Source organism: Bos taurus, chromosome 29 (genome assembly GCF_002263795.3).
Source record: "Bos taurus isolate L1 Dominette 01449 registration number 42190680 breed Hereford chromosome 29, ARS-UCD2.0, whole genome shotgun sequence".
In the NCBI taxonomy this organism is placed as follows: domain Eukaryota; kingdom Metazoa; phylum Chordata; class Mammalia; order Artiodactyla; family Bovidae; genus Bos; species Bos taurus.
Window position 1 is genome coordinate 22,454,276 of NC_037356.1, and position 72,089 is coordinate 22,526,364.

Sequence of the window (72,089 nt, forward strand, 5' to 3'; positions counted from 1 at the left end):
CAGATCTGATAGGGTTTAAATGGGCACTGTGAGCTTGTTGTTTCCAGAGGAAGCATAAAAGACACCAGGAGAAGGTCAACCTCAGTTCATTTATAGACTTGTGAAAGTGAAGTCGTGACTGACTCTTTGCGACCCCATGAACTGTAGCCTACCAGGCTCTTCCATCCATGGGATTTTTCCAGGCAAGAGTACAGGAGTGGGTTGCCATTTCCTTCTTCAGGGGATCTTCAGTGAGCCAGAAATAAATGTCTATTGTTGTATCCCACTGAGAATATATAGTTATTCGTTAAGCAGAATTACTGTTGTGAAATTGGCATGGATTTGCTTTATTATTCTTGGCAGATAATTTTTTTTTTTTTTTTTACAAATTGAAGGTCCGTGGCAACCCTACATCAAGTAAGCATATCAGCACCATTTTCCCAACAGCACTTGCTCACTGTGTGCCTCTGTGCCTAGTTCTTGTAATGTTTCACACCCCCCATCAGCAGAAAGATAATAACTCACTGAAGGCTCAGGTGATGGCTAGCAATTTTTAGCAATGAAGTATTCTTAATAAAGATATGAACTTTGTTTTTTAGACAATGCTATTGCACACTTAATAGACTACAGAATATTGTAAATGCAACTTTCATATGCACGGGGAAACCAAAAAAACTGTGTTACTCTATTGTGATAGTCACTTTGTTGCTGTGGTGTGGAACCAAACTGACAGTATATCTGAGGTATACACATGTGCAAGGGGAGAGGGCGACTTCCCAGGTGGCTCAGTGGTAACAAATCTGCCTGCCAAGCAGGAGATGCAGGTTCCTTGGGCCGGGAAGATCTCCTGGAGAAGGCAATGGCATCCCATTCCATTATTCTTGCCTGGGAAATCCCATGAATGGAGAAGCCTGGTGGGCTACAGTCCAAGGGGTTGCAGAGTCGGACATGACTTAGTGATGAAACTATAGCAACATGTATGTATGCTGCTGCTAAGTCGCTTCAGTCGTGTCCGACTCTTTGCGACCCCATAGACAGAAGCCCACCAGGCTCCACCGTCCCCGGGATTCTCCAGGCAAGAACACTGGAGTGGGTTGCCATTTCCTTCTCCAATGCATGAAAGTGAAAAGTGAAATTGAAGTCGCTCAGTTGTGTCCGACTCTTCGAGACCCCATGGACTGCAGCCCACCAGGCTCCTCCGTCCATGGGATTTTCCAGGCAAGAGTACTGGAGTGGGGTGCCATTGCCTTCTCCGACATGTATGTATACATATATTTAAAGCAATAAATAGAATCATCTAGAAATTATTGCTTAAATAAATGCAGATATTAGTTTAACTTTCCACATTGTAAGGGATAAACTCAAAATTTTAAACCGATTATTCAACTATCAAGAAATACTTTCCATTTGTAATAAAGTCAAATAGTAAGCCAATCTGTGGTTAGTCCTGACATTTTAAGAGACTAAGCAATAGGTTATGGTGTATACATCATCTTGTTAATCAGAAGGACTGTTCAGAACAGTAAGCATGCTCACACGCTTAAATATTTTATCTCACTATATTGCCATGTGTAGAATATCTGCTTTATAAAACTTCTGTTTTTGTAAATTAAGTACTTTCCCCATAAATAATTAAAAATATATATAGTTGAATTTCATTATTTGCGCCACTGCACACCTAGAATTTTACAGAAAAACAGGGAAAGGAAAAGACAAGAAAATCTGTATTGTATTCAAGCTATGTGTGTCCCTCAGAAACATTGTGAGTTTGACAAGGTCTTCTCAACTCAGACTTAACCACCTTTCCATCACATGCCTAACATCCTGCTTTCTTCTCAAAATCTTCTCTCAGTTCTTTGCTTCTCATTCACATTTCATTAACTGATAAAACTTGAAATTCCACCTTGAACAATTTATTTCAATGCATGCTAAGTCATTTCAGTCGTGTCTGAATCTTTGTGACCCTATGGACTGTAACCCACCAGGCTCCTCTGTGCATGGGATTCTCCAAGCAGGAATACTGGAGTGGGTTGCCATGCCCTCCTCCAGGGGATCTTCCCAACCCAGGGATCGACGAGTCTCTCACATCTCCTGCATTGGCAGGCAGGTTCTTTACCACTAGTGCCACCTGGGAAGCCCCGATGATTTCAGTATTCTTCCCTATGTCTTTGAATCCTCTTAACAGTGGCCCATCAAAGACTCCCGAAGCCAAGAATCTTGACACTTATCACTAAATCTCACATCTTAGCACCATTTTATACCAATAACCTTCATTTATTGAGTACCTACTAAATGTCAGGATCTGCCCTAAATCTTTTCTGCATTCTCTCACATTTAATCTTCACAACTGCTATCATGTAGATACCATCATGTAGTATGTAGATACTATCTCTATGTCTCTGACTGTCTGCTTCATGGATAAGGTTTGAAAGTGTGTTAGTCTGTCATGTCCATCTCTTTGCAACCTCATGGACTGTGTAACCTGCCAGGCTCCTCTGTCCATGGGGTTCTCCAGGCAAGAATACTGGAGTGGGCAGCCATTCCCTTCTCCAGTGGATCTTCCTGACCCAGGGATCGAACCTAGGTCTCCTCTATTGCAGGTGGATTCTTTGCCATCTGAGCCACCAGGGAAGTCCAAGATAAGGTTTAAGAGGCACCAAACAGGTTTTCTTCTCAAGCTCACAACTTTTAAGCCACTGCCTCTAGAAAATATTAGTCACAATCCATACATAGTTATTTTATTTGGTGGAAATGCTAAGGACTATGATCCCGGGAGGCAGTATCTTAGTTGCTCTGAGAAAATTGTTCCAAGTAGGCAAGAGATGAGCTCAGGCTACACACAAGTTTGTATCAAAGGGGACAGATGGTCTGAACATCAAAGACTATTGTTAAGTAGTAAAGAAAAACCAGATATCAAGCTAAGGAATGTAGTGTTCTTCTGTGTATGGGAAGATGCAAGCCTCTGGGCTCACTGAATTTGTTCCTTTTATAAGCACCTCAGCTACCTGGGGCCAAATCCTGTTTCTTGATTGCTCACATCTTTAATTCCTTGTTCATCATAAGGGATGACAGGTATAGTGGATGACTGCTTCTTGCATCCCCCTTCCCAGATCCTCAGCAATCACCATTGGGGATAGGGTGGCATTTGCTGGAATGCAGGCATTGTGTTCCCTTTTGGGAGCCCTCACTCACATTTGGAGGCCAGAAATCACTGATAGCTGTGACATTTCTTGCCAACAAATATGGCAGGAAATATTTCATTTCACACCACTGAGCTAGTAAAGGAGATCTGTTTACTGTGAGAGATAAAGCACTTAAATTCTGTGTTGTTTTGTGGTCTTAAAAAGGTGTCCAACACATTTGTTTATAACATCTATTCTAATATCAATTCAGTTCATCTTAATGAGAAATCTGTGGAAACTTTTGGCTTGAAAAGAGTCTCTGTTCCATCAGGACCTGTATTTCTCTTCTTTATTCCAGTTGTTTTTGCAAAGAAGAGACAATGTACCTTGTAAGCCAAAGGACTAATTGTGAAACTTCTCTTGATCATGATTTTATAGGCAGTATCATTCTTATCAAGGGGGTTTGAAATACGGCTGTACTTTAAACTGTCTTAATCAAATCTTTCTTTTAAATATATTCTCTTCTCTAGTATTTAAAGAGCACATATTGCTGTGATTCTTAAGCTTATCAAAAGGTCACACCGAGATAAATTCAAGTAGAAGGGAGAAATGGCAAGGGGAAGGAGTGGGGATTTGCGACAGAAGGAAACAGCAGACCCAGTGGGAAGACATCTGACCCAATGCGGGAGAGTCAGGGTTGATGAATGCAAGGAAGAAAGGAATCTAATTCCCATCAATGTCCATATTTGAAGGATGGAAAAGGGCAGGTCCAAAGCACAGGCCCTCCAAAGAAGGTTTTCTTAGGGTCCAGGAAAAGATCCTGCCTGAAAAGGGTCTGAATCCTTCTTTGAGTACTGTCACCTACTAGATGAGATCTTGCCTTGTGGGAAAGTATGCTTCCAATAAATCACCCAAGAATCCCCATCGCAGTCTTTACTTAAAAAAAAAAAAAACAAAACCCTATTTAAGATTTCTCCTCAGAAGCTTTGGGCTTCCCTGGTGGCTCAGATGGAGGGGACCTGGGTTCAATCCCTGGATCGGGAAGATCCCCTGGAGAAGGAAATGGCTATCCACTCCAGTATTCTTGCCTGGAGAATCCTATGGACAGAAGAGCCTGGCAGACTAGAGTCCAGAGGTTCGCAAAGAGTTGGACATGACTGAGCGACTTTCACTCATACAACTCAGAGGTTTTCTTGACAGCTAGACACCTTCCCACCATTCTCCATCTCATTACCCTCCTTAATTTTTGCCCTAACACATGCCATTCTTAAAGTATCTGTTTTTATTCATTTACTTAGAAAAATCTGGTCACCTAGACATGTAACTCCATGATATACCTATCTATGTTTGGAAAAATATCTGCTGGTGTGTGGCCACATAGTCAATATTTGTTGGATAAATGGAATTCAGGCTTTTAGACTTAGATGAGGAGGGAAATGCTTTCTCTTTCTGGACTTTGATCTCTCAAACCTGGCTTCTGAGGTGGGTAGATACTTTTAAGAAGTTGAAGGGAAAAGGTGATCTTTGCATAGGGACATCAGCTAAGAGGAAGCCAGGGAGTTATTCTTAGCTATTGCCAGCAAATCAGGCTTATAATGAGTGTGGGGCACCCTAGAAGAGGCCTGAGGAATTTCTGAGCCATGTAGCCTCTAATAAAACTATGAGCCCAGAAATTTCCAACTGGGAGCCTGAGGGCCAATTTGATCTGGAGATATTTTGCTGAGCTAACAATGATTGTTAAGCTGCCATTATGATTGCCAACATTAGAAAAAATTATGAGATTTCTGAGAAATGGAACGTTTCCAGCCACAGCAGTAAACAAAGGATGGTCAGTCATCAGCAATTACAGCCACCATGGAAGGTGATCTGATGAGCCCTGAGGGAACTCAGGAAGGAAAAGAATACCTGTCCTCTAGCAGCAGCTGCTGCTGCTGCTGCTAAGTCGCTTCAGTCATGTCCAACTCTGTGCGACCCCAGAGACGGCAGCCCACCAGGCTCCCCCATCCCTGGGATTTTCCAGGCAAGAATACTGGAGTGGGTTGCCATTTCCTTCTCCAATGCATGAAAGTGAAAAGTCAAAGTGAAGTCGCTCAGTCGTGTTTGACTCCTAGCGACCCCATGGACTGCAGCCTACCAGGCTCCTCCGTCCACAGGATTTTCCAGGCAAGAGTACTGGAGTGGGGTGCCAGTGCCTCCTCCAAGCTATCAGACTGCAACTACTCCCCAAGGTCGAACCCTGAGGAAACTCAGAATGTGAAAACACAGGATACTGGTCCCAGAGAGCTGAGGCACATATAAAAGGAATGAATTCAGTGACCCCATACTCTTGCATCTTCTTATACAGAAAAAAAAAGCCCTAAATTCCTTTACTTGATATTTGGTTTTCTTTAATTTACAGTAATCTTTTAACATTAAGACCACCTGTTCTTTGTTGTAAAACTTCTGTATAAACTGGCTCCCTCCCTTGCCTCCTAGGACCAGTTCTCTCAGGTTTATTAGAGGTACCTGCCTTCTGGACTTAAGTCCTCCAAGTTTCTGCCAAATAAAATATAACTCTCAACTTTTAGGTTGCACTTCTTTTTTTTTCAATTGACACGTCACAAAAATATCTGGATTTTCAGCCTCTTGAAAAAAAATGGCATCATTCCCACGTGACCACTGTCTACTGCAACTAAGGATCTGCTACACATTTTCGGCTGGGCATGAGTTTTCGCTGTCGCCATATCCACACTAGGATATGGCCTTTCTTTTGCATTATATGCTTGGTCCCTATTTAGTTTCTAATCCCAGTAGTGGGCCATTGAAAATCTCTGTACTAAAATTTCATCTATAGTCTTGGATCCTTTCTTGGATGAAATTTTTGTATAACAAAACCTTTAGTTTGTCTTGTACTGTGCTGTGCATGACTGTATGGAGGATTAGAGTGGTAAACAGGAGCTTGTAGAACCATCTCATAACGTCATGCAAGGTGTAGTCTGCACAAAGGCAAGACTCCTGTGTGCCAAGCAATCTCTCCTGACATCAATCCACCTAAACTGGTAGGAACAATGTCCCTTTCAAATCTCATCAGCCCTTTTGTAATCCATTCCCCATGGGCAAGCCATAGATGGAAGCTATGTGTGAAGGAGAGCCATAGCCCTCAGGCCAGCATGGGGTAGCATGCTGAAACTTCTGCTGAAACTTCCAGAAGAACACTGCCAGTGACCCATGGGTGGATCAGCTCCCTGGTACCAAAAATAGTAGATGTCCTTTCAGTGACTCAGATACAAATGGGAGCCAAAGAGAAGCTCCCCTCAAAAAAGTTGGATGCTGAGTCAAAAGGGAACTTCAGGTTTAACTATTATGTGACCTCATTCGACCCCAGAAAGAGAACGACCTATAGGTATTTTGGTTTTATTTGATTTTCAGGTAGCTTTTCAGTTTCATGTATTCTAGATGTCTCACACTGAGATATACACAGATGTTGATTCTTAAATAAATACTTGCACCAAATAATTCCTCCACTCCTGCAGTGACTGCTGTTGCCATTGAGTAGCTTTACTGAATTTTCTGAGTGAGGTTAAGCATAGAGTAAGACACATACTGCCAAATGGAAGAAACCGGCGTCTCAAGTGATTTGAAATACAAGTCACACAGCCAAGTACACTTGTTTCATGCCCTTGTCTTCGGTGCTCATTTTATTTCTTGCCCTTTCATCTAGGACATCTGCCATCTGATCCTTGAGAGGATCGACAACATGTCTTGTCAGACGGATTCCTTGTCAGCAGAATAGCCATGCAGTGTCTCTGTGATGTTTTTCTCGATGTTCAGGATGTGTGTTCACTCTCCCATTTCTGGCCATTGTAGCGGTGGGATCAGATGGTCATAATCCTGCATATCTTGGAGAAAATGCTGGGAAATCAATGACCACAAGAAGCCAACGGTAACAACATTTTGCAAAAGACATGTTACCCATAGGAAAGAGAGTATTAAAAATAACTGCTTTGTGATCACTAATTGAACAAGCTCTGAAAAAAAAAGAGCCTGGTAGACTCTCTTAAGACCAGGGAGAGGTTGTTATAGATTGAATTCATAGGCAAAAGTCCTAACCTCTGGTACTTCAGAATGTGAGTTTATTGGGAAATAGGACCATTGCTGATGTAACTAGTTGAATAAAGATGAGATCATACTGGACTAGGGTGGGTCTCCAATCCAATGTGACTGGTATCTTTAGAAAAGAAATTCCCATGAAGAGACAAACACACAGGGAAAAGAATGCCATGTGAAGACTGGAGTTATGCTGCCAATAAGCACAGGAAATAGCCCAGACTAGGAGAGAAGCCTGGAACAGATCATCCCCTAGTGCCTTCAGGGAGCACATGGTCCTACTGACTTCAAAAACACCTTGATTTCAGATTTCTGACCTCCAGAACTGTGAGCCAATAAACTTCTGCTGTTCTGAGCCACCCAGCTTGTGGTACTTCATTACAAGAGCCCACAGAAACGAGTACAGAGGTGTTCTGAGCTCCATGCATCTCAATTCTGTATTTATTAGGTGGGAGGCATAGTTTTGCATAATGTGGGAATATATGAAAAGAAATAAAACATGATTCCTACCTTCAGTGAGTTCACTGAGGAACACTCATTTAGGCACAGACAATGAGACAATGATAAATAAGGGCGACATGGAAATAAAAGTAACTTGCCATCAGTGGGCAGAGGAAAGCGTGATGCACTAGCCCAATTCCCTTCCTTCTCCGGGCTCCTTTTCTCCTCATGCCACACGGGGATCCCATGCAGTCACGTGGCTGCTCCTGCCCACCCCCACTCAAGGGTCTCCCTACTGAATCTACCTTTCCTGGAGAGCAGCTCTTCCCAATTACCACCCCTCCTGGAACTTATTTCACTTGAATCTGTCCCGTCTAAGAATGAGTACTGTGGTGTATCTGAATTAGTACTAGCCCACGGTTCTAATCCCAGATGGATAAATCAAATACTCTCTGAGTCTTAATTTCTTTTTTTAAATTTGGAAAGAAAGTGGGGAAGGGGGATAACGATCCTTCTCCATTCTACCTTACATCACTGGAGTGAGGATCAATAAGAGAGACTATCTGGAAACACTTGGAACACCGGTTAATATACCATAAAATATTCATAGTTACTATGATGCAATAGATATATTTGCATCCAGTTAGTACTTCCCTTTTACTGGGAGCTTCTGGGTGTTACCATCATTCAAATGGAGAAACTTGAAATTCCTGCCTTTGCTTGAACCTTATAAAAATTTACAAAACATGCAAATCAAACCACCTTTCATTACGTTTATTAGAGTTCAGTGAAATATGCATTGTGATACCCATTTTGCAAATGAGGATACTGAGTTCAGAGAAATGAAGTGGTTTGCTTATAAGCGATTAGAGGTATGATGTGGAGACAAGTTCAATACCTGCCTTGTTGTACTTGGCAACCCCTAGTAAGGGGATATTTTGGATCACCCAGCCCTTCCTATGCTTTTTTTTTTTTTAAAGTAAACCCCAATACAGGCAACAATAATGTCCACCGTTACTGAAGAAGAAATGTGATTTTGACCTTGAAAGCTCTCTAGTGATACATCAAGTTTTCATTTATGTTTCTAGACACATCATAAATAACTGTGCTTTATCAAGAGAAAAAGGAAGAAGTATGACAGGGAAAAAAGCACAACAAAATTATGGGGATACAGCCAAAGCTTAAGGTGAATCTACCCTTAAAGTGAGTGAGTCTATCGTTCCCTTGGTTGAATGCATCAATTTCCTTGAGGAAAGAGACTAACTTGAGAAACTTCTGGAATAAATATGCCCCTTGAAATGAGAGAGAATGTGTATAAACCTTTAGTTTCATACAGAATTCTGAAAAAGAAGAACAAGAGAGTATTTTCTCAAAAATATTGTGCATGCTTCTTTCTATCTAAAGTTGTGGAAGCCAAAGACAAGTGGATCACCCTGGCCCGGAAACATCATTCAAGGTGCAGAAAGCATGAATTGCGTATTTGTTAATATATTTTCATTATCCACCTTCTTGCTCTGTGGTTTGAGTTGTGAGTGGATAGATATGGAGATGAATATACCAGGCTTTTGTCTTGATATCTGTAACTACGCCACAATCCCCCGGTCATGCCATCTCTCCACACCACCTCCCTCCCATATCTTCCTTGGCACTCTTGTATGGAACCTGCTTCCAGTCTCTCCCCTCTCCTCTGCAACATCTTGCCAGATGGAATAATCACTAATCACTCAGGCCCCACTTAAAATTCCCTCAACTATAAGATAGCATCTGAACACCATACCCCAGCATCTATAGCACTGCAGAGCCAGCTAGCTTAATGCCCTATCTATCTTCATATCTCCTATGTACACTTGGTGGTCCAATCATACTCATTCCTCCAGACACGTGCCATGGTAGATACACCCCCAGCATCTGCTACTGTTGCGGCCTCTGCCTCTACGCCTGTTCTCCATTTATATGGTTGTGTGTGTGCGTGTTCAGTCACTCAGTCGTGTCCAACTCTTTGTGACGCCACAAACTGTAGCCTGCTAGGCTCCTCTGTCCAAATTACTTACTTGGACTTTCCCAGGCAAGAATACTGGAGTGGGTAGCCATTTCCTACTCCAGGGCATTTTCCGGAATCAGGGATCAAACCCACATCTCTTGCATCTCCTGTGTTGGCAGGCAAATTCTTTACCACTGAATCACCCGGGAAGCCCCTTATAAGGTGGGCAAATAACTATTCCACTTGCAAAGTCCAGTTCTATGTCTTGTCTCCCCAACTTCCTTTCTGGAAAGGAGAATTAATTTAATGAGCCCAATAATCTGCCTACCTATATAATTTTCTGTGCATATCAAATATGGTCATTCATTTTTCCATTCATTATTAGTTGAGTTCTTTATTTTTGTTAAACTTGGATATAGTATAGAGAACAAAAGATATACTTTATAGCAGTAATGGCTTAGTAGACATACATACTAAAGTTATAAACAAACACATGTCTAAAGCAAATTGTGATAAATCATACATAAAAGTGTTCTGAAAATTTTAAATGGTATAAGGAATAATTGTGAATATCTTTTGATATGCAGGATTTGCTGCCCAAATGATATACATACACAAGTTCTCTTTCATTTGCTCTGAAGACATTCTACACTTATTTCTATGTGTATCATTCTTAACCTCTAAACCATGTTTAATTTATTCTTGTGTCCTCATAGTGTAATATAGGCCTGTACATAGCTTAATAGATGTTGGATGAGGTAATGAATTGGAGAAGGCAATGGCACCCCACTCCAGTACTCTTGCCTGGCAAATGCCATGGACGGAGGAGCTTGGTAGGCTGCAGTCCATGGGGTCGCTAGCAGTCGGACACAACTGAGTGACTTCACTTTCACTTTTCACTTTCATGTATTGGAGAAGGAAATGGCAACCCACTCCAGTGTTCTTGCCTGGAGAATCCCAGGGACAGGGGAGCCTGGTGGGCTGTTGTCCATGGAGTTGCACAGAGTTGGACATGACTGAAGTGACTTAGCAGCAGAGGTAATGAATAGGCAATGAACAGGCACTGTAGCTCTTGAAAAAACATGTTTTAGCATGCTAGATTTAACCTTTAGTTGATTAGCATTTCTACATATTAATTAAATTCCAGGTACACTCATTAACATTTGGGGAGTGCTAACACTAAATATTAAAATACTTACCAAGATCCTTCCTTCTTGGTGTCTTTGCACATACCATTTTTGAATCTCTCTCCCAATACTGCTCTGCCAGGCTAACTTCATCTCACCTCTGATGTCTCACCCTGAATGTCACATCGCTGAGGAAATTTTCCTCAACACATTGACTAGATGGATCAAGTCCCTCATTTGAAACCCTCAGAGCACTTATACTTCTATTGCATAACAGCTATCACAATTGTAATAGGTTTTTCTGTTCATCATTTTTACCATCTGTCACCCACTGTTTTAGGGTCTATGAAGGCAAGATTCATTTAGTCATTTCCCCCCACTCCCTATATTCCTAGGACCAGCCATGTAATACGGTATCAATAAATATTTATTGCTGGAAATACTAACTTAATGAAAGTGGTTTTTTTAATCTCAAGAGCCCAGTTATGAGTTCAAGATATGAGTCCAAGTTACCCTTCTACCACTAACTAGTTAGATAGACTTGAACCTTTCTTTTTACTTTTCTACTCCCAACTTTCCTAACTATAGAAAGAAGAGGTTTGAACATGCATTTCCATCTTTTCCAGTGCCAGGACTCTATAACATATCTCATTAAACCAGTAAAAGGTGAGTATGACCTGTTATGGGAACTTCAACTCAACTCATGTTTTTCAAACAAATATTTCAGCTCGCTGCAGGGCTTTTAGTTAATAAGTGGTTTCATGAAATTCTCAAATCTCAGGTCAGGATGAAAGAAGAAACACAGAATCAAGGGCACCAGGATAAAGCAAACTTTCAATAGTGTCCCTCCTTTTGGCTATTGAGATGGGTGGCTAATTTTTTTTTAAGTTACTAGAAAAGTAAGCAGAAAATAAACATTTGGTCTTCTATTTAGCAGAATTTTGAGAACAATTATAATATTTCACCAAGTTAATTTGAGGAACTCAGCTGTTTATCAGTGAGAATGAAGTCAGAAAATTTCAGAGCTGGGAGGATCTTCAAAAACCATTCAAGATAACCAATCCCTTTATCCTCCAGATGAGAAAGCCCAAGCTCATTGAACCAATATGACTTGCCTTGGGTTATATAAAGGGGGCAGTGGTAAAGAGTTTGAATCCAAACAACTGTGGGTTTTTTTGTTTGTTTGTTTGTTTTGGTTTTTTGCTGTGATCCCATTGCAACTGGAATTGAAAGGGTTAATGAACCTTTTGAATGGAGATATATTAATTTCCACCCTGAATTCATGAAGAGAGACATGCTCCTCCACCCACCACACTCCTTTTTTTAATCTTTGAGAAGCAGTCCAGTAGAATATGATGAGATCTGTCAGAATGATGGCTTTCATCTGTGACATTTATTCTCATGCACATTTTTGTTGGCTTTGTGCAGAAGAACTTCATTTGGATTCATAAATCTGTTCATAAATGTGTATAATTCTACCTTTACCTTGACTTTATAAAATAAAAACATTCTCCCAAAGCTATTGTATTAAATTCTGTCGCTTCAGAAAATTGTCAAATGCACTTGAAGATCATGACAATATCTTCATTGGCAGCTCAGATATGAGACAAAAAAAAACTGGAGAGAAATAAGACTAGTGTTCTCTGGGAATTATATCTTATCTGGTTTTCTTGCTTTAGTACTTCAAAATAAAGAAAATTACCATGAAAAATATAATAAAAAGCCACACATGAATTCTGAAAATAAACAGATATTGATATTTTCTCATATATGCTTCAGATCTTCTTTGAAATTAAAGGATGACAATTATAAATTTCTTTCATGCTTTTCCCAGATCCATTTTCTTTCTTGCTCTCCAGATACAAACTTAATGAATACTTCTGTATCTTTCCAATCTATGTATTTAATCTTTTACTATACACAGTGTATATTTTCCTAAATTTGTATAAGTATACATTATATTTTACATAAATAGCAATGGTGCTTAGTTTTCTGCACTTGTTTTGTGTCACATAATTGATAAATACAAATACAAAAAAAATAATTTAGGGAACAAGTCTGAGCAATTTAGTTATAGTCAAAAAAAATTTCTCTAGAGATAGTTTCCAAAACGGTCCATTTTGATGAAGCTGGAATTGAAGTTACACTTGAAGAGTTAATATTTAGTATTTACTTAGTATAATGAGGAAGGGGAAAGGATATTTGTTAAACTCTACATGTGCGGCTTGCTGTACTAATAAGCTCTGTTATTTGATTAGATTGGAAAACCAGCTACTAATAAGGTATTAAATTGTCATTTTACAAATGAAAAATTGAGCCTCAGAGGAGTCAAGTAACTTTCCAAAGTCATACAACTCTTCAGAGGCAATGGACAGTAGTGATGAAGAGCACAAATCTGGAGCCATATGGCTTGAGTTCACTTTCCAACTTCAAGTCCATTAGTTGTATGACCACAGATAAGTCACTTAACTTTTCTGTGCCAAAGTTCCCTCATTTATATATGGGGTTGATGGTAGTATCTACCACAAAAGGGTATTGTGAACATTATGTAATAATGTTCACAGGGTTTTAATACATAAACCCCTGAGATTAGTGCCTGGCATTTCATGAACTATAAATAATTCCTATTATAATTATTGGGCTTCCCAGGTGGCACAGGGATTAAGAATCCACCTGCCAACACAGGAGATGCAAGAGACAGGGTTCAATTCCTGAGTTGGGAAGATCCCCTGGAGTAGGAAATGGCAACCCGCTTCAGTATTCTTGCCTGAAAAACTTCATGGACAGAAGAGCCTGGCGAGCTACAGTCCATGGGGTTGCGAAGAGTCAGACATAGCTGAGCACACAGGCATGTGTATCATAATTATTATATTTGATCACTCATTCACCTCCTCCTTCAAAATATAATCAAAGGTAATAACACCAAAACAAACCAACAAACAGTAAAAGATGAAAACCAAATGAAAATGAGGAAGGGAGATACAAGCAGCAATTGAGCCAAAAAATATGTCTTTAAGTTCCTTGAGAAGCAGACAAAGGCGCCATGGAGGTGGGAAGAGGGGTCCCAGGTTCTTTCCTATCTAAATGTTGACAGTGCTCTCATGCATCCGGAAAGGAATACCTCAAACTCTTAGAAATGCAAGGATCTTTATCTAAAGCACATTAAGCAGGGTAATAAAACGTGCTCGAGAAAGTGATTTAACAAAACTGGAGAGGTTTCTTCACTTTGTTTGCTCTTGGTGAAAGTCTAGGATTTTATTCAATAAAAGCTGCTGAATTTGGACAAGGGTCAGGGTGACAGTCCAGGTGATGTGGCTTTCAGGTGCCTGCTGCACTCAGGGGAAAGCTTGGAGAAGCTGGAGCATTTTAAGGGACTGTATAGCATCGACCAACCTTCACAAATAAAGTGCTTTTGACAGCTGCTGAATGAAAACTGAGGTTTGAGGTCTTGCATGAGGATGGAGAGAAAAGCAGAAAAACCTGCTAACTATACCACTACAGCAGAAATAAATGTCAATAGTCATTCTGTGCCATTAAAAATTAGAGAAGCACTATGTTAATGAAGAGAAAAAAATGAAAAGATAAAATACATAGGTCCTTAGAAACCCAGGGGAGAAGCACAAACAAAGAAATTTGGAGAACAAAAGGATGAGAAAAATCTTTCTTACTGGAAACTTAAAAAAAATGACATGGGGAGCACATTGAAAGCAGCTCACTTTAGGTCTTTGAGAGTTTAAGAAAAAACCTGAGGGAGGTTAGTGAGTTTCTGGTATCCAGGAGCTTCTGTGTGGTCAGACTGGGCAACTGGGGTACCACCAATACCTCCAGAATGGGAACTGGATTTTAGAGTCCAAGAGAGAGGTCCAGTTTTCTCCCCATCGTGTCCTACCCTGACTGCACAGTGTAGCTGCTTAATAGATATTTATTGAGTAAATAAGTGAACTAGTAAATGAACCCCAGAAAAGCTAATTGCCAGTAGCTCTAGGAACAATATCTTTATTGTTATTTCTATATCTATATCTAGACACAGAAACAATATCACACTTAGAGAAGTTAAAGGTCTTAATATAGGTGTATAGTATTTCTTTTTTTTTTTTTTTTGGTGTATAGTATTTCATGTTTCCCCAAAACACCACTGGAGCAGGGAGACAAAGGTAAAGAGGTACAAAAATGAAATATTCATAATAACGAAGGCATAAATAGAGTAAGTATAGCCCATGTTATGTAATAGAATATTAACTATAGAAGTCTAGTATTCAAATAGGAAAATATGCATGCCATACAATTAAATGAAAAAAATAGTTGGCAATAGTAGATCAAGTATGACTTCAAATTTGCAAATCACAAAGTATATGGGTGTTTCCTATGCATTTTTCACAGAAAATAGCCTAAAATGTTAACAGTGCTTTGATTACTCTTATTTTCATTGTTTTTAATATTGTCCTTCCCTTAATGAAGATGCCCTCCCCTTATCCTATATTCATAATCAGAAGAGTAATAAGACTTAAGAGCTAAAAGTAAATTACTCTCCTGCTATAGTCAGATAGTATGTATTTTTGTTCTAATTCTGCCTGGGGACTCTTTAGGAAGTTAATTATACAGCTTAGAGCCAGTTACCTTACTTGGAGAGTAGAAATATTAATACTGATATGTGGCCTTTCAACTTTACAAGCAGATGTGTGGATGGAATGAGAGAATGCATGGAAAGCCATTTTGCAAGTTGCAAAATACTAGATGCATAGAACAGTATAGATGGGGAAGGGCATTGGGATGAGGAGGAAAATGAAAGGGAAGATGACTTCACAGGTTTGAGATCAAAGTAAATGAGTGTAGCCCATGGTAACATTTAGAGGCATCATTAGAACAATTTTCTTATGGGAACTGAAAAAATTATATAGAGTGTTAGATTATGACATTTTCATTCCTGCCATCAAGTTGTATAAAGATGGCATGTGGGCCTCCTTAAAAATTAAACTAGGTCTCTGCCTGTTGTTTCATTATGTACAAGATTACAGGAAGAGAAAATACACTCCCTCACCTCCCACTCAGAGGTTATGTGAGTAGTGAATACAAGGTAGTGGTTGAACCAAAAAATATTCTTATTTAATTCCTTAAATAAAAACCTGCCTAAAAAAATAAAGGTAAAAGCATAACTAATCATAACAACTTCTTTCCAAATCCATAATATCCTCTGTGTCCTCTTGATCACGTCTGTTTCCTTGTTGACCTTCAGGGTCCTCATTTGTTAAATAAGAGGTATCAGCTAAGTCATCCCATAAGTCTCTTTAAATAGTAAGTTCTATGAGTCTCAGTTACCAATTTTATGTAATGATGATCATCCCCTCCTACATATCTGTAAAAATGATGGTCATCCCTTCCTACATATCTGTAAAAGAGGGAGTCAGAGCGAATGATCATCTTTCCAGTGACGCAGACATTCCTCTGGCTTCACTGAGAAACCTTGCTCCGCGTTTGCTGATTTGGCTGACACATTATACTAACATGTCATGATTCAATTTAACTTTGGGAAAGATATTTAAACTTTCTGAGCTTCGGTTCCTTCCTTTGTAACCTGGGAATAAAGAGTACCCAGTTTGGAGGGTCCTTGTGGCGTTACATAAAATACTCAACACAAAATGATTAAAGCAGTCCCAGCACAAGGTACATGCACAATGAAAATTCAGTAGTATCATTGACCCAACAAGTTTTGAGTTTTTTTCCTAATGTTTTAAAGCTTAGCACTAGTGATGAGAAACCAGGCATTGAAAGATAGAATTTGACTTAGAGACCTATTTCTTGATATAAAACTCTTTTTGCAGAATCACATCCCACACAATCTAAAGAATGCCATATACTTCCATTAAATCTCAAGTGGCTGAAAAGGCTAATTTTCCTGACCCTACATTTGACTTCATTGGGGTGTACGCAGGCTAAACTGTACAAAGTTAAGCTACAACAACAAAAAAATGACCCCAAATTAATGTACTGTTTTTGTGCAAAAGGATAAATAGAGCATTTTATTAACACTTTTTTTTTTTTTTGCAGCAACAAAATGATAGTCCATATCTTTTCATTCAACACAGTAAAAGCGATGATCACATTACATCACTTTGAGACACAAAGCAAAAGATATTTTTATTATCTTAAGGTCAAGAATGGTTTGCGTTTTTAAAACAAACTTTATGTTTTATATTTGCAGTAGCAGGGCCTCCAGTCACTAGCACAATACAATGAGCAGATCAAATATCCAGAACAGACAAACACACCAATAATATTTTAAGTTGAATTGGGAAATGTATCATTGTCATTTTCAAACATCATAAAGAGGTCTGATGTTAACTTTTTAAAGGAAGAAAATCATTCCAACCACCCGAACAGCTACCAGAAGCAAAATGAAGATAAATATACAGACAGGAAATTTTATGCATTGCACTTATTGCTCGGTACACAAATGTTGCAATTTCTGTTGAGTTATATTAAGAAATGACAAGCAAAATGCCTCTGCCCCATCTAAAATTCTATGACTCTATGAAAGTAGAAATTGCAGTCCCCTAACCCAACATTAGGTGTATGCTATTTTTGGTTTCTTGTGAAGACCGTTTATTATGTATATGTGTATGGATATGTATAAGATATACAGATATATATAGATATAGTTTTAATATAATTTATTGTCCTATATATTTAAGACAAATATTTTAGTGGGAATTTAAATAATAAAATCATCTACTTATAATATCTCTATTAAGTTTACCTTTTCATATTATATATAGCTCTGTGGCACAAGTTTCATATATGTTTAATCAGTAAGGAACAAAGATACCTCTATCATGTCTATTTCTTTTGCTGTTAATATTGCATTTTAAGGGCTATATCTCCATAGTAAATTTCTTATTAGATTCTTTATGGTGTATGCATCTTTTTTTTTTTTCCTAATGCAAGTTACAACCAGTACAAAGTTGTAATAAAAAATACATTGAAGTCTATTTATTTTTAATATTTTTGCAAAAAAGTTATGTGATATGCTACATGAAAAGTCAGATTTTATTGAAGTGTGAAGTGTTTTATACTGTTAGGTAAATGAATGGAAGAACATGAAGCATACCCCTCACTCTACAACTTCCTTTTCACAGATAAAAGTGTTTGTGCCCAAGCATTTCATATAAAACACTGCAAGATATTCCTCTTGAGAATCAACAAAATAGTCTACATTGTGTAATAACAATAATTATTTAGTACACCTTGCTAGTTGCTAGCCCACAACATTCTTCTCTACATGAGAGATATCTCAACTCTATGATTTATACTCAATAAATGTTGCCAACACCCGATGCAGCCAACATGACAACTTCACCTTTTTTTAACAGGACTTCTGCACGATATCTTGCAATACGGTGTAACAAATACGTAAGTGCATTTTGCATGATCAAGTAGCTTTGGCTTCCTAACCTTTGTAGGATGGGATGTGCCAACTGTTTTAGTTGTGCTTTAGTAAGTGGTGATGAGTTTTAACTCATATGAATCTAATGAATAACTACTTACTTCTACAATTTTGACCAGTCAACCTTTAAATCACAAATGCAAGAATGGATGACTTGAATGGAAATGATGGAGTTTCACAACTTCTATACATTGCACTTGATGGTAACTTTATGAGTTTGTTTTGATTTCATTTTTACAACAAGACTTGCCTGGTTGATATGTGTACATGTTTACACCACATCTTGTAAAATTTTTGTGCAATCACAATTAATTTAATCACAAACACTAAAAATAAATCCAGCAATTAACTTTGTTATGAATAATCATCTCGGTCCTTATAGTTGTATGAGTTTTGTACTTCTTCTTGTACAAATTCCTCTTTCTTTTCCCAACCATTGGGCCAACCTCCATTGGCCTGTGTTGTGGCACCGTAAGACTTAGTGGTACCATAATTTATATAATTTTGAGTAATGTCCCCTGTTTCTTCATCGAGCTCATCTTCATGGATAAATCCACATTTCTCTTCACTTGTTTCCTCAGGGTCTGCCCAGGGCTGCTTCTCTCCTGAGGCAAATATTGCATAAAATATAACTCCACCATAGTGGACTAGGGCAGCGATCAGGAAGACATACTGCCACTCTTCACGTGACTGCGGTGACAAAAAGCGGCATTGTGAGAACAAACTCCCTGGGTTTGAAAAGCCTAACATCTTCTCTGAAAGTTCCACCATTAAGTGTTTCCTAAAATGCTATCTTCAGGGGAAATCCTTGTTCTGTGTCTAGTTAACAAACACTGTCAGTGAAATGTTCTATATTACTGTGACTCTCATTATTCAAAACTTTTTAGTCTAAAGTTCTGAAATAGAACTCCAAAGATGTCTATGGTCTGCTCATTTTTTAAATTTCATAATCTTTCTGTAAATTCCGTTGAGTTACTTAGTTTTTTCTTCCACTTCTTTTATTTCCTTTTAGTAAACCATAATTTAAAAGGTCTACCTATAAAGATAAATACTGATAACAATATTCTTGTCACCAGAGAAGCCCTAATTTAGAAACTCTACCTATAAAGACAAATACTGATAGCAATATTCGTCCATCAATTACTACAGAGAAGTCTAAATTGATGTTAACAAATAAAGCTGTGAAGATTTCCATTTGTCTGTTCAAATGAGCTAGGATGTTGTTGTTTTGCCACACCAGGGATACTAGAAGTATTAGAAGGTGTTGAAAGTATAACCTTTATCGGCTGGAGAAGCAGGCTCCCTCAGAGTTTGGAAAGAGATTTTCTTCTGAGCCTCAGTTATCTCCCCTACTCAGAGATGTGGTGACTGGACCACAAGCAGAATGCCACAGAGAACATACAGATGCTTTTCCTAATCATGAGAGAGAGTATTCTACAAATGAACATCTCTTGCTCTGTCTTACCTTATTCTTTGTCATTGCACCAACAATAATAGGGCAAACCATTCCTGACAATGTGCCAACACCATTCGAAATGCCCATTAAGATACTGGCATATCTTGGAGCAATATCCAAGTGGTTGACATTGAAGCCTGAAATACACACAGAAGGTGTGACTCAGAGAATCCCAAACCTTACAGAAGTAGGTGACTACAGAATTTTCTCCACCACCCTCACCAACCTCCTTAAAAGACACCAGGTTCATAGCATGTGCTTAACTATTTTTGATAATTTAGCTCAGAGATATAATGAGAATAGAAAGAGGTATGATTTGTTATCCAATACTTAACATGTGATATTTACTCCATAGAGAAGAGGAGATGCTCATTAAAAAAAAAAAAAAGAGGGGATAATCAGGGGTAAGTAAGTAGTGAATAGTAACAAACACCAATGTGTTAGTCACTCAGTCATGTCCAAGTCTTTGCGACCCCATAGACGATAGCCCACCAGGCTGCTCTGTCCATGGGATTTTCCAGGCAAGAATACTGGATTGGGTTGCCATTTCCTTCTCCAGGGGATCTTCCCAACCCAGGGATCAAACCCAGGTCTCCTGCATTGCAGGCAGATGCTTTACCGTCTGAGCTACTTTCATCGTTGTTATTTTCTAGTGGAAATATGTTGAGTAAACTTTATCAACAGTCAAAATGTTAGAGGAAAGTAGAATATAAATTTCTTTAAAATCAGAATGTTACAAGTATATATTTTTTTAAAAGTATCTTACCAGAAATAGCAAATCCACTGAATCCCACGGCAAGTACCAAGAATGAGATTGCGACCCCTCTAGTGTGAGAATAACCAACAACCAGAAGCAGCGTGGCCTCCATGCCAAAACCTTCAGAAACAGACACATGAAAATACTTCAGAAATTTATGTCAATGTTTCCTGTGAGTCAAAACTATTAAAAATGATCACACTTATTTGACCTAGAAAAACACTTCAGGGATTCTATCTTCAAAATAATAATAACAGTCATTTATTCACAGAAGTTACTGAAGCCTTCTTTGTGTTTTAAGAAAAACAACAAAAACAACCTTAAGTTTCAATAGTGGGAAGGGTCAAGTCAGTTACGCAATTATCTAAAACTAGAAGTTATAAATATTTGAAGATGGGAGAATGATTCTGAATGAACATTAAAGGTACAAATTTAATAGCATATGTGATATGCATAAGAAAAGCTGAATCATGTCGATTTGAACTTTGTGAAGTAAAAACGTGTTCTTAGCATACTTACCACCACAATTCATGATCTTCCTTACTGTAGTAGTTGAAAGAATTTGTTTGCTTCTTAGAAAATCTGCAATCTGCCCTCCAATAGGTACAATAATTGTCATTACTAAGTGTGGCACAGCAGATAGCATGCCAACCTGATGAGAAACGAAAAGGAGAGGAATAAGCAATGTGGGCAATTTAATGGTCTTGTAAGCTCTTTATGGACAAAGGAAGGAAAGAGTACTGTCTGTAAATGACCACTTACTCATTCTCAGAGTAAGCAATAACTTCCAGAGAATAAATGAGAAAAGCTAAGCACATTTGCTTTGATTCTTGTTTCTCTTCTAGACGATAACACTTCTTTTCTGCTATGTGTCAGTAAATCTTGAGTTTCTGAGTAAACTATCCTGAATTTTATCACAGAATGATTCACATTTATGTGCCTATTTTATAGTCTTAAATATGTTTGTAGAAATTCATCATTAGCAACAGAGGAAAAGAGAAAGAGAGACAAAATCAGAGAGAAGAGAAGTACGTTTGACAAACCTTGAAGAGACTATTTTAAAATTTGTTTTTAATTCATAATAAAGATAAAACCTTAATTGCATGTTAAATATATCTTATGTTTAGTTTCTATAGATTAAGAGCTCAGAAAATACAGATCAATTCTCAGTTTTAGGCATTTTCCATGTCAAATAGCAATATTTGGTTACACTGTCACATAGCATACTTAGTTTCTGAACTAATTTCATACTAAATGGCCCAATTTAAAACCTAACCTGCCAGCATCAATTCAACATACATTTTTTTGATCAACAATTATGTGTAAAACACTGTCCTCTGGGCATCACAGAGGCAGAAATTGTGAATAAAATATATTTTAATTGTGTATTACCACACATATGGACTTAGTAAATTTCATACACATCAATATATAAGGAAGATTTTTACTAAGCATACTTTGAAGAACAATTCCTAGAAAATAGTAAATATTAGATAAATGTTCATTATTTGTATAGATGTGTCCTTCCAAACTAGATTACTGAAGGATTAAGAAAAGATTCTGTTTTATTTTACAATGCTGTATACTGTGGTATCACGACCATGGACTTGGAATGATTAATGACTAATTGAGATACTGCTGCTGCTGCTGCTGCCAAGTCGCTTCAGTTGTGTCCGACTCTGTGCGACCCCATGGACTGCAGCCTACCAGGCTTCTCTGTCCATGGGATTTTCCAGGCAAGAATACTGGAGTGGGTTGCCATTTCCTTCTCCAACTGAGATACTAAATGACTCTAAATAGCTTAAATATCCAAGCAATTTTATTCTTTCTTTCACTCCAGACAGAAACTTTTAATATTATTATCTTCATTGCAATGATGAAGAAACTATGACTTAAAAAGATTATGCCATTCTCAAGAGGTTGAGAAGATTTATATATGAGTATAGGCTGAGACTCTGTATGTGTGTGTGTGTGTGTGTGTGTGTATATACACATATGAAAAAGTCATTGCACTTGTGGTTTTATCTGTAGGATACTCAGTTTAACTAAGGTTGATTAAAACAATCCCCTGTATAAATACTTTAGTTCACTTAAATTTTCCTGCACTTTTGAAGCATGGTCTTTTTTTAAAGTTAATTTTTATTGGGGTATAGTTGCTTTACAATATTGTGTTACTGTATAGCACAGGGAACTCTACTTAATGCACTGTGGTGAAAACCGAGGACACAATTATTCAAGAACAGGACCAAAGTTATGTATTAATACTCTCTTGCGGAGCTTAGATTTAGGACCATGTCAGCCTGGATCCAAATCTCATATTTTATTGCCTCCATCATCTCCTTTTCACATACTTTAGATAAGTCAGTAATTTTTTTAAACCAGTATAATCAAAATCTTCAGGCCGATTTGTATGTGTAGAATTTATCAAAATTTTAATTAAAATATAATAAGTGAATTAATCAACATAGATGCTGATTACATTTAGGTTTTGCAGAATATCGTGCACTCAGGCACTTTCTGTTAATTGGAGCTAAGGGCCAGAATGACCACACAGTTTCATTAACATCAGTTGGTTCCCTCACTCTCCCCGATGAGACTAGACTTTATTAATAGCCTCTCAGTGTCATACTCGTCCTAGATTGTGAAAATGGACTCACACCTCCAGCAGCCTTTGTTGAGACGTATAACACTCTCAGAGCTCACGAAGGCTACCCTGCAATGTTTGATCAGCTCCAAAGAGAAGAGCCCTGTCTAAAGCAGTCATTCTTCTCAGGCATGGAGGAAGCAGTTTCCTTAGAAACAGGGATTACAAAAGAGCTCTTAGAATAGCTACTCCTAAACTCGGGTTTTCTTCAGTTTCAGGCCTCAGATAGTCATTCAAAGAGGCATAATATGAATAGCAAGCCCAGCTGGACTTATGTAATGACATGAAGAGAAATGGCAAGTCCATGGCCAAAGCAGACAAATGTATTCAGCAAAGCACTTGTCACTGAGATGGCATTGAGAAAATACTTGCTTCATGTTTAAATGAATTATGGTTTACCTGAATTTGAATGGCATAGTAAAGGGAATTGAAACATAAATTGAAGGATATGGGCTTAAACTTAATTCTGTCGCTTATTGTTAGCTTGGCCTTTGATAATTTAAATACTTTCCCTAGCTTCTGTTTCTCCATCATTTCAATAGAAATGATGATAGTTATTCAGTTGGTGGACAGGTTATTCATGAATATGAGAAGACCTTGTAAATTTCAATATATTGTAGTATTTTATGTTCATTTAATCCTTACAAGAATCTTAAAATGATTACATTTTCATACCTACAAATAAATGTAGCATTGAGCATGCTGTGCTGTAGCTGGAAATGTTTTATTTTTGTCTACACCACCAAGCTGTGAACACTTGAGGAACCACATTTTTATTTCTCAATATAACACATAAATCTTCACATATAAATGCTTGCCAAATGATTAAACTGGATAAATAAGATACAAGAATGTTTTCAGATATTTTTGCTATCCTCAAATCTTTTAGCCAGACAGATTTCTGAGGGTGTCGAAGCAGAGTTAGATTGATAATTATATAAATACAATTTCATTTAAATGAAATATTTTTTTGTTCACTGATGTATTGCCTTTGACCTGAAACTTAAAGGGAATTATACTTGTTTACAAGAAAAAAGGCTATGTTGTTGCCCGTCCCAACCAAGAGGTAAACTCTCTGAGGGCAAAGACTAGGTCTGTTTTGTTTATATCCCAGCAACAGTTTTTAGCAGGCATTTAAATGTAACAGGCACTCAGATGCCTAACTTAGTCTTTGTTTACTAGAATTAATTTGTTTTGTTTTGTTTTTTCATTTTATTTTTTAACTTTACAATATTGTGTTGGTTTTGCCATATATCAAAATGAATCCGCCACAGGTATACATGTGTTCCCCATCCTGAACCCTCCTCCCTCCTCCCTCCCCATACCACCCCTCTGGGTCGTCCCAGTGCACCAGCCCCAAGCATCCAGTATCGTGCATCGAACCTGGACTGGCGACTCGTTTCATATATGATATTATACATGTTTCAATGCCATTCTCCCAAATCATCCCACCCTCTCCCTCTCCCACAGAGTCCAAAAGACTGTTCTATTCATTTGTAATTCTAATTTTCAAGATAAAATTTAGGAGATAAAATATTGGCAAAGAAACTTAATAGTCACTAAAGTACAAAAGTAACGCTCTTTTTAAAGAAGGATAATTTTTACATACCTTGCTGATTTCAAATCCAAAGACTTCCTCAAAATATGCTGGCTGACTAATAAGCAATAAATAAAAAGTCCAGCTTCTGCAGAAGTTTGCAACAATTATTGCATAGACTGGCATAGATGTAAAAAATTTTCTCCATGGAGTCTTGAATTTCTGAAATTCCAAAAAAAGAGCCATTCGGATCATTTTAAATATTTCCTAACTTAAATGAGAATCATAGATACTTTTGCATTTTTAGGATGTGTATGCTGAAGCATGAGTAGGAGATAGGCAGGAGGTAGTGAGTTGTTAATTGCACCAGTCCAGTTAACCTTAGCGGCATAAATAATTGTTGGAAGAAGAAAAGAAGATATGGCTGTCCTGATTAAATTGTTTCAGTTTTAGAAATAGATAAGATTCTGTTTTCCTCAAAAAGTAATTCCAAATGCATAGATCCTAGTTTCCAAGATTTTTGTTTTGTTTTGGCAGTGATAGATCAGGCCTCAGCTGAAACTCACTGCCAAATCAATGACCTTGTTATCTGACATATTTTATATAAAATGTTGAAAATTCAACGCAGTTAGGAAAAGAAAAATAAGAAAAATGTGCAGTATTCTAGACCCCATCAAAAGTTAATAACAACATTACCTAACTACAAATTCTCTTGGTAGCCAGTGGATATCAGTATAAATTCTGTGACACTGGAGTGCAAGAGTCTTTAAAATTCACATGGTATACATCTGGGTTAAGCATTTGGCCACCCAGCACACCATAACTAGCTATTTAAGATATTCAAGACATTAAAAATTAACTTAAATATGATTAGCTTTGCTTATGACACTCATTAAAAAATTATACCTGGTATATTTAAAGATGCTGTGTATGCCCAAATACAAAGCAATTATCTTCCCTCAAGACTAACATTTTTTAGACCTTAAAAAATCTCTCATAGTTCCAAACACTTTCTCAATTCTTTATTTTGAACACAGAAATACTCTTTGGTGAAGGGGCAATAGCCTAATATAAATGTTTATCACTAGTTTTGGGATTTTTTTTAGTATTATTTATTTATTTAGGCTTTATTTATTTTAATACTATTTGTTTATTTAGGCTGTGTTGGGTCTTCATTGTTGTGCAGGCTTTTCTCTAGTTGTGACAAGTAGGGCTTACTCCCTAGTTGCAGTGCACGGGCTTCTCATTGAGACAGCTTCTCTTGGGGAGGAGGAGGAGCTTAGCTGCTCCCCAGCACGCAGGATCTTCCCGGATGAGGGATGGAATCCGTGTCTCCTGCACTGGAAGGTGAATTCTTTCCCTCTGAGCGACTAGGGAAGCCCTATCTTGGATTCTCAACCTAATAAGTTAGTAAAAGAGGTGGCAAACAGTTTTTTACAAGATTTAGTCATGATTGCTGGGTGTAGAGCCTCATAATTACTAGCAGTGGTTGTGAATCTAATCAAACTTTTTACAGATCACTTTAAAGTGATATAGTAGGAAGATACATTGTGGTGATCACAGGGAACAAATCAAAAAACAAAAACCTGTCCTAACAATAAATAGTGAGTATTTTTGCTTTAGGTAAAAGTTTCTAGTGACACCATCATAGATGGATTCAAAAAGTGCAAATTTAAAAGAATTTTTTCCTGACAAGTTCTAGAAAAATGGTGCCAGATGAATATACTTATTTCAAAGATAATAAAAATGACCAAATACAGGAATGTCTATTATAGCATTGTATTTTAATAAGTAATAACTTCAGAAGATTTTAAGAAGAAAATATTTTTCTTGCAGAGAAGGTGTTGTTTTCAATTTATATCAGGATCATCTTCATTAAGTACTTTTTCTTCAGGCCACAAAGCACTTCATCAAATGTATGAGAAAGTGTCTAGTCATCTCTCTTAAAAACTATTGGTGGCTGTAGGGGGACTTATGATATTTTGATAATATTCTATTTACTGAACTGGTTGTTTGCTTCATAGGTGTGTTTAGTTTGTAAAAATTCAGCAAGCTATTTGCTTATATTTGTACATTTTTCTGTTTGCATATTTAATCATTTTGTAGAGAAAATGAACAGATTTAAAAGACATAAGAATAAACTACAATATATGATCCTTAATTTGATCTAAACTTCACAAACAATGGCTACAAAAGACATGAATACTGATTAGATATTAGGATTGAACTGGGCATCTGAAATTTCAATATGATCTAGTATTGGATAATGTTAGAGAATTACTTTTAGTTGTGTTAGGTATGATGATAGTACTTAGATTATAAAGGAGAATATTATTTTTCTAGAGAAGCATGTATTTGTGGGTAAAGTATTATGACATCTCATTTACTTTAAAATTGCTCAACAAAAAGAAAAAGTGAAATAAATAAGGCAAGATGTTAAAAACTTTTGTTTCTATGCAGTGGATATATAGATATTCCTGTTACTTATTCTTTCTGTTATATGTTGAACTTGATCACAATAAAAAGTTCAAAATAACTAAAATACAAGTTCTATTCCCACTTGATCTCATTTTTAAATTTACTTCAGGAAAGTAAAAAAAAAAAAGAAAAATCAGTAAGAAGTAAAATACTGTGTTTGGAAAAATAGTAAAGTCTAAGAAATGGAGAGTTTGAGCTTACCTATACTGTTTTATCAATCTACCGATTACTCTCTTTTGAGTCATTTCCAGAAATTGGTTTTCACTTAGACTAAATTTCTTGCTGTTTTAAAAAATATATACCTCACTTCAACACCACACAATCTCTCAAGAACTGGTAAATAGAAGAAGCATATTTTATCAATGATGATATAAGCTAATCAGAGTATTTTGGACTAGAACAGGAAGCTAAGTATGAACCCGCCTCCACACCATCACTTGTTTCTTGAGTAGCTACCATCAGAAAAAAAATTATCAGTCTATTTACAGAAGAAAACAGGAAGGGGTGCCTTCTAATGCCAGACTATTTAGCTAATGGAACAACTACAATGTAAGATTTTTTTTTTAAAGAACCGGCTTAATTTTGAATGTTACCCAATATGGCATTTTCTTATTCATTAAAGACCAAGATGCCCTCAGCAACAATGAGTGACAGACCTTTTTTCCTAGAATGAGATGCCAAGGACAGGCCTTCCCTAACAAATGAAGCAGAGAATCAGAGCTGAAATCAAATACAACTGAAGTTGGGGGGAAGCATAATGCATAAGAGTCCTTGGTTATGCACAGTAACTTTCAACTCCTAGCATAAAGAAATTGAGTTGATTAGGTCCTGAATTACTGAGACTGTCTACAATATTTTTGCTTAAGGGTTTTATTTTATTTTTATAGCATCAGATGGGTATTCATTAGTTGCTATTTATGATGTATTAATATGTGTACTAAAATATTTGTATTACTGATATAGAACTGCATTTCTTTCTCTATCAGCAAATCCTGCCCAAGAAACTAAATTATAATCAGAAAAGCCTTTACAATATTATAACACTTTATCTTCAAATAAAATGGTAATATTTTATCAATAAAAGGGTTATGTTATATAAAGAATATTTTTCAGATTAGCTACCTATGGTTGGCATACTAATGTTTTAGTATTTACTAAATTATGTAGAAATACACATGTATAAAACTTAGATTTAGAATATTCAGTGAATAAAAATATCTCCTTTCATGACTGTGTTAGGTGATTTGACATTTCCTGTAATCTAAATTTAACAAATACTAGTTGAATTTTGTTTCAATTAGCTATGTTGAGCTATTTTAAAAAATTTACTGAAGTTTACAGCTCCAGTATTATAGCTATAATCCAGTTAAAATTTGAAGGTGCTTAAGAAAAGTTAAAGAAAAAAAGAAATCATAGATGGAAGAAGGAGCAATCATTTCTAAGTCAGGGAATACACATGGAGTTAAAAAAAAAAAAAGCAATCATGACTGATACTAAATTAGTTTTGCTGAATAAGGACACATAAAACAGTCTGCTTGGTCGAAGAGAGGTGAGATGGAGAACAAGAATAGGAATATACACCATAATAAAGTTCTTACTTCCATTGCACCTAAAAGATTTGCACTCTCTCCAATGCTTTCTTCTATGTACCTACGTTCTTCATCTGTAATAGTAGGATGCTTTGCAGGACTCTCGTAGGACACCAAAAGCCAAAACATGTACCAGATCATTCCAAAGCTTCCTGAAAGTAAGAGTTCAAAAGGAGGAAGTCAAGGAAAGGCATACTCACCTAACTATTTCCATTTAACAGTCAGTAGCTGGGATAAAATTACAGTAATCTTGTAACAGGATTATAAAATGTGAATTTGAGCTTATGCTTCTCCAAATGAACCTAGCCATCTCTACTTGTCTTTTATCACTAGACTTCATGCAATCTGAAGACTGGTGCTGTAATTTAATCTTTGTCACTGTTAAACAATGCTGAAACACAGGAAACTCACAATAAATATTGAATGGTATAGTTTGGAACATGTTCATACATTCAACAAATATTTACTGAACAGTTACTTTTCCAGGTACTCTGCTGAATGAGAGAAATATGATAAACAAGAAAACACTCCTGTCCTCAAAAAATTTCGCTGGAAGTAAATCCTTTTATTTGTGTCTGTCTTTAACATGGGTAGTGGTCTGCATTTCCAGGGGAAAGAAATACTTTTTCCCCTCTCCTGTTAGCATGTGCAGATCTAATAATGTGCGTGTGTTAGTCGCTCAGTCGTGTCCGACTCTTTGCAGCCCCATAGATGATAGCCCACTAGGCTCCTCTGTCCATGCAATTCCCAGCTCTAGTAAACAGACTATTAAATAAAATCCAAAAGAATATTCTTGGGCTTCTCTCATAGCTCAGTTGGTAAGGAATTGGCCTGCAATGCAGGAGACCCCAGTTCAGTTCCTGGGTTGGGAAGATTCCCTGGAGAAGGGATAGGCTACCCACTCCAGTATTGGTGGGCTTCCCTTGTGATTCAGCTGGTAAAGAATCCGCTGGCCATGTGGCAGACCTGGGTTTGATCCTTGGGTTGGGAAGATCCCCTGGAGAAGGGAAAGGCTACTCACTCCAGTATTCTGGCCTGGAGAAGTCCACGGACTAGTCCATGGGGTCGCAAAGAGTTGGACACAACTGAGCGACTTTCACTTTCAATTTTCTGAAGAATATTTTAGCCTGAATAGATACTGTACATGAAACATGAGCTTCTATAATTAATGTGGTAATATTTAACAGTTTATGTGACTGTATACCACAGCATATGCCTATTGATCATTGTTTGGACAGATGAAAGTTATAAATTCCAATATAATAACCATGCTACTGCAAGCTCTATTTCATCCCTTTATTCAGCACTTTCACCACTAAAATATGCCCTTATTGTGCAATATAAATCTGAAGCATCAATAACAGAAAAAAATCACATAATGTATCCTGATTCTCATCAACTGGTCATTTCATTTTTTCCTCATACTGTTGTATTTCTCCCTTGGGTAACAATCTAATCTCTGATCACTATAATACTATATATATATTTTTTTTTGGGGGGGTGGGGGGCTAGTCAGTCTCTAAGTGCTTCTTAATATCATAACTTCTGATGTACTGTGCCCTTTTAATTACTGAATATGATAGCAAACACAATTTGGAATCAGATGGTGTGTGACAGCTTGGTAGAGTGTAGTGGTTGTGGAATATGGTTCTCCCATATTCAAATTGCGGCTGTGTCACTCATTAGCTACATCTTCTAATCAGTAACTAAATCTCTGAAAATCTCTACTACCAAATGAGATAATTCATTTTTTAATAAGATTTTTGCAAACAGAAGTTAAATAAGGCAATACATAAAGAAACTAGCATAGTGGATGGCACAAGATAAGTACTCAATAAATGAGAACTCTTGTAATTGAGTAATAATTATAATTTCCACTAACTGAATACATCTGAAGTGCTAGACACTCAGCTAATTGCTGTATATGCGTTATCTTTTTAAAACTTAAGCTGCCATATGGGTCTTATCTCATTAATTAAAAAAAAAAAGAATAACATGTGGCTCAAAGACCAAGCTTTTGTCATATACAGCAAGTAAGCAAGTACTATTATTATGATATTTTCAGATTGTGCATGTGTGTTAAGTCACTTCAGTCATTGTATACGACTCTGCAATGCTATGGACTGTAGCCCACCAGGCTCCGCTGTCCATGGGATTCTCCAGGCAAGAATGCTGGAGTGGGTTGCCATGCCCTCCTGCAGAGGATCTTCCTGACTCAGGGATTGAATCGGCATCTCTAATGTCTCCTGCATTAACAGGCGGGTTCTTTACCACAGTGCCACCTGGGAAGCCATTCAATGATAAGTATGAAATGGGATATAGCTTGAAATAACAAGGTAGGTTTCTCTTGGGTCCTTTGTGGAAAATTCATATTCTTAAAGTCACATCACATCTTCAATTAAATAATGGACTAAGGCACAAATCAGAGAATTTAAGGGATGGCCATACCAACTTTCGGAGAAGGCAATGGCAACCCACTCCAGTGTTCTTGCCTGGAAAATCCCATGGGTGGAGGAGTCTGGTAGGCTGCAGTCCATGGGGTAGCGAAGAGACAGACATGACTGAGTGACTTCGCTTTCACTTTTCACTTTCATGCGTTGGAGAAGGAAATGGCAACCCACTCCAGTGTTCTTGCCTGGAGAATCCTAGGGATGGGGGAGCCTGGTGGGCTGCAGTTTACGGGGTCACACAGAGTCGAACATGACTGAAGCAACTTAGCAGCAGCAGCACACCAAATTTACTATATACCTTGTAAGTAAGTGCTTTAAATATCTTTGAATTATGGGCTTTAAAATAAAATCAAACAAAAGCTATGGATTAAAATCTGTTAAAAAAATTTCCCTAGAAAACAAAAATATGTTCAACTGCATATATAGCTCACCATTTAGGGTATTCATGAATCCAAAACCCAACCATGGCTTTTAAACCAGGATAAGATCCTCCACTATTTACATTCTATAAATATAAGAATTTGTTTTGATGAGAACATTTCAAAATGAAAATGGATCATAGCACATTTGGAAGCAGCCAAATTCTGTTCTGTTCTCCCACATGACTTCATTAATCTTTCATATTCTCCTGCCCATGTCCAAAACTGGTATTAATTAGTGACAACATCAGTTGGAATCCAGATCTCTTATCTTTCTTCTTTTCTCTTTATTAAAAAAGTGTATCTTAGCAAAAGACTATGGGATACTTTCAAGAAGTAAGATTCCATATTCTGGTTAGAAAGTGAATAGAAAGGGAGTTTGGACTTTGGGCTTCCTGTCATTTTTATTTCCACTTGGGGGCTTAATCTTCTTTAATCCTGGGGAAATGTGGACTAAACTGTACTGCCCCTGCAGCAACTGCTAATATTTCATCACAAGATCGAATGTTTGCATTAACACTAACATGGCCTTTAAGCTTCCTATCCCATTGAGTCTCAAGGAAATAGAATCAGGGAAATGACCAAGAAAGTAAGAATCAAAAAGAGAAGTTGGTGCTGCCTAGCTTCTTCCTTTTAATCAGCTTTGAATCAAGAGCTAAATTAAATTTTTCATAATCAAGGGCAACGCATACTGTACATTACAAAGTTTTCATCTGCAATGTGATTTCTTTTAAAAATAATAATATTACAGAGAAAATCGCAGATATAGAATATTGGCCTTGATCTTAGAGTATAAAGAAAAGAATCAATGAAAAAACAATAGTGAGTAAACACAGAAGTATATTCATTGATCTATCATACGGCTTTAGTTTATGCACATTTCTTTTAATTCTATTATACAGAAATGCAACATACCATAGACATAGAATACGGAAGACCAGCCAGTATACTGCACAAGAATGCCAGCTAAAGGCATTGCAATCACAGCTCCAGCATAGGAACCTAAAGTAGAAGAGAAAATGAGAGAAAAGTAAGTGAAATCAATAGAAACTCTTGACTTCATCTCATTTTCCTTGACTGGATCTTACAAACACATCCTTGCACACTTGGATGTATATGCACTCTCATCCACATACTTCAAACACATATCCAGGAGTACAAGACTACACAAGTGAATATAACCTACACACCCAAGTCAGAGATATAAAAGTAGTACAACTATAATAAAAAACAAATTCAAAAAACTATAATAAAAATAATTAATGAATATATTTGAAAATCCAGAAGAAATGAATAAACTCCCAGAAAAATACAAAATGTAAGAGGGAGTAGAAGATTTGAGTAGACTAGTAATAATTAAAGAAATTGAGATCGTGGGTCAAAAACCTTTCCTCATGTACACATACAGACACACCTCAAATGGTCTTACAGATGAGTTTTAGCAACTTTCAATTCTTACAAAAGTTGTTCCTAAGCTTTTATGCACATAACTGTATCTGCACATAATACTCACCACAAAAGGAGGTGGTTGCCAATCGACTCCTCTCTAAAGGGGGAGCCCATTTGCTCCATATCCCATGACATGCTGGGTAGGTGACACCCTGTGATGGAAAGAAATATATCAGCACTGTTTAGAATCTTGGATCATAGGAAAATAAGCACATTCACTTCTCTGATGTGATGCTGTTTTCTTAGAATGGGCACAGGGTCCCCAGTTGCCGTGTGAGGGCCTTTCTTTGCTGATTCCATAAAATTCCATTTTAAAAACTTTCAGCCCAGACCAGGTAAGACATGACCTCTTTTTAGTCACATGTTCAAATTATTCCCGCCCTTTAAGACTTCCTTCTAACCTCAGCTTTCTTCTGATTAAGGCTAAAGAAAAGATCCTCTATTATTCAGTTCATCTGCAATTCTGAACAATTTGAGAGACAATTTTGTAAAGAGTTAAACTTAGTGATTCCCAAATTAAAGGAATCTCTACAGAAGAAGGTGCAGTTTAGATCCTTGAAGGTTGTTATACTTCCTGAAATGCGTGTCTAAAACTTAAAATCTTTAAAATATTCTTTTTTGTATTGTTTTGATCCTATCATTTTTTCTTTCTTTTTGGAAAGACAAGAAACTGTTTTCAGTGCCTTGATACTTTATCTAACTTACCTACTCCCACCGTATTTCATGGAAAGAGAAAGGGCAATATGTATACCATTCTCAAGTTTTTAAATGATATTCCTTCAAAGACAACAGGTTGATGGAGCAAAAGTCAATCATTAGAGTTGATGCCCAAAGAATACATTCAATGAAATGTTTTTTTTTTTAGTGAAAATTCAGATCATGATGTAAAGCCAACAGAGACTTGTTAAAAAACTCTCCAAACATATTAATTCAGAGGATGGACTCAAAATTTTTATCACAGCACATTAACAAAACTGTCTGTTCTTTTTTTTTTTTTTTTTTTATGTTATTCACTAAACACTTCATCATCACTCAATTCCAGATAAGTGGGGATAAACAGTCACAGTGGTAGTCTGTCATCATTTAAACATATCTGGTTTATAACACAGAGGGCATTACACGTCAGTAGCTAAAGGATGAGGAGAAGGCAATGGCACCCCACTCCAGTACTCTTGCCTGGAAAATCCCATGGACGGAGGAGCCTGGTAGGCTACAGTCCATGGGGTCGCTAAGAGTCGGACACGACTGAGCGACTTCACTTTCACTAGACACAACCTAATACAATATATTTATTTGTAGGTCAAAACAAAGATAATCTTCTGATTCTTGTTAGCATGCCAACCTTAAAATGATGTCATCCTGTAGTTCCATACCTCAACAAGTCCCTGCAGTATCCTAACAAAGATGACACACCCATAATGCACTCTGGCTGCTGATGGGATTAGCATATTCAGGGTAGAGGTAAGAAGTATGGCAGCTCCGAAAACTCTGAAAAATAAAAGGAGTTAACAGGTCTACATTTCTCAGATCAAGTTAATTACAAGCAATTTCAAGACAGAATTTTTTTTTTTTCCTAAAAGAATAAGAATGTTCTGAACTGGATTGGCTAGCCATTGCAAATAGATATTGGACTATCTTGAATTGCTACATCATTTGAAGCACAAAACTCAGCATTCAGAAAACAAAGATCATGGCATCTGGTCCCATCACTTTATGGCAAATAGATGGGAAAACAATGGAAACAGTGACAAACTTTATTTTGGGGGCGGGGGGGGGGGTGCTCCAAAATCACTGCAGATGGTGATTGCAGCCATGAAATAAAAAGACATTTGCTCCTTGGATGAAAAGCTATGACCAACCTAGACAGCATACTAAAAAGTAGAGACATTACTTTGTCGACAAAAGTCCATCTAGTCAAAGCGATGGTTTTTCCAGTAATCATGTATGGATGTGAGAGTTGGACTATAAAGAAAGCTGAGTACTGAAGAATTGATGCTTTTGAACTGTGGTGTTGGAGAAGACTCTTGAGAGTCCCTTGGACTGCAAGGAGATCCAACCAGTCCATCCTAAAGGAAATCAGTCCTGAATATTCACTGGAAAGGCTGATGCTAAAGCTGAAACTCCAACACTTTGGCCACCTGATGCTGAAGCTGAAACTCCAACACTTTGGCCACCTGATGCTGAAGCTGAAACTCCAATACTTTGGCCACCTGATGCAAAGAATTGACTTCTTGGAAAAGACCCTGATGCTGGAAAAGATTGAAGGCAGGAGGAGAAGGGGACGACAGAGGATGAGATGGTTGGATGGCATCACCAACTCAATGGACATGAGTTTGAGCAAGCTCTGGGAGTTGGTGATGGACAGGGAAGCATGGTGTGCTGCAGTCCATGGGGTCACAAAGAGTCGGACACAACTGAGCAACTGAACTAAACTGAATAAATCTGTTTATACATAATTTTAGTCACTTTCTTCATAGATATAATTACAAATTTTAAATAGTTAATTAAGCACTGTATATGGTTTGAGTCTATATATCTACAATGTAAGCTGCTGAAGGGCAAGAGCTTGCTTTTCAGATACACTGTTGTATCCCTAATGCCTAGCACAGTGCCTGATACATAGGAGATACTCACTGAAGAGCTGCTAAAGAAATAGTAAGTGCCTAAATGAAGTTGTGTCTAGTGTGATACCTTGAAGTATGGAAATTATAACTCCATTCATAAAATTTTATGAAGGGAATCATATGTAAATGCTCCCCAGATCTAATGATCAGCTCCCATAGGATATATTTTTAAAATAGAAAAAATTAATACTTCATATATCTACCTCAGGTTTGTCTTTCTGTGTAGGTGGTTGAGTGGAGGGGTTTTAGATACCCCTCTTTTTGCATACATATAAACAATTCAAAATAGAATTGCTAACACCTTTATCCATCTACAAGTAAAAATTATATTCCATTATTAACAAAAAAATCTCTCATAATATAATACTAAGGAAGAAAAATATCCCCTTAACCAGGTAACTTTAGAAATTTCTCTTGCAGAGAAATCTGGGGACACATTGTCTCTAGTGGGCTAAGCTGTGTGTTCTCAGTAAATTTTTTCAAGGCAAACACTGAACCTTGAATTCAGTGAAAATTGGCTGCCTCATAGAAGTTCTCATTTTTCCAGGAGCATGTTTAAATGTAACTGTTAAAGACGGGAGTTTCCAAAAGAGCCTTGATCATGATTAATCTGCTACTGAAATTTGAGAAATGACTTTATGAAAGGATGAAGTAGATCAGCTTTTTTCTATGAATCTTAGACTGGGACACAAAACTTTTGTTTACTTGCTATAGCCTAATAATCCACCTGTTCTCAGTGGCTTCTCTTCACACAGGTAAACAGTCACTCAAGAGGTGAATATTCTCTTCTGTTCTTCCTGTGTGCTATTTCCTGAATAGGTATCTTTGGCTCTGAGTCAGAGTAACTTATTTCCTAAATGCTTGGCGCAAAATAGAAACTTTTTATTTCTAGAAATGATTATCCCCATTAAAATGCCCAGCGATATTAAACTTCTGCCGACTATGGATTTATTTTCCAGAAATTAAATGCAAAAATCCCATATCCTGTCTTTAAAATATAAAAACTCAAAATTGTTATTAAAATTGTTTAAAAATGTATTTTCATGCTTGATTATTTTCAGTTGACTTTTCACCTGTCTCAAGACTGAAATCCACATGCTCTTATGTGCAAACTCCAGAACATTTTGGAGGTTTCCTTTAGGGCTGAGAGGAACTAGATACAAGGGAGTGTATGAAGCAAGCTTCCTGGACCTAGTGGTAAATGGTACCCGTCCCAAAGGCCAATGTCTTTCCCGTTCTGGGAGTGTGAATGTTAAACCTGTGCAGAAAAGGTGAAAGCAGAGAGAGAAAATGACACAGGAGTTTTGGGCTTATGGGTAGGTTTCTGTATACTGGAAAACTACTGTTGTTTCTGTATATCCATCTTACTTTATTTCTTATGCTCAATAAAAATGAGACTGAGGCTATTTACAACATCAAGGATAAAGAGAGCCAGAGCTACATAATGCTAAAGGAGTTTCAAAAGTGTTTATATGAGTTATACATCCAACTACTCCATTCAGCTCTTTGGAAGAATTCCTTCAAATTGTTGTCCATGAACCAGATGCATTAGAATTCCCTGGAGTGTTTATTAAAAATGCAGACTTCTTACTCCAGACTTTCCAAAACAGAATGTGCTAAGAGTGAAGCCTGGAAATTGGTTGTAATAAGCAGTCCAGGTGATAATTTTGCATGTGCATCCTAAGGTTTGCAAATATATATATATATATAGTTTTTAAACAGGTTCATCTAATATGTGTCTTCTTTTCTAATACTTATTTTGAAAGAATGATGCATGACATTTATTTTATATCTTTCAATCATCAGTTTCTTTCTGCCTATTTGAAAACATTGCTATCTCTAGATAAACTGGAGAGAGATTAATTTTATCTTTTTTTAGTTTAGGGTTTCTCAGCCTCCACACTGTTGATATTTTGAGATGAACAAAATTCTTTATTGTGGGATGTAGTCCTGTGCATTGTATGATGATGTAAACAGCACGCCAACCTTTATGCACTAGATGCCCGTAGCACAACCAAAAATGTCCCCAGAAATCACAAACTATCCCTTGGGGGACAAAATCATCTGCCAGTAAAGCTGAATCAATCATGAACTATTTGTTACTCAATTCATATTGTAGTCAGAACTAAATTTAATAAGTGATTATTCAACTGGTAAGACATCATGCTTATACTTCACATACCAAAAATCTAGCAACACAATGACATGACATTATTAATACACCCATTTTCTAGATGAAGAAACTAAGCCTGAAGTAAGTGATATCACTTGCCCAAGTTGTTAAGCAGCTCTAAGTAGAGGAATCTTGTTTCAAATCTAGTCCATATAATTCCAAGGTCAGTGGGTTTTGTTGCTGGGATTTACATCTAATTGTGCACATAATATGTAGTCAGTAATGTGTTTCAGAATTAAAACTGAAAATTTAAATACTCATTTTTCACAAAGTTACTTGAAATCACACTATTCCTGAGATTAAAAATGTCAGTAGATTACTTTCAATGTTTACTTTCCATTCTTACCCTGAATAGTTGTTTCTAATTATATAATCTGTGACATTTCCAAATGCTTCCTAGTTTTAAGTTTCTTAATTTGTTTAGCCATCCTTTTTATTATTAGTGGTCATTGCATTATAAAAATGGATTGACTTTTTCCAACTACTTAAGAATATAATTCATAAAACATTTCAGAATCCAGTTTTTTCTAATTTTATGAAAATGATATCTAAATCAATATCCAAGTAATTAAAATAATGATCATAGAAATTCTTGGCCAATATGGAAGGTCTTTACATTTTTCTTAATGTACTACAGATAGTCAAAATTGAAACAGCCACTTCATTCAACATTGATTTATGCTTTCACACTCCAAACCTCTATGAGACTATATTTAGGGTACTATGTTGAGGAGGAAACGGGAGCCAAATTTACAGAGCACTTGCTATACTCTCTCCACCTACATTAATTCATTTAATCCTCACAACAACTCTGAGTTACACTTTCATTTTACAAATCAGAGACTAGAGACAGACTGTGTAAGAGACAAAAAGCAAGCAATAGACCTGATATCTGAATTCCAAACTCTCTGACATGGAAATCTGTAAATCTCTGCTCTTTTATCTACAAGATGCAACTTGTTGTTATTGCTGTTTAGTGGCTAAATCATGTCTGACTCTGTGACCCCATGGCCTGCAGCCCACCCGGCTCCTCTGTCCTTGAGATTTCCCAGGCAAGAATACTGGCGTGCATTACCATTTCCTTCTCCAGGGGAATCTTCCCAACCCAAGGATCAAATCTGCATCTCCTGCATTGGCAGGTAGATTCTTTACTGCTGACCCACCAGGGGAGCCCACGTGATGCAACTAGGCACCTAGAAAAAGACAAGGATGCTCTATGTGTAGTAGAAGAGCAAAAGAAAGACAACTAGCCAAAAACAACATACACTAAAGGCCATAACCAGAGTGCAAATGGAAAGCAAAGGAGGGAAAAGTCCATTCCAGCTGGCGTGACAAGGAAACAAGTCCTTCAGGAGGAACCTTTAAAGTTGGGCTTTGGAAGATTAGTATGAAAAAGGATGAAGAAATTCCAAAGAGGAAATGAATCAGCAAAGTTTCAAAACATGGAAGAGATTGCATTACATATCCGAAACAAAGGCAGAATTGAAAACGGCTGAACACAGTGATACCCATGAGTAGGAGAACATCAGGAGTGAGATGAACGGGGAAATTGTAAGGAGGGTTTAAGCAGGTGTAGATACAACAGGGAAGGCAAGAGAAGAAATCATAAGTCCATGGCATCTTGGAGATGATAGCGTTTAGGGTGACCCCAGAGGGAATGCAATTATGCCCCTAAAGTTAAGTAAACATGAAAAGCTTACTGAAATTGAGGGGGTAGGAAGTGATGAAGTCAGGGAGTCAGAAGGTGAGAAGCATACATGTAAGTTCAGATAAGAGGAAGGCTTGCAGGGGAGTAAAGCGGTCAAAGTCACTAAAGTGGGAGAGGGAAAAAAGATGAAATCAATATTGTACAGAAATTTTGATAAGATTCTAGCTCTGTTGGTTAATAACTACGTGACTGGAAAGCTACTTAACCTCATTTGGCTTCTGATTTCTTGTCTATAAAAAGGAATGCAATGGTCTAGATCATGTTTACCAGGGCCAGACATCTGAGATTCAAAGTCCGTTCCTGTCGCTTACTACTTGAGTGATCTTGAACAGTGTACTCTACTGTCTATGCTTCATTCCTCATCTATAAAACAGGGATATTTATAGAACCTATGATTTATTACCAGTTAAGGACCCAGAAGAATGTCTGACATACCCTAAGCATTTAAAAGGTGTTAGGAGTTGGTCAATGATTGTATTAGTCTATCACGCTTCATAGGATTGTTGTGAGGCTAAAAGAAACAATATACCTAAAAGGCTTAGACTGGTGCCTGGTGCATAAAAATAAATCCGTAAATGTGAGTCAGTCAGGGAGAAATAATCACAGCCAATGGTATTGTGCTAGTTGTGTGCCAGTCACTGTTCCAGATTCTCATTTTAAACTAAAAACTATATTGGAGGGCTACTACTACCATTCTTATTTCATGGATAAAATAACCAAGTCCCGGTGAGTTAAATAAGTTGCTGAAGTCACATAGACACTTTAAGTGGAGAACTGTGTCTTATAATGACTCAAGTCTGGTTGTAGATTCTAAATACTTAACCCTGAAGCTATATTGTACTTTAATAGGGGCAGAACGAATACTAGCCCTAACAGTGCCAGCAGCAGCAGATAAAATAACAAAAACTCTGAAAGACCAAAATGTTATTGAAAGATGAGTGGTCACAGCAGTGGGGAGTGAGAGAAGAATTCTATTCCGTCCCTCCTATGGTTTGTCTGCTTATTTATTTTGTGTAGTTGACTTACAACATTATACTAGCTTCAGGTGTACAACACAGTGATTAAATATTTTTATAGATTAAAATTCATGCAAAGTCATTATAAACCAATACCCATATTTCCTGTGATGTGTTTTACATCCTTGTAACATTTAATGTATACCTAGTAGTTCAAAGTAGTTAAATAGAGAGCTCATTTGAGGAGGGTTTTGTCCTTTTATGAACAAAATCTAAGCTTCAGAAAAGAAGTCGAAGAAATAGGAAAACTGAGTATGGAAAAAAAAAGCTCTGGAATGTAACATAGTTTAGCACTATGATTTCCAGAGTTCCTCATGTATGAACATCACCTTAAGGAGCATGTTCAAACACAGAGGGCTGGGCCAGAACTTCTGATTTCCTAGCTTGGTATGGTGCCTGAGAGTTTGTATTTCTAACAAGTACCCTGGTGGTGTTGATGTTGCTTTTCCTGATATGAGAATAACTGATTTAGCAGTATTATGCTGGATATTCCCTCCAGCCTTCACAAACGAGACAGATCTGGGGCAAGGGAAAGGCCCAGAGAGAACGGAGCTTGTCATAGCTGAAATAAGAGCCTTGCCTTTTATTGTAGAGGGGAGCAGCAAGGGTGAAGTGGAAACACCCGCTTAAAAGGACAATCTCCTTTATAAAATATAGATTATAAGTAGATCATTCAGTCAAGGCCAAAAGAGAAGGTCCTCTGACCTGGTTTTGATTGTCCTCATTAACCAAATTGGGGGCTTCCCTGAAAGCTCAGTTGGTAAAGAATCCGCCTGCAATGCAGGAGTCCCCAGTTCAATTCCCGAGTCAGGAAGATCCTCTGGAGAAAGGATAGACTACTACTCCAGTATTCCTGGGCTTCCCTTTTGGCTCAGCTGGTAAAGAATCACCTGCAGTGCAGGAGACCTGGTTTGATCCCTGGGTTGGGAAGAACCCCTGGAGAAGGGAATGGTACCCACTCCAGTATTCTGGCCTAGAGAATTCCATGGTCTCTATAGTCCATGGGGTCGCAAAGAGTCGGATATGACAGCAATTTTCACTTCAGTTCATTAACCAAACTGATTGAGTGGCTGCCATATTTTCCTTTGGGACATATAAACTGTAGAACATAACATTAGCTAAGAATACACATTCTATGGTTACACTGTATGAATTCAACTTCCAACTCTAATTTCTTACTAGATCTGATCTTGTGCAGTTGTTACTACTTGAATTCTCTAAGCCTTACCTTCTCCATTTGTTAAATGGAGATAATGTATCTTTATACTTTAAGGGATTATCGTGAAGATTAAATGAATCAATTATGAAAGGAGACAGTATCTGGTTAACAGTAAGTGGTTTATAATATCAGCTATCATGATATAGGAACTCCCTAACATTCAACAGAGTTCTCCAGAGAACTGTTATTATCTGTCTTTTTCCTCCAGAATGTTTTTGTTCTAATTAATAATGCTATTTCTGTGACCATGGATTCAAAGTTGTCCTGTGTCATCCTGAAATTCTAGAAGCTTAAAGTGCCTGAATCTTAGCTCTCATTCTGAGGGCACACAGTATGGACTGAAATACATCAGTCCGTCAATCTGTGCCTCAATAGTCTATTTAAAATATCTGACAGGAAACAAGCAAACAAAAATTGACAGTCTTCTTCAGATCAGTTTGTTGTCTTGGTATCTCCTACACACTTGCCTTCAATACCTACCCACCATACACACACACATGCACACTTTTCTTTTCCAACTGTCTCTCTGAGATATTTCTAAAGCACTGTAGATCACTTTCAAAAGACTTACCCCAAGATCCTCCATATTATTTGTGTCTCTTGGACAACACAGTCTAGATCTTTTATTTCTTCAAATTCCTAGATGGTAGCAGAATACTTTGCATGTGGCATGTGCTTAAGAAATAACCACCAGCTCCTTTTGTATAAAGATTTTAAATCCAGGGAAGTGATATCTTCCCTTCCCTACATGTAGGTGATAACAGGTCTTTCTTTCTTGAGCCTTCTTTATCCCAATAGCCTTTAAGATCAATTGACCATTTATTTGTTCCTGAGTCTTTGATGGGCACAAACTACTGTTCTGGGTATTCTAATAATCCTAGAAAGCTGAGTTACTCCCTAGAATAACTGTAGGATAGTAGTTCTGGACTAATAGAATTGAGACTATTCCTGTGGATAAATCTGCACTTGAAATAGCAAATGCATGGCCCAGTCTGGCCTCATCCTTAAATATTCCAAACAACATTGTGGGATATACTACAATCAACTGCCATTACACTTTCTATTCAGCACATCTTCATCAGCTTCTGAAATGACTCTCTTTAAGCTCTACTTTCAAAATCAAATTAGGTGGTAATGTTTCAGAGGTGATATACTGTCCTCCTAAAGAATTTCTCCATTTACCAGTGCTTAATGGAGTTGTGCTTGTTGTATTATGCTTAACAGTCATCATTTTTGTTTGGCTTGATGTTACCGAAACAAACAAATATAAGCATGAACATAAGAAGTTGAAGAAATAATAAATAGATTATGTATTAAGAAACATTTACCACTTGTGTGTGTTTTATTTCCCTAGCACTAGTCTCGACTTTGACACACAACTGCATTTGAAAATAATACCCACCATCATCTGTTTTTCAAGTTTATCCTCTGATCAAAAGACTTCTCTTCCTTTTACCAGGTAGTGATCTTTGGGAAAGTTACTCTGCTATTCTGTTCAGTTCTCTGATCAGGAACACAATGTCTTTGAATATATAAGAATGCCTGCCTTATAGAGTTGCTGTAAGGAAGAATGATGATATATAAAAAGTTTAGTGATATGCATATTTATTAATTTAATTCTAATTGCAGTTGCATCTGCCTCCTGAAATGGAGAACTAAGAAAATTATGAAGACAATTTATATTTCATATCTGCTCTCTTCCCACCCCCAATACAAATGTACTGTTTGTACTGTTTAGGGAAAAGAAGAGATTTTATACCTGAATGATCTACCTCACATTGATTGAAAAGCTCTTCTGATATTCATTCACCCCCTCTCCACTTTACATGATTAGACTGTCTCTTCTGTGTTGCTATGCAATAGAGCTGGCTTTCTATTTTCCCCCATTTTAATATAAGAGCTAGATTTCTGGATTCATTTTAACTATGGGTTAGGAGAAGGTTGTACTCTACAGTATCATATGAGTTAAACAGCCATGCTACTGCTTGACTTCAGGAGCTCAAAGGAAATATTTATTTTTCAGGTTCAATTTTTATAACACTTTCGTCTTTTGAAATTCCACTGTAGCTTTCTGCAGGTGGGTTTTCAATGTCTCATCATAGGTTAAATGTTAAACTGTAAACTGTAAATACTAATGTATTTCATCTGATAATATTTTAATGAATTGATGATTATAGAATATACATTTAAGATATTATTCAATATAATTAACCAATTACACATTTGTAAAATTAATCCAATTTCTGATCCATAGCCTGAGTTTTCCATTTGTTTTGTTTTATGCTTTATAATCCATTTCAATTAAGAAACTCATGTAAGGTCTGATGACAGCTTCTTCCAAATAAAGGTGAATAATGTGAAGAAAAATAAATATTATATTTTACATAAAAATATTTTGTAGAAATAAATTTCCCCAAATAAACATATTTTAATTTTAAAATAACTTGCTTAATTTTCTGACTTGTAAATGTACATTATCAATAATATCAGACAATATTTATATCAGTATATGTAATATCAGGCAGTATATTTATATTAGTATTATATATAAAAACAAGCAATCAATGCAAATTCTAGCAAATTATACTAATTTTTTAGCAATGAACTAAACTAAAATATTGCTTTATCTGAAAAATAGTCAATATATGTAATCATTAATTAGATAAATATTGATGAACTTGAAGTTCCAAGTAGTAAGAGGACTTCAGCTAAAATTATATTTATTCTGTTTAAAGCCTTTGTCCTTATAGTTGGCAACTAAGGTGTTACCTAAAAAAAATCCACTCCTGGTGTAAATTTTGGTTGAGGGAAAAAACAAAGAAATATGCAAAAGTAAATATAAAAAAAAAATCTTAACTTTTCTATGCCTGAAGAACAGGATTAGAAACTAATTCATGCTCTAAATGTATCAAAGAGCATCATTACAATATCTGTGAAATGAAATAACAGCCATTTGCTTATTAAGATTGCTTTTCAAAATGATGAACTACTTGAAAGCTACTTAAAATTGTTTTCCTCATGATTTCCTTTGCAGTAAATGACATATTAAGATGAATTTGATTTGCTTATTTTCAAGTTAAAACCTCATTTTACTTGTTTCTCCTCTGTTATACACACACGTACACACACACACACACACACACCCTCCAGTGTTCTTAAAGTGATTATATGTAAAAGAATACAATCACTTCATACCGTAAGACAAAAAAAGAGGAAAGGTGTGTGTGTCTGTGTGTGTGTGTCTGTGTAAGTGTGAGTGAGAGAGAGAGGATGCTCTATATTACAAACAGATTACCAGAACTGAGAAACATACAGTATCCCTGATACAGAAACATCTGAAAAAGCAAATGCAGTTGCTGAAAACCAGCATCACAACCTGCCTGATGATTAACATTCAGCGTGACCCAGAGTGAGTTCGCTGTGAAATTCCCAGTCGTCATCTTTTTTTCTATGACCCATAGTCACAAACAACCTCACATATCAAGCCCACCTGATAAGTATTTTCCTGGAAGAGGTGACAGGAACACTGGTGACTTGTCATTTCTACAGATGATATCTATTTTCCTGGAATCAATCAATCAGTTTCCATTTGGGCAGGGGCTTGTCACTTAACAAGGATCTAGTGTTTCTCACCCCAGGTGGGGCACTAATCCTCTTGGAGAGGATCTGTAGGAATAGACTGAGCCAGGCTGTTTAATGGATTTAATCTAATCAAATCAGGGCTTGGGTGCCTCCCTTTGTCACATCTGATGCTCCCATTCCCAAATTAAAAAAGGAATACACAAGCACAAGCCAGCCCTCTGGGTCCCTTGGTACCTCATTATGTTGTAAAAATGACTTCATCACTCATGACAGAGAAATTAGACAGCCCCAACAGTGGCATATGGCAGCGGGAGAATCATTCTACCAGCTGCCCACCTGACTCTCCTCCTTCAAAATCATGTCCCTCCCCCCAGAGGCTGCTTCTGCACTGCAGTAGTAGAATGTGGCAGCCGCAGTGGAAACCAGACCTAGTAAGGGCGGGAGGAGAGGAGACTGGAAGGCGAGAGAAGCCCGTGTCAGCAAACCACGTGCAAACCCTTAGGGACCCCTCCTCCCCAATACATCTATTCATCTCCTGGAAAGGGTATTTCTTTTGTCAGAAGAAAAGAAGGCCTTTTCTGCATTGCCCCAGATACCAAACCTATAGAGCCCACAATGGGGAAATGGCTAGATGTTTGATAGGCAGCCAGATGACTGAAATAGAGATAGTCACCTCTGGCCCTAAAGGACTGGATCACTATGAACCAGTTCCCTCATAGCAAGATGGTGGTATTTTGCAGCAGGCTTTATAGTCACAGTCTGAATTATTTTCTCACCAAAAGGAATTTGTAGATGCTTCTCACTGGAAGAGTTAAGAAACTCCTGCATGCAATCAGTGTTGCAATGGCTAAGTAAGTGTAGAAAACAAAAGATGATAGACAGGTGAGAGACAGAGAGAGTTAGGTGATGAGACTTAAGAATCTATTTCCAATGCTTATTATAATAAATATCTTCATTATTTTATTTTTGTGAAAGAAAATGACAGAATAGTACCAGTAACATTATTTATTTCTGGGCTTGAAGTATGAAGGCATTGTGTTTAAAGTATCTTTGTTCCTCTTTCTGAAAATCATTCTCACAAAAGGAGTTTTCATAATCAGGCAAGCCAGAATATTTACCTAAAGTATATCAAATTCCACTTTTATAAATGTAAATGCACATTAGTAAACAGTTCTATAATCCATACATTAGAATTTGTTAATTTTTAAGTATTAATCCTCTCTTCTTTATAGCAGTAGTACAAATTGAGCTGTATCAATTAGAGTTGCAAGCAAGAACCTCTTTCTTCTAGACAAAGGGTCTAAACTATCCCAGTCATGCTCAAATCTCTACAATCTTCTAGAAGCTCAAACTGCCAAAGGGCTGGGTCAGTAGAAAAACTTCCAAATACCATGGCTTTTTCCTCCAGAAAAATCACACTATTTGTCTAAGTCATTATTACGTATTTGCCTTTTGCAGGGAAAAGAACAGAATCACTGTGTTATGGCTAAATCATTTGGGAGCCAGTACACACACACACAGATATAGTATGTTTCTCCTGCCACAGAAATCTAAGAATCCCTGGGGCTTGCTAAAGGCTTCTCTCTCTAATTCATGGATTTCTGTCCTGGATTTAGGGTATGATAGATTATAGGCACTCATTCAGAGAGTAGAGGGCTCAACCTGCTACTGAAAGTGAATATTGCAATAAACCATATAATATCAGGCAGAGATGTCAACTTTCAATGCAGAGAGAGGTTGCAGTCATGTATTACTGGACATCTGAGTTTTAGTCACAATCTCTTTGTGACTTTGAACAAGTCACCACCTCCCTGATTTTCTATTTCCTTTCCCAATGAGAGGATCAAATGAGTTGAACCCTCAGTTCAGTTCAGTCACTCAGTCGTGTCTGACTCTCTGCGACCCAATGGACTACAGCACGCCAGGCCTCCCTGTCCATCACCAACTTCCAGAGCGTACTCAAACTCATGTCCATCGCGTCGGTGAAGGCATCCAACTATCTCATCCTCTGTCATCCCTTTCTCCTCCTGCCTGTAATCTTTCCCAGCATCCGGGACTTTTCAAATGAGAGTTCTTTGAATCAGGTGGCCAAAGTATTGGAGCTTCAGCTTCAGCATCAGTCCTTCCAATGAATATTCAGGACTGATTTCCTTTAGGATGGATTGGTTAGATCTCTTTGCAGTCCAAAGGACTTTCAAGAGTCTTCTCCAACACCATAATTCAAAAGCATTAATTCTTTGGTGCTCAGCTTTCTTTATAGTCCAACTCTCACATTGATACATGACTACTGGAAAGACCATAGCTTTGACTAGATGGACCTTTGTCGGTAAAGTGATGTCTCTGCTTTTTAATATGCTGTCTAGGTCTGTCATAGCTTTTCTTCCAAGGAGCAAGTGTCTTTTAATTTCATGGCTGAAGTCACCATCTGCTGTGATTTTGGAGCCCCCCAAAATAAAGTCTCTCACAGTTTCCATTGTTTCCCTATCTAGTTGCCATGAAGTGATAGGACTGGATGCCATGCTCTTAGTTTTCTGAATGTTGAGTTTTAAGCCAACTTTTTCGCTCTCCTCTTTCACTTTCATCAAGAGGCTCTTTAGTTCTTCTTCACTTGCTGTTCTTTCTGTTACCAGGAGTTCACTATATGCTACAGATACATGTGATGGTCAGTTTGTTATCTGAATAAAGAACTGTTTTCTCTTTAGCAAAAGTCAAGTTAGAAACCCAAGAATACCTGAAAAGATAAAATGTTCCACTAGGAACTGAACTCTCTTTGAATAAAGGATAGGGGTATGGGAAATAATCTTTAATTTTTATCAGAGAAGTCTAACCTCAAACTTTTATGGATTTATCTAAGCACATTTATAATGCCTGGCTAGAATTCAAAGGTTCCATATACCGAAATTCTATAATCCCTATACTGTTGGCTAAATGTGTTTTTTAAGACAGCTGTTTACAAGCCTTTACATGAGACTTATGGCACTTTCAGCAAACAATAATTTTAACTATGAATAATATGTATGGGAAAATAATTTTAAAGGCAGAAATCTGATATGAGAAAAGAGCTATTTTTTTACCACAAGAGAAATAATCTTTTTGCATTACTAATTCTTAAGGCAAATTTAAACACAAGTGATACTGAATGATCAGGGCTTTTTTCTTTCATTTTTTTTCAGAATATAAAATGCTATTAGAAATAAGTAACAGTCAACAATTATTAAGTACCAGGCATGCTTAATAATTTTACACATATTCTCTTATTTAGGCATCATGATAGTCCCAGCAGGTAAATAGTTTAACTAACTCCTTTTACAGAAATACAAACCGAGGCTCAGAGAGTTTAAATAATGTTTCATGCCATTCGGTTATTAAGTAGTACATTCAGGAGTCTGAACACAACCCTATTGGCTTTAAAATCTATAGTTAAAGTGTGAAACACTTTGTTGAGATGTTATTTCATTTACTCAACAAGTATCTATCATAAGCCAGGCACTCTTTGAGATGCTAGAGATATAGTGGTGTTAATACATGACAAAATTACTTGCACTCATGGAGCTTACATTTTATTGTAGAAAAGCAGTTATTTCTTAGTTATAGATCACTAAGAAAAATACTGGTATGATAGCTGGCAGTGGTGCTACATAAAAAATTAAAGCAGAGTTGGGAAATCGGGAGGACAGGAGCAGAAGAGGGAATGTTTTTAAATAGAGCTTAAGTAATATTTCCACCTAGACAGAGGCAAGAATAGTCTCTGTGAATACAACATCATCCACTAAAAACATAATGTTGACCAAACTTTCTTTGATAAATCTGACCTTCTTTGGTTATGCCTTTGCAAAAATTTTGTTGTTTCTTCCACTAAGTCATTGACCACGCTCCTCATCACTCTCTAAATACAAGATAAAGATCGTTTTTAGTAATTTCACATTTGTAAGTATCTGAGTTACCATGAGCCCTATGGTCTTATTGTTTAAAGACAAAATTAATTTGCCCCCAATACTTTGTAATCACTGTATTAAATATGTTCTCATCTAAAAACATTACAGATTTTATAAGAAATCTTCCTTTGATTCCCCACTTTAAAACCCTCTGTAGAGGGAGTTGATGAAATTCTTCTGTCCAGGTTGTGCAATAGCTGTTTGAGGAAAGGTAAAGAAAATAATGATTCAGGAGCTTTCCTGGAGACTCAGTTTCCTTCCCCCCACAACTCCCCTACCTCTTCTTCTCAATGAGCAGAAAAGCAAGAACTGAGAATTGGACCAGGAAAAAAAAAAAAAAAAAACAAGAAATCTGTATTCTGACCAAGAGTGGGGCTGTTTTTGCTTAATTCATAAAATGGAGAAGCCAAATCATTGCTGTTTGTTTTTCATTGAGAAATCTGCCAGGAGGTGTAACCAGAAGCACTTCTCTCTAGGGGAGCTGTCTCCACATGCGTCAGTTCCTCTACTCCAGTTCCACCCACAACAGTGATGGCAAACACTTCCAAAGAGAGCTTTTTGTACACCAAGAGGGAAAGGACTCTGTCCCCAGCATCCCACTCAAGGGAAAGCTTGTTCTATTATTAAATGATCTGTAGGGAAGGCAGAATGGGTGCACAATGCTTGTAGGTGGAAAATGGGTCTTGGTATGCTGCTTTTGCTGTTTTGAAAATGGAAACATACATCTTTCAAGCCAATTCTAAAAATTTCTAAAACTTCATGTTAAAAAAAGTCTTCTAAGATAAAATTCTATGTAGCATGTACAGGAGTAATGGACATTTACCAACTAGTCAATGAAAGTGTCTCTGGGTGATTAAGTTATGTATGATTTTTATTGTCCTTTCTTTTTAGTATACTTTTCCTATTTGATATGTAACACTTTTATAATCAGAAAAGGAAATGTTTTTAAACCTGTTTTCACAAGAGGTTTCCAGTGTATATTTCTCATTGTATGCTTTTAATAATATTTTTAAAAATATTAAAAATAAAGCAGATAATCAAAATCTTAAAAAGTGAGCAGGTTCACATTCTTATCTGTTCACAATATTTTACAAAAAATTTTGACTGTTTTCTCTGCCTTGGAGAACACAAAACATTGTATACGAAAATATTGTTCCTCTCTCCTAAATATCTACTTAAAGATACTGTGGTTTTGGATCCAAATAAAAATTCTAAACTTCAGGACATTTTCTCTTGAGGAAAATCTTCAAATAAATTAGAACCTGAGTCAGCATCAGTCTTTTCTTTACTAGACATGACACAAGTGATAGCAATGAGCTTGCATTTTTTTTAAACCTAGAAAAACCTGTTTACTGACCTCCCAGTGTTAGAAAGAGTGAAAGCTAAAGCATCCTGATGTTTTTTCCTGGCAGGAAAATGTTAGCATTTTAACATTTGGCAAGCTGAAGGTTTTGACTCTGAAAAAAAACTTAAAGGCATAGTCATTATATTTTTATTTCACCTTTTATTGAGTTTCCTTTCCTTTTTTTTTTTTTTTTTGGTGAATTTATGCATGGCTTTCCACTGAAGTGAAAAATATTTTACATATGTATGTTTGGGGTATCTTTCTGGGAAATTTATTTTGTTTTGGAAAATATTTTTAGGAAAAAATTATTGGCACTGCATTAGGGATATAAAAGTCAAAATGTAACATATTTATTGCCAGTGATATTTAAGAAAATATTCCTTTAAATTTTTCTGCCTTATGTCAATTTTTAAAATTTATCCCATCCATAAAATAGGGTTCTCTACAAAGTTAATAATTTTCAGTTTAAACTCATATCATTTTTAAAAGTATATATTTTTTTATCCTGTTGAGCCTGAGTATTAGCCATCACAATGTTAGGGTAAAGACAGTATTCAAGAGGCATTATTTCTAGTCTATTGCTCTCTCCTCTTAACATTTTGAGAACAAAAATCCTCACCCTAGGGGCATTAAGCTGAAAATAAATTCCCAAGAATCTCTCCCTAGGTCTTGGAGATGACTGAGAAATTTGGGGCAGGAAAACACCTCTCCTGGATGGGACCGTAGGTGACAAAAGCCAGGGAAGGGGCTTGGGAGATGTCACTGAGGGATGCGAGACCAGTGTAGGGAAGCAGAGAGGAGATCAAGACTAGAGAGGTGCCCAGTTCTAGATTACTTCCCAGGAAAACTTAACCTTTGGTGGGGAGAGAGAGAGGTGAAGTCCTAGGTATAGGCTCTGAAACATGACCCCAAATCTTTATTTGGGGTCTCTATGCAGCGAATGGGCTTCCCTGTTGGCTCGGAGGGTAAAGAATCTGCCTGCAATATGAGAGACCCGGATTCGATCCCTGATTGGGAAGATCCCCTGGAGAAGGGCATGGCAACCCACTCCAGTATTCTTGCCTGGGAAATGCCATGGATGGAGAAGCCTAGCGGGCTATCCCCCACGGAGTTGCAAGAGTCCGACAAGACTTGGCGACTAAACCACCAACCGCTATGCAGCAATACCAGCAAAGGCAGGAGCATCTGTTCTTTCTCAGCTTAACACTTAGATTTAAGGAGTACTTAGTTTTATTTATCATAATGAACACAATGAAGCAAATGAAGCTGATTCTCACCGTCGGAGGGCCAGGCTATGCTCCTTGACACCCCCACCCCATCAGTCGTTTTGCCTCGCATTTCAGGGTGCCTCTGCAGGTGCCGGCAGGGGCACTCTTGAGGGCTGGCGCTAGGACCCCGGCCGCCGTCACCACCGCAGCCAGGCTGGAGGGCGCTGGACGCAGCTGAGCGCCTTCCCCACCCCGCCCCTACTCCGCCGAGCTCATTAACAGGTGGAATCGCACCCGGGGCGCCTGAAATCCCGCCTGGCTCCATAGAAACAAATCCGGCAGACCCAGAGCACCATCTGGGCGGGCTTTCGATGCGCCCTGCCAGGAGGTCAGCATCACACGGAGCCGTGGTACCCGAGGGATGAGAGGAGAGGCGCGCAATGACGCCCCCACCCTCTGTGCACCGGGCGGCACTGTCTCAGCTGCCCGGCTCCCCGGCAGGCCTCAGCACCTACCAGGCCTCGGGGCACGTCGACCATTTCACCAGAAGCCGGTTACACCCGCGCTGGGAGGGGGCGGCGGTAACCTGCACCCACATCCTTGAGGGCGCCTTATTCTGGAAGGAGGCACCATGTTCCAGCCCCGATAGTGGATTCCAGGGGACTAGGAGACCTCGTCCGGGAGTTACCCAGTCTCGCGGAGCTCTCGCCCCGGCCCCAGCTTCCGCTACCCCTCGGGGGGTATAAATCCCACCTCTCTGCGCCCCCGTCGGGCCCCGGAGCTTTACCTGTTGGCTGCCAGCCGAGAAGCGATGTAGCCGCCTGGAATCTGTGTGATGATATAGCCCCAAAAGAAAGAACCGTGGATCATCCCTACGGTTTCCGGGTCCCAGTTGAATTTGGCTTTCTATGGAGTAGGGAAAAAAGAAACAAGTGGAGGGAGACCGTTTAGTCAGGGCTTTGGGCTGGAAATTCACGATCAGTAGTTCTCTGCGTAACGGCCCTCACCGCCCGAGATACTCCCTGACTTCTGGTCGTGGGGATGGCTTAATGTTCGTTTCCTAACAAAATTAAATCTATACCTTCTTACAGAGAAGAAACGCCTCTTTTCACTGAAAAACGTGCTCGTTTGAAATGGATTCATAGCGAATCTGGGCGCCTTGATTTTGCTCCCCGACAACTGTCTGGCAGGTCGGATCCCCTCTATGAACGACGACCCGGCAGGGCTTGAATTTGGGAAATGACTCTCCACGAGGAGATTCTGTTCGCTGGCGGGGGACAGAGACATCTGACGGGGGTCCATGTAGCCCAGGCCGACCTATTCGGCTGCAGCGGTGGAATCGCTGGGAGAATGGAACCCAACTGGGAAAAAGCTAGGGAAGAGGGGGTGGGGAGCTTGGGATGAAACGCGCGGAAGTCGGAAGAGCTAGTGGGAAGGATGGTGGTCCCTGTAAAGTGGGGATGGGCCTGGGCCAGAAAGATTTGGAAAAGCCCAGGGAAACCGGGGAAATCAGTGGAGACGGAGGTGGCGCTCAGGGGTAGTCTGAAGAGCAGGAGAGGGGTGTGTCTGAAGGTCCGAGCCTAACTCCGCCCTCGCCAGCGTGGCTTGCCATCCAAGGTGAACCTTACAGTAAACCAGGGCTAACTATCCGCACAAGGAAAGGTGAAAAGGTCCTTATTCGGCGTGGGAAACTGGAGACCCTGTTTCTGCCCCTTTGAATAAAATTCTGAAACCAAACGCCCTTCGCAGGATCTCCAAGAATAAGCCAGGGCCCATCAGCACTCACAGTATCCCATCCACAGCCCATCCCGAATTTATCATCCCAACCCCCAGCCCTTGCTCTGCCAGACTTAAATTCTCTCAGGTCTCTTTACAGGAAGTCTCCGGACCCGCGGCTTTCTGTGACCTTGACTTTGACCTCCCGCCACCCTCTCTCTAGGCACCACTCAACGCACATTGTAAGATTACTGGCGGGCGGGACTGGATTCCCGGTGACCCTGAGCCTATCAAGCTCTTCTTTGTCCGCCAGTCAGGGCGGCTCCTAAAGACCTCTCGGCTAAAACTGCCCATATGTGTGCACAGTTGCTTTGATTTGTTTTTCGGTTTTGTTTCATTGTGGTGATTAAGAATGTTGGTCGAGAATTGTAGGGAGTTGGAGAAATAATAACTGATCTGCTGCTCTATTCCTCCGGGTAAAAGAAAAATAGTTCGATTTAGATTTTGCGGACGGTATTAAGGATCAACTCTTTGTATGAAATCTCTATCCTCAAAAAGCTATTGAGCTTTTTCCACTTTACTATTTTCCACTTTGCTGGGGAGAAAAAGAAGGCCCAGAGAACAGAAGCGGCGTGCTCCAACGTAAACAGGGATCGATAACATTGCCGCGGCCCCATCTAGAAGGGCAGGGCTAGAGGGGCCTTGAAGGGGCAACCACGCCCTCCGCATTCGGCGGGGAGAGCGAGGCTCAAACAGGTGAAGTGGGTCTGCGACACCACCGGGCCAGCCGTCGCGTACCTCCTTGATCACCTTGCCCCCGCGGTGGATGGTGCTGTTGTTGACCATGTCCACGATGGCCACGCCCAGGTTGCAGCGGATGCCGAAGGAGATGCAGAAGCCCAGGCCGCTCATGATGGCGATGATGTAGCGACGCGGCAGGCCAAAGCACGTGCAGTCGCACAGCGGCGCCTTCTTCTCAGGCACCTCCAGGGGCTTGCCATCCTCCGTCAGCTCGATGGTCTCCCCGGCGTCCTGCTTCTTCTCCAGCACCCTGCGCGGCACAGCGTGGGGAGGCAAGGACGCTGGGGGTTAGGCACCCCATCCCACCCCCCCTACGCCGGGACCATTCCCAGTTCCCGGAACCCGTCATATCTGGGGGAGGAGGGCCCGGACCGCCTTCCCCACCCTCAGGAATTAGGGAGCTGGGGTCACACCAGACTTCAGGGACTCCCAAGCTCCCTCCCTGCGGCCGCATCTCTTCAACTTTCAATATTTTATCTTCTCTGGCAGCCAATCCCCCTTCCCTCGGGGATTCACCCCACAGTGCCTTGATTCACATCCATCGCCTGGGCCTGACTTTCCTGTGGGGTCTGCAGTTTGGAAAAGAAGAGTGACCCGAACGGTGCCTTCTCAGCACCTGTGTAGACGCCTCCCAACTGCAGCGCTCTACCCGAGTCGCTTTCATACAGCCTCCAGTCTCCCGAGGGCTGCTCCGCGGCGGCGGGCCCAGGCACACTCCTGCACCCGCGTACCCCTTCCTTTCCTGCTAAGTTAAACCCCCCGGACGGAGGACGCCGGGATACCGTCCCGGCTGAGCCCGGGAGCCCCCGGGGACCAAGGCCTGTCCCGTCCAGTGTCCACGGGGAGGTCTGCGAACGCTCCGTGAGTGTCATGCCCTCTCCCTTCCCGTTCCTCTAACCCCAGGATGCCAGTTCAACGTTTACTCTCCTGTGACACAGCTTACTCTTTTCCCTCTTTTTACTCGAGTTTGAAACAAAGGCCTCCGCCGCATATGGCCGACACCAAAGCTTCCTACTGCCAGAACATGAATAATTAATTATTCACAATCTTGCGTCATTACTATCTCAGTTACAAACACCAAAAATGTCCTGGGCCCATTTCCAAAGACAATGCGACTCCCAGATACACGAAAGCGCCCCCAAATCAACTCCAGGAAGATGTCCCACATCAAGGTAGAAGACACCAGATTTATGTTTCTGTTTGTGTTTTTTTTTTTTTTAACTTGTTTAGTGTTTCACAAGATTTCACCCCTCTGATTCAATCGCTCTGGGCTTTGTCCTTGGGGGAAGGGGAAAGTAGAGTGATGGAATGGTTTAACTAGAAGCTGAGAGTGCTGTTCTGGTCCACAGTATATCCGTGAAATTTCTATTAAAAAGAAGAGGAATGTGAAGGGTAACACATCGTGAACCTTTGAGATGGATATTTAAACAAAGAACCTCTCCGTTTACAATTTGCAGATATTTTCCAATCCACCATGTATCTTGCCACACAGAATCATTTTCATACACATGGAGAAAGCAAAATAGATCAATTTCAAGAATACCTAGCTTAGGAGACAGCTGTTAAGCAATTTGAGGCTACCAGGAAAAAAAATCAGACTTGCAAATTCTACAAAATATAAACTGGGGAATAGATCATAAAGCTAACTGTAGCTATGTTAGTACTTATTCCTAAAGTCTAATTCCAGCATTAGAGCATATGGCAATGTATTTATTTTGGGAGAGTAAAGTTTCATTAATGAAATTTTTTTTCACATTGGCTTCATATGCTCATATATGCAAAGTTAAACTCTGCACCTGAACTCCCCACTGATGGCAGTTGGGCTGGGAAAGAATAGCTCTTTCCAGGGCATCTGTGGAACTGCAGGGCCCTTGCAGTATTTACTGCCGCATAGGTGCATGATGGTGCCTACAAGAAGCCCACCAGAGCTGGAGAGATTGGGAAAACTGGGACGTGCATTGGTCATTTTCTTTACATTTCCTATACATTTCCAAAGGCTTCAATTTATCAAGTTTGAAGATTAGCACTCTCTTAGAATCGTTTCTCCTTTTGTTTCTGCCCTTTCTTCTTGATTTTGCTCCTATTATTAATAAAAGGTGCATTTGTTACATATTCTTGAACAGATTTAAAGTTATAAAATTTACAGAATAGTACAGTGACTACAGAGAGGATTTAAATTTTTAAATCATTTCTAATACTTCCAAAGTCATTTGGCTGATTATTATTATGGCTCTTCTTAAAAGCACTGTGATATTTCCCACACAAGAAATAGACATCTAAGAGAGATCAAATAATTAAAAATGCACATACATTGTTTCAGATTTAAAAAGAGGAACTGCTTCTGCTATCAATTATTGATATATTTTGATTATTCCTTCAGTACAGAAGGAAGATTTCACTGGGGGATTCTCCACTCAAGTGGTTTTGAAACTAAGACCCAGCTTTCTTTCTGCCACTACTCTTCAGAATTTTATTAATTTTTTAGGTGGTGTGTTCTTTATTCCTTTTTCTGCATTAAAGGAATTTAATTTGGTGTCACTATAAGCAACAAAAGAAAGGCTCTTTGAACAGGTGCAGGTCATTTCTCAATTGTAAAAAGGATAAATCCTCAGTAGGAAAGGACAAGAATCTGCAGGTACCAAAGCAAAAATCACACACACACACACACAAACAGCAGACAGGTTAATTTAGTGCAACATTCCTGAATTAATAAGTAGGTTTCCAGAGCAGCCTCACTTCAGCAATGAGCAAAAAGAAAGATTTTCTGATCGTATTACAATCTCTAAGCAACCGGGGTTTAAGGAAATAGCTCTGCAGATTTTTTTTCCTGCTGAGTCCCAGGCAAACATAGGTTTGCTTTCCCTTACCTGTAGATCTGGCCGAGGGATTTTCCAGCAAAATTCTTTAGCCCCTCTTTTCCTGGGGTCAAAATCCTTTGTTTTACCGACTCCATTCTTGCAAAGCTTGGTGTCGGCTCTTGCCAGATTTACATAGAGATCGCTATGAAAGGCGAGAGTTGCGCATATTGTCTTAATCGCTTAAGGTAGTTGTAGGTTTTTTTTTTTTCCCTCCTCAGCAGAATGGTATCGGTGTGCCTCTTGCTAGAGTGCGAGTGAGAGAGGGGAGGGAGAGTGAGAACGAGAATACAACAGAATAGCTGCATGCAACCCACGGGTTTCCTAATAGGAGAGTTGGTAGACACAATCAGAAAGTCTCATTGGAAGGGGAGGATCCGGTGGCAAAGGGCGCACGCAGTGCCATGGTATTTGAGCGGGTGCAGATGAATCCTTGTCCTGGAAGTCAGTCCACTCGAAAACAATATAAGTCCTCGGTTTTAAAAGCCTTGTTGCTGACAAACCCTCGGCCTCTCTAACGCGGGTGGAAATATCACAGAACCCTTGTGTAAGGACGAAGTCAAAAGAATAGTACTTTTTAAAATGGTACCTTTGCTGTAAGGAGCAGAGCACTTCCGAAACTCATGGGAGCATCTTAGGTCTCAGGTGAGCGATGCTGCTGTTAGTTTTTCCTTCTTGCCCATGATCTCCTCTCATCACGCCAGCGCAAACTGTGCTCTGCGGTAGAGTCGAATTAAGATGGAGAAAGCTTGCTGCTCTTTGAGGACGTGAGTAAATAACAGATACACTGTTCTGATTTGGGCAGCGTCAGGGAAGATTTTTTTCAGCACCGCTGACAGCGCCCGTCTGGGCGCTTCTTGGCAAAATGGTTCAGCACCACGGACAGAGTAAGTCTTCGGAAAAGGGGCGGTTTCTTTTGGCTAGTCAGGTTGCCAACTTTCTAGGGGAACTGGAAGGATGGCCCTGACCAAGGACCATACTGGGGATTCAGGAATGGATGCTATGGAAACCAAGTGAGAAGATGTCATCATCGCCAGGGTTTGCAGGGAGAATGGTGCATTTAGCTCTGCAAGGGAGAAGGATTTTATTAAAAATTGACAAGTTACTTCTAGTTTGCTACATTTTGCCCAGCATGCTGATGCCAACTCTGACTGTTTCGGGGAAGGACGATTACAACATATTTTACTTCTGTTTGTGGAATTTGGGGCACCTGGGCTCCCTTTAATATAAATTATATGTATACAAACTGCATAATTATATTGTTCATGTATTTTGTTTTAACCCCTGATAGGTAAGAGGGGGGAAAAAAAGGTAGAAAGGAAGAAAGAGAAGGAGGAAGCAAGAAAGAGGAATAATAGAGACAGAAGAAGGCAGAGAGAGGGGGAGAGAGAGGGTAGAGAAATATTTTTTTTTTTTTAAAAAGAATAGTTGTTCCTCAGTGATCCTGGTTAAATAAAAGACAAGCAGTTTAATATAAATTCCTTGGAATTGTATGCTTCTTCACTTTTAACTAATTTTCAGCACACACACTACAAAAATATCAATATATTGAGGACATTTGTGGCTATACCTTGTGCTTTTTAACAAATTATTGCTGATTATATTTTCAATATTTATTTTAAATTAATTATAATCTTTTCAAATATAAATTTTTTATCTTGTAACATCTTCTTCTAAAGCAGAATTACAGAGACATTCATGAAAGACATTTGCTCTCAGGTATGTAAGTATGGCACCAATGAATCTATTTCATTAAGCAAAGTGAGGAAACTATGCAAGATTAATGTTAATTATTAATGCATTTGACATGAATCACAAACTTCTTAGATGTAATTCAAGCAAATAGTTACAAAACAGATTGTCCTTGAACTATATTCTCAAAGTCAAAATCCTTGAATTTCCTTTAAACCAACAGGGGGAGTAGATTTTTCTTAGGGATTTTGGTACCAAATCTCAGAAATATGGATCTAAATACAGAATCATGTAAGAATATTCCCCAAATAGGCCAAATAATACAATGAATATGCATGTACTGAATGGATAGTGGAAACATTTCAAAAGTAGCTGAAGCCATCTGCTATTATTAAATTTAACATTTATCAAATTATATTTTATTAAGAATTATAATAAAGAAAAGGATACTGGGGGCATCTTTCTCTTATTTTGATGTGCGCATATATATATATATACACACATCAAAATAAGTATACTTATTGTATACCGAACAAGATTTTCCTAAAACTCTGAAATGCCTCAAAACAGTATCCATCCCCAAAGGTGATCAACTATAAAAAGAAGGGGAGAAACATTAGACTACCTTCTTCCAAACAAGCTACCTTCTTCCAGCTCATCAGGACTTAACTCATCTAGTGCTTTTCAAAGTATCTGTTTTTCAAATCTTTCATGACCAAATTCATAAAATTGAATTCATTTAGAGATTTCAGTGATCTTGAAGTTCCAGAAAATTATATACAAAACAGAAGTCAGATAAATATCTGTGAAGTTAAGATGGTGATATAAAAAATGATTTTTCTAAGAATTCCTGCCTAAGTTTCAGCCCAAATGACTAGAGATCTAAATCACTGGCAAGCCTGATTGCTGAGTGTCATATATATGAGACACATCCAACACAAAAGCATTGCTTGTAGTGTAAAATAATTACATTCACCTCATTGAAATCTTTGTCATTTGATTTTCTTCTCCATTCTCTTGATGAAAGGGTAAGTGTTTGAATCAGAATTACTGCTAATATTCATTTATTCATTTTAAAGATAATTATTAGTGCTCAAAATTTCACTAGGTTCTGGGACTGTTCCCTGAAAGATCTCACAAACTGCATGGGAAATAGACACATAAATACAATTACAACCATTTATGGGTGAAATTGGACAAGTTAAGTAACCCAGCCTGGAAGTGAAAGTGTACAGAAAATAGTTCAGGAAGTGATGTTTCCTTGTCTAAATTTCTTGAAGAGAAATTTAGTCCTATAAAAATGATGACAGTCCAGGAAATTGGGTGGGGAAAGATGATGGCACTTAGATCTCAGCTGAGGGGATATCTTGAGCAAATTCATAAACAAGGGGAAAATGTTGTATGTGAAAAATTACAAGAATTGTATTAGACTACCATTTAGGCTATTCTTAGGTTAATAGCTACACCCAATATAAGAGACATATATTCAGATATTACTTACTAATCTGAAGAAAATGACATATTTTCTTCATTCATGCTCCCCAAATCCAAACATTAAATATGTACCTTTGTGATCTTAATATCACCAGCTTTCATTTTATGCAAGGAAATGTTCATAGTTATACAAATGGTATTAATTTAGGAATACTGAAAAAGTCTTCCATTCTCTGGACACCTTCCCTTACCCTTAATATTCCATCCAATTTTAGCCTTTGAATTGCATTATTAGACAATTCTTCTAAGAAAATTGTCCCCTTTTTCTAAGCACTGTTATCAATAAAAGGAGGTTTCATTGACTATAACTAATGTGTGTAGTGTTATAATTTATGAATGACTTTCATTTCATTTACATGATCTCATTTACTCTTTATAATGATTCTTCAAACTAATTTCATTCCCAGTTTCTTTTTTTTTTTTAATTTATTTCCAGTTTACTGAGGAGGGAAATGAGAGTTAATGATTTGCCTGAAGTCATGAGACCAGTGATGAAGAAGCAGCATGGATTAGAGTAGTTTTTCACCATTTAAGGCCTTGTTTAAAATACAGATTCTGACTCAATAGTTCTGCAGTGGAGACCAAGGTGCAGCAATTCTAACAAGTTTCCAGGGCTGCACCCCTGGATCATAATTTGAATATCAATGGTGTAGAATAAAAAATGTGAAATCAGCTGACTGTGTTTGGATCCTGGTTCTGCTGATTATCATCCCTGCAACTTTGAATCAGTTACTTAGTTTTAATAAACTGATTTCTTATTTGTAAAAAATGAAGGCTTGCACGTAATCTCTATCGTCCGTTCCACATGTAAAATTCTATGACTTTTTCATTAATTTATTCATTGATGTAGAACAGTATTTTTTCATTTCTTCTACCCTAAAATTTTTGTATTATATTTGAGTTACATGGCTAATAATGAACTGAAAAAAAAGTCCAATGACATAGAGCAATATATTCCTTTCTGAAAGTTCTATCTTCTTATATTTTAAAGAAGTCAATTTATTGCTTGTGTTTTACTAAGTAGTGTTTTATAAGCAACTGTTTAAATAATTATCATCATCATCAAATTTTGTATTCTTCAAAATTACATAAGAGGTTACCCAATAGCAGTGTTATAAGTTTGCATTTGTTTATATTTTAGTGTTAGGAAATGCTTTTGAGAGATCATTTAAATGTCTTGCAAATGCTGCCCTCTGGTGGAAGGATATGTTACCAATTTAGAAGCAACTGTCTTTATGTATTAATAATTAAAACTGTTTTCTTTCTTTCCTTCCTTTCTTTTTTCTCTCCTCCTTCTTTCTTTCTTTCCTTTTTAAAAAATGTATTTATTTGGTTGCAGCAGGTCTTGGTGGCAGCATGTGGGTTCTAATTCCCTGAAAGAAAAGTGAAAGTGAAGTTACTCAGTCTTGTCAGACTCTTTGCAGCCTCAGCCACATGGATTATAGCCTACCAGGCTCCTCCGTCCATAGGATTTTCCAGGCAAGAGTAGTGGAGTGGGTTGCCATTTCCTTCTCCAGGGGATCTTCCCTACCCAGGGATCGAACCCAGGTCTCCTGCATTGCAGGGAGACACTTTACTGTCTGAGCCACCAGGGAATCCCTGACCAGGGACCAAACCCCAGCTCCCTGCTTTGGGAGCACAAAATCTTAATCACCAGGGAAGTCCCTTCTTCTTCTCTACTCTTCCTTTCCCATGTCCTTCTTCTTTTTTGGTACTTGTTAAAATCTATACCTACAAATATGAAGAATCCTTTGTGGGCAATATGTTTGCAATTGTCTGACCAAGTACTTAAGTCCTTAGAAATAATTTGGTTGTCTGGGAATCCTTCAGTTAATGAAAGAGTCATTATACTTCACTCAGTTAAGATTTAGAAATGACATGGCAATCATGGGGGTAAAAATGGGCTAATGTTTTCACTCACAATAGAATAAGTTGTAATAAGTTTTTTGAAATAGTAATGTTTGAGAAGTTTCCTTTTTATCATAATTAATATTATTTATCAATCACTGGTAACGTGTTTTTAAAGCAAATTTATTTTGAAAAATATTTCAAGGAGACTAATTCTGAGGCTGTTTTGAATGCAATAGTTTCTATTTACTATCAACAAATATTCACCCAACAAATATTGCACCCACTGTGGGATAGGTGCTTTCCTGGGGTATAGTAAACTAGTGGACTTAGTATAGTTTATAGCTTTCTATGCAGGTTGTACAGCTTGCATATTCTTAAAGAGAAAACTGCTTTGAGAAGCTTTTTTATAGTATGACTTTATTTGACTTTGCATTCTTTAATCCATGTTCATTCTAATTACATACTTCTTTCAGGCTGAAGTGATGCAAATAAGCTCTAGGATTCATCTGTGACCTTTTTCTTACTAAGGGTTTTTAAATGGACAGTTTTTAGTTCAGCTTTATTTGACTTTACTTTGCAGTGTTAGCTTTAGAGAAATTACCAATAAGTTATGGTACAATTTCTTGAGAACCAGAGATAGAAGAAATAATTTAGTTTGTCTTACTCACATCTGTGTATATAACTACTCTGCACTTTTATATTTAATGGCCTAATATGAATTATTTTTTTATTTACCTGTGGTCTGTCTGATAAAAAATTTGGAAGTAGGAAGTTTTAAATAAATGTACACTGTAATCAAGTATATATATATATATATATATATATATATAAACTACCAAAATACATATTAGTCTTTTCTATGTGCATCTTACTCTCTATAAATAACTCACCATTAGAAAGATATACACATTTTATGTCATTTCTTTCTTTGTGTACCCAAGGGGAAAAAATCCTTATTCACTTTCACAGCATTGTGCCTTGGAAAAATCCAAGTGGTGTTAAAGTGAATGAAGACCAACTATTGCTCTTCTAATTCCAGAAACATATTCCTTGTTTTGAATCCCATACTATATACATAGAGCAATGGGATATATTACAAAACGATTTTGAAAACATTAGCTTCTTTAAACTCTCAACATTTTTTTCTTAAAGTAAAAGGTATGATTGAATTTAAAAAATTGGGGAAAAATTAGTAGATAAGAGGTGCCACTTGTAAAGAGAATAAAATAAATACTTCAACATGAAGAAGCCTAAAACAGAGAACACCCTGCCTTAATGTATTTTACAGACTAATAAACAGACTAAGTGACAAGTATTATAATATGGAATATTTTTGTGATCTGATGAAATATTACCTAATTGAAATCTCTCTGTCCTATAGGGATGCTATTTTGCTTTCATCATCATTCCAGATTATGGGACATTATATTCCTTGAAGGAAAGCATATAACATTATTGAAATCTCCCACTTGACTACACACACTAGAGACTGTCAAGTTGACTTCTTCACTCTGCTTTCTAAGATACGTAAGTTATGAGTGGCAGAAGGTGAAAAGCTTTCATTTTTAGAATATTTAAAGTGACACTTTACAAAGTAAATATTATGAATACACAGTTTGGTAATGGTGTAGAATATTTAAAATATACAATATTTAACTGCTGTAAGCATACTCTGGTCATAATTTTGGAGAAGAAACAACAAAAAATGTAGTGAAATGCAATGGCGTCTATTAATGTTTTCTAACTGCCGCCCTCTAGTGTTGAAATAGATAATTTTCTTTGCGCTAAAAGGGCTAACCTAACAGCAGGTTGGAGAAGGAAATGGCAACCTACTCTGTTGTAACCACGCGTTCTGGGAAACAAACTCACTCAGAAAGACACTGCAGAGTGTGGAGTGCAGTTTATTACACCAGCGGGCCCAAGGAAGAGTCTCCTCTTAGCCAAGGACCCTCACCAGTTTTTGTGAAAATCTTATATACCCTAAGTTATGTGCCCAAATCCACCTCCCCAAATTTCCTGAAACTAGTCTGAACAAAGAAAAAGAAAGATACAATAAAAGTTAACCCGAGATTCATATGCTTTAAGCCTAGGTAGTTAACCGTGGACAGTTATCAATAGGCCTGTGGTCATACCCCAATAAGCATAATAGAATGAATGTATGATTCTATTCGGTTAGATAGATTGGAGATAATTAGGGAGTCTATGTAGGAGTCCTGGGGCTCTTCCTTCCTGGGGCCTAGTTTTCCAGTTGGTATGTTATTTCCATAGATACTGGGCATATAGCTCAAAGGCCACAGTCCGGCCCAAGATGGACTCCTGCTTTCAAGATAGAGCCTGTTCTGTTTCCTCCTTCAACTCCAGTATTCTTGCCTGGAAAATCCCGTGGACAGAAGAGCTTGCCAGGCTGCAGTCACGGGGTCGCAGAGAGCCGGGCATGACTGAGCAACTAGCATACACCAGGAGGTTAATTTTAATTCTTTGAAAGTCAATAGGAAAACGTCTTTCAAATATTTATATGTGTGGTTTTTCTCTTAGTACAAAGAATAGCAGGGCACTGATAAATCATAGTTAAATAATCCTATGCCATCTACACAATTTTTTGTGCCTGCTAGTTGGATTATAATAATAGTAAAAATACCATTGGTGGCTCTGTGGTAAAGAATCTGTGTGGAGATGAAGGAGACATGAGAGGCACAGGTTCAATCCCTGGGTCAAGAGGATTCCCTGGAGAAGGAAATGGCAACCCACTCTAGTCCTCTTGCCTGGAAAATCCCATGGACAGAAGAGCCTGGTAGGCTGCAGTCCATGGGGTTGCAAGGAGTTGGACATGACTTAGAAACTGGACATGACTTAGTGACTGGACATGACTTAACTACGGATTCACCATTACAGCATGGTGAGAACCATAATGGGTAGGTTTTACTGTGTAAATTGGAGAGACTGTGATCATTCACTGAGGTCCTGAGTGTCAATACCTTCGGTCATTCATTTTGCTCTGACTGACAAGAATGATTTTCCAAATTTTTGAGTCAATGAATCCTATAATCGGGAAGGGTTAATTTTGAATTTATGCTAGATCTGCTTCTGTGACTTTACCCTCATCTGCTGTTTTTGTTATTGTTGTTGTTACTGTAGGCATACATAATGGCCTGCCTCAGGGAGATAACCTGAGCCTCCCACCAGTGAAGGACTGTAAGGAGATGAAACTAACATCTTCCCCTGCCTGAGGCTTGCCCTTGAATAGTCTTTTGTTCCCTCAACCTCTCCCTATCTCTGACACATAAAATAAACTGGTAACCCAGCCCCTACAAGATGGTTATTGTGAGGTGCTAGCTGCCATCTTCTGGGTCAGCCAGCTCCCTTAATGACCCCAACACCTCATCTGAGATTCATTGACTTATCTTGAGGTGAGCAGAGGGAGTTTGGACTCGGTAACAATGCCGTTTAATTAATACTCAAGCCCGTTGGAGTTAGATTTTCCATTACTTGCAACTGAGAGTATTTTGATTTATCATCTTTGAAAATATCTATGAATGGAAAAATGAGATGAATGAAAAAAGGATGGACAGACAAACCTGAAGTTTAGAATACAAATTAAAAACACTAGAAAGAGGGAAGAGTCATGTAAGAGTAATTATAGAACAAAATACTAGAAAAGCAGAATGGGGTAAGACAAAAGAAAGACTTAAATTTCAAGTTAATTCAATGAAATCTTTGTTAATATTGCTGTCTTAATTACATGCTCAATCATTTGCTGGAAACTACAGAAGAAGAAATAAATAAGACACATACTTAGTCTCTTTCAGAGACCTCAGATTTTAATTAAGAAATTTAGATTTTTTTTCCTTATGAATAATTGGAAAAAAATTATGATTTTATCAAGCACAGTAATCTTCTTAGAAGTTCATCAGGCAATGGTAGGATGAATTGTATATGGATAGAAGATAAAGCAAAAGGGTCAGAAAGTAACTGCTGTAATAGTTGTGTGTGAGCCAATAAAATATTAAAAAATAAATAATCTTCTTTTCCCTTTTATCATAAGATTTTTAACTCATTCAGGGATTGAGGAAAAATTACCCATAGACACATGGATATAGTACACAACAGTTATCATTAGAACACTTGCTTAGATCAGTTTGAAAATTGTGGACTCAAATGGCATTGGGAGATTGCTTCTGTAAGATAACTTAATTTCTAAAAAGTATATTCTATTTCTCCCTAGCCCACTGTCCTGTTTCAACCCCGGCATGATCCCAGACATTAAAAAGAAAAATTAGCACTTTAATTTAGTGAGTGGAGAAAAGGGAAATGTCAAAGTAAAATGCCTTCCATTAACATTCTTACTTTTCTACCCTTGTCAGTTCAGTTCAGTTCAGTTCAATTGCTTAGTCATGTCCGACTCATTGTGACCCCATGGACTGCAGCTTGCCAGGCTTCCCTGTCCATCACCAACTCCCGGGACTTGCTCAAACTCATGCCCATTGAGTTGGTGATGCCATCCAACCAGCTCATCTTCTGTTGTCCACTTCTCCTCCTGCCTTCACTCTTTCCCAGCATCAGGGTCTTTTCCAATAAGTCAGTTCTTCACATCAGGTGGCCAAAGGACTGGAGTTTCAGCTTCAGCATCAGTCCTTCCAAAGAACACCCAGGACTGATCTCCTTTAGGATGGACTGGTTGGATCTCCTTGCAGTCCAAGGGACTCTCAAGAGTCTTATCCAACAGTATAGTTCAAAAGCATCAATTCTTAGGTGCTCAGCTTTCTTTATAGTCCAACTCTCACATCCTTACATGACTACTGGAAGAACCATAGCTTTGACTAGGTAGACCTTTATCGGCAAAGTAATGTTTCTGCTTTTTAATATACTGTAGAGGTTGGTCATTGCTTTTCTTCCAAGAAGCAAACATCTTTAAATTTCATGGCTGCAGTCACCATCTGCAGTAATTATGGAGCCCCCAAAAATAAAGTCTGTCACTGTTTCCATTGTTTCCCCATCTAGTTGCCATGAAGTGATGGGACTGGATGCCATGATCTTAGTTTTTTGAATGCTGAGTTTTAAGCCAACTTTTTCACTCTCCTCTTTCACTTTCATCAAGAGGCTCTTTAGTTCTTCTTCACTTTCTGCCATAAGGGTGGTATCATCTGTATATCTGAGGTTATTGATGTTTCTCCTGGCAATCTTGGTTCCAGCTTGGGCTTCATCCAGCCCGACATTTCTCATGATGTACTCCACATATACTTTAAATAAGCAAGGCGACAATATACAGAATTCATCCTCAGGACAGAAGTAGCTAACAGTGGATCTGAAGTGGCTGATTCCTTTCAGACTGAGATGACTCGGGAACAAATGGGGGCCATGAACCCCCATTCATTGGCCACTTGTACTTTTTCCTTTGGGGAAGGTCCTCAGGATTGAAATGAATCTTGAAACAATGTCAGAACACACAAGTTGTGTGTAAAAGAAGTTTCCCCCATTTGACTGGAACTCAGCTTTCTAACAGCACTTCCTACCTCAGAGTCTATAGATCAGAAGAGGGTAAGAGGAGAGGTGGTAAAAGGAGAGCAATTTTCAACAGCTCATGATTTCCTATCCTTGTTGTTGTTCAGTTGCTCAGTCGTGTCTGACTCTGCGATCCCATGGAAAGCAAAATTTTGATAATAACAGAAATTAAAGAACTTTTCTATCATAGCAAGTAAGACAATACAAAAATATCTCTAATGCAGTATACATTTTATATTTAGTCTAGCTTTCATTAAAGAATCCGCCTATAATGCAGGAGACCTGGATTTGATCCCTGGATTGGGAAGATACCTTCGAGAAGGAAATGGCAACCCAATCCAGTATTCTTCCTTGGGAAATCCCATGGACATAGAGTCCATGGGGTTGCAATAAGTCAACAAGACTGTCATGGAGTATTTCCTGCCAAAATCAGTAAACAAAGACGTCACAGTTATTAGGGATTGCAGCCCTCTGGTGTGAGCTAGTAAGCCCTAAAAGAATTCAGGAAGGAAAATATCTGCTATCTAATAGCCATCAGACTACAGCCACTCCCTGTAGATGGGGGATGTGAAAAAGCAGGATGCTGGCCCCAGGGAGCTGACATGCCTATGAAGGAAATGATTTCAGTGAGCCCAGAAGCTTGGATCTTTACATACACAAAATTCTAAATTTTCCATACACAAAATGCTAAATTCTTTGAGATATCTGATTTTCCTTAATTAACAATAATCTTTGATATTCTTTGATACTGCTTCCCTGGTAGCTCAGATGGTAAAGAATCTGCCTGCAATGCAGGAGACCTCAATCCCTGAGTCAGGAAGATACCCTGGAGAAAGCAATGGCAACTCACTCCAGTATTCTTGCAGAGAGAATTCCATGGACAGGCCAGGGGGTCACAAAGAACCGGACACGACTTAGCAACTAACACTTTCTACTTTTGCTATTGACTATCGACCCCTTTGTTGCAAACTTCTATAAAACCTGACTCCTTCCCCTATCTTCTCAGAGCAGTTTCTCAGGGCTACTTGAGAAGCTATCTCCCAGGCTTGAAGTCCTAAACATTCCTACTGAATAGAACAACTCTCTAATTTTCAGATTGTGACTATATTTTTTAAGTTGGCACAACTTAGTGACTAAACCACCACCACCATCTTTGACTCATTTCACCTACTGACAATTCTTGCTACTAGCCGACACCACTTTTATGGAGAAGATTAAATGAGTGACTGTGTGTGCATGTGTGTTAAAGGATAATCCTCATACAGAATAAGTAAGCACTGTATGTGTCAGCTACTAAAATCATTACACTGCTGTTGGCTGATTTTCAACTTTTGACTTGTCCTTTGACATTCTCCTTTGGAAGATGAGGAATTATTAAATTTAATTCTGCTTCACATCTCTCCCTCTCTTTCTCCCTCTCACTTGCACACACTTGCTATCCCCCATCCTCTCATTGATATTATTTAAATCAAAATGTAATGTGAACATAACAATCAAAATAATAATAACAAGCAACACTCATATGATCACAGTTCAATGGCAAAGTTGGAATTTCAACTCAAGCCTTCCACCTTGCCCCCCTCACAGCCAAGCCACAGGGCTACTTTGCTTTCATTTCCTTTATCTTATACACTAGTTTGTTGACATTGTTTTATTATGTTTCTATATTCCTGTCATTAATCTATCTCAAAACATGCCAAAAGAACTAATTCCTCTTGATATAATCAAGCTCATGAGGTAATCTATCAATTCTGCTTTTCCATGGATACATTTCTCCTGGAGCTTTCTGAACTTCTACTTCAATCTACACTAGGTGCTTTCCAGTTTTGGTATATCGATGCCAACCTGGAGTCCTCAGTCACCATCTTCTGAAAGATCTTTCCAACTCCTTTTCTGTGTCCCCTTCTTGCTTTCTGGATCCTGCATCCTTCCTGGATTACATACTCCCATGGTTTCCTGAAATAGGAGTCTGTTTATATACAAACAGGGGCCTGCTATTTATTTAACACAAGGCTTGTTATTTGAAACCCTGCAAATATGAAAGTTGACTTTTTCTTCCTTCACACTTGATTGATAGTTTTGTTGCTATGAATTTTAAGTATAACACTTTTTTCCCTGATAATTTTGATCATATTGTCTTATTTGATCATATTGTATCATTGATTTCCATCTTACAGTGTTCCCATTGGGAAGATTAATTCCATTATGACTCCTGAAGAAGTGCGTATGCATGTGTGTGGTTTCTTTTAAATCTTTCTATGGAAGCATTATGGTACTCTATCTTTATTGTTTGGAAAATTTAATAAGGGACATTTTGTATTCTTTGTGCTTGTTGCTAAGAGACAGAGTCTTTCATATCCTCAAATCAGGAAACATTCTTATTTAATATTCCTGATGATTTCCCCTCCTTCTTATCTACATTGGAGTCCTCTAAGATTTTTCCTGGAGAAGATCACACATCTGGTAACCAACATTCTGGAAGCTGAATAGAGAAAGGAGCTGGGGGTAGAGTCTTACTATTCAGTATAAAAACTTTGATTTTTCCTTTTGATTTTCAGTAAGGCATCTCATCTCACCCCAGGCCACAGTTATACTTATCTCCTTCAGGTGTGGAACCATATGATCACCCTGGAGAGATACATTTCCATATCCTTTCATGATAGGTGAGTTCATGTGCCTGTCTGGGTAGGTCTAACTCCTCTTTATAGACAATGGCAGCAGAGCACCTGTTTTTAACCCTGAGCCAACCACCCTACTTTCAGAGTTATCTGTTCATTTCAGCTCCCGAGCTTTTCCTCACTTTGTGCATGAATCAGGTGACTTCTGGTTGGCTTCCACTGGAAGGCATTTGGAGATCACCCTTCTTCACTCTTTACGTCACTTTCCACTTGTCCATCAGCTTTCCATCTTCTGAAAGCTTGGTAACATCTTCTAAATATTGTTTCCTGGTGTCCCATTCTCATTTTCCTTGGGGCTTTATTGCTTTTTCAAAAACTTTTCATTATTGTTTTAGTGAGCCACTAGGAGAAAATGAACACAAATGGTATGTTCAATTATCCCAATTTAATTGGAAGACTGTGTCCCTTTTATATTTAAAACAAAACTCAGTTGAAAACTTATGTCCACAAAAAAATCTGCACTTGAACATTTTTAGCAGCTTTATTCATAATTAACAGGTAGAACTGGACATGGAGCAATAGACTGGTTCCAAATAGGAAAAGGAGTAGGTCAAGGCTGTATATTGTCACCCTGCTTATTTAACTTATATGCAGAGTACATCATGAGAAATGCTGGGCTGGATGAAGCACAAGCTGGAATCAAGATTGCTGGGAGAAATATCAGTAACCTCAGATATGCAGATGACATCACCCTTATGACAGAAAGTGAAGAAGAACTAAAGAGCCTTTTGATGAAAGTGAAAGAGGAGAGTGAAAAAGTTGGCTTAAACCACAACATTCAGAAAACAAAGATCATGGCATCTGGTCCCATCACTTCTTGGCAAATAGATGGGTAAACAGTGGCTGACTTTATTTTGGGGGGCTACAAAATCACTGCAGATGATGACTGCAGCCATGAAATAAAAAGATGCTTACTCCTTGGAAGGAAAGTTATGACCAAGCAGAGACATTACTTTGCCAACAAAGGTCTGTCTAGTCAAGGCTATGGTTTTTCCAGTGGTCATGTATGAATGTGAGAGTTGGACTATAAAGAAAGCTGAGTGCAGAAGAATTGATGACTTTGAACTGTAGTGTTGGAGAAGACTCTTGAGAGTCCCTTAGACTGAAAGGAGATCAAACCAGTCCATCCTAAAGGAAATCAGTCCTGAATGTTCACTGGAAGGACTGATGTTGAAGCTGAAACTCCAATACTTTGGCTACCTGATGCAAAGAACTGACTTATTGGAAAAGACCCTGATGCTGGGAAATATTGAAGGCAGGAGAAGGGGATGACAGAGGATGAGATGGTTGGATGACATCACCGACCCAATGGACATGAATTTGAGTCAACTCCAGCAGTTGGTGATGGATGAGGCCTAGCATGCTGCAGTCCATGGGGTTGCAAAGAGTCAGACATGACGGAGCGACTGAACTGAACTGAACTGATTCATATTTATCAAAACTTGGAAGTTATCAAGATGTCCTTCAGTAGTTGAATGGATAAATAAACTGTGGAATATTACTTACGTCGATGGAATATTATTTAGCACTAAAAATACATGAGCTATCAAGCCATAAAAAGACATATACATGTGCATGCATCAGTGGCTTAATTGTGTCCAACTCTTTGTGACCCGATGAACCGTAGCCCTTTAGGCTCCTCTGTCCATGGAATTTTCCAAGGAAGAATACTGGAGTGGGTTGCTATTGACTACTCCAAGGGATCTTTCTGATGCAGGGATCAAACCCACATCTTTT

General features: G+C 38.2%; 1 protein-coding gene across 2 annotated transcripts; it reads right to left on the reverse strand.

Moving 5' to 3' along the window:
- Positions 1-16,722: 16,722 nt before the first annotated feature.
- SLC17A6 (solute carrier family 17 member 6) lies at positions 16,723-58,137 on the reverse strand. 2 transcript variants are annotated; one of them, XM_024986943.2, is made up of 13 exons: positions 57,728-58,137; positions 57,151-57,384; positions 54,281-54,533; positions 52,554-52,672; positions 34,330-34,444; positions 33,021-33,108; positions 32,423-32,509; positions 28,648-28,790; positions 24,644-24,793; positions 20,910-21,042; positions 20,400-20,510; positions 19,643-19,770; positions 16,723-18,867 (listed from the first exon to the last, which is right to left on the reverse strand). In XM_024986943.2, the coding sequence occupies exons 2-13, from the start codon at positions 57,234-57,236 to the stop codon at positions 18,532-18,534; spliced, it is 1,749 nt and encodes a 582-aa protein (XP_024842711.1). In that variant the 5' UTR covers positions 57,237-57,384; positions 57,728-58,137; the 3' UTR covers positions 16,723-18,531. The 2 variants fall into 2 exon arrangements, with proteins under 2 accessions (XP_024842711.1, NP_001096580.1); NM_001103110.1 differs by lacking the exon at positions 57,728-58,137 and having other exon boundaries at positions 16,896-18,867; positions 57,151-57,344.
- Positions 58,138-72,089: the final 13,952 nt, after the last annotated feature.

Coding starts and splice junctions, on each gene's coding strand:
- SLC17A6 (XM_024986943.2), bottom strand. CDS start 57,236: ATGGAGTCGGTAAAACAAAGGATTTTGACCCCAGGAAAAGAGGGGCTA. Junction 32,510..33,020: donor GGCAACCACCTCCTTTTGTG/GTGAGTATTATG, acceptor CTTCTACTTTAG/GTTCCTATGCTGGAGCTGTG. Junction 24,794..28,647: donor ATCTTTTAGGTGCAATGGAA/GTAAGAACTTTA, acceptor TTGGAATTTCAG/AAATTCAAGACTCCATGGAG.